The 61066-nt window shown below is 49.9% G+C and overlaps 1 protein-coding gene across 1 annotated transcript; it reads right to left on the bottom strand.

Annotated features, from left to right (window-relative positions):
• Positions 1-14785: 14785 nt before the first annotated feature.
• LOC126176523 (axoneme-associated protein mst101(2)-like) lies at positions 14786-59692 on the bottom strand. The gene is made up of 3 exons (XM_049923679.1): positions 59484-59692; positions 30451-31525; positions 14786-14968 (listed from the first exon to the last, which is right to left on the bottom strand). Exons 1-3 carry the CDS (start codon positions 59690-59692, stop codon positions 14786-14788), a joined length of 1467 nt encoding a protein of 488 aa, XP_049779636.1.
• Positions 59693-61066: the final 1374 nt, after the last annotated feature.

A 61066-nucleotide genomic window follows, 5' to 3' on the forward strand; every position in this document is an offset into this window, starting at 1 on the left:
CTTCCACATCACTACCCGCATTGTCCCCTCGGGAGGAACGCAGTGTCTGAAACTGTAATGTGCTGCTAGCTGAACCTGGCCCGCTGGTACGGTGGGCCGGTAGGCCGTCAGATTGGTGCGCAGCTGGAGATTCAGGGCAGCTATATTCCCTGGACCAGAGCTGTGTTGGTAGACCCCTGGACGACCCATCAGTGCTGGCTGCTGTGCCGACCTCAGTACTGAATGTTGGACTAAACCATCGGTGGTTAACGACTGCTGAACTTCTGGTAAGGCAGCAAGTGTAAGATCAACACTAACAACCTCACAGTGTTGTTACCATACCATGAATAGAGAATGAAGTGTGAAGGACATGAACGCCGTCGATCCTTCAGATAGTGCTCCAAACTCGTGGAGATGTATTTATGCCGTCAGGGAGAGGCTCCGCTCTATGACGTCATTCCTAATGACTGAAACGGTTCTGTTCTTAAAGAGTAGTAGTGGTCTTCAGTTGCGTTACATTTGCTTAACGAATTTGTCTTTACTGCCTAGTCAAATCCCTGCTACGTGGTGACGCTTCGTACATAGTCTCTTCCATAACGTTAAGAGTACAACGAAGGCAGTTCGGTCTGCACTCGTCTTACGATTTTCTGCTGAACGCGCTCGCAGTCTCGCTCAAGTGTGTCGAGGTTGCTGTGTTCCTAAACAAGTACAGGTGTCGAAATGATTACGCTTCCCGTATCACTTTCTTTTTCAAATATTGCGTGTGTGGTATGTCCTAGCAGCCACAGTGACATCACTCTTCGGTCGTGGGAGCGGCTTCATGGCCGGTATCATGGCTCTCCGAAGAAAGAATGACTGTTGAACTGTTGACGGGTTAAGTTAAGAAGTGAGAGTATGTTGCAGCACATGTTCCACATGTATCTCGTAGTTCTACCGTGAAATTCAGCGCTCTAGCATACCCGGTTGTTTACAAACCTCACACCTCGCACTAGCAAGAGGGTCATGGACGCTATACGTTCATTCGTGGACACAGTTCGGTTGGTAACCTTGTTATAAATAGTGCCAACTTCCGGTGATGCCAAGTTGTTGCTAATGTTGTGCCAAAAAACTTCCATTTGTTAAAAGAATATTTTAGTGGCAAGGTATTCGGTGGTGCTATACCCCTACTTTCTTCGTACAAGAGTTTTGTCGACCACTTCTTAGGATAGCTAGCAACTGAGGCATGGTAGCTCCTTGATAAGAACTTTCTGCAACGAGACAGGTCGCTCTTCAGGCTTCAGAGCTTAAAGTTAAGCAATAGATGGATTAACGCTATAAACAAATTTTGGACCTTAGCATTGCACCCTGAGGGGGTAACACATTCTCATTCTAAGCGACTGTTTAAGAAATAATTTAGACTATGAAATAAAAATAGTTGTATTATACACACTGAAGAGCCAAAGAAAGTGTTACACAATATCGTTTAGTGCTCCCGCGAGCACGCAGAAGTGGCGCAACACGACGTGACATGGACTCAGACTTGAGTGAAGGAGTGCTGGAGGGAATTCGAACCATAAATTCTGCAGAGCTCTCCATAAATACGTAAGAGTACGAGGGGGTGGAAATCTTTTCTGAATATCACCTTGGAGCATCCTAGATACGCTCATTAATCACGTCTGTGGAATTTGAGGGCCAAAGGAAGTGAATTAACTCAGGAGTGTTCCTGGAGCTACTCTGTAGCAGTTTTGGACGTGTGGGGTGTCACATTGTCCTGGACTTGCCTAAGTCTATCGGAGTACACAAAGGACATCAATGGATGCAGATGATCAGAGAGGATGCTTACGTACGTGACACCTGTCAGTCATATCCAGAGGTATCAGGGGTCCCATATGACTCAAACTGCATACTGCCGACGCCATTAGAGCCCTCACCAGCTTTAACAGTCCCCTGCTGACATGCAGCGTCCATGCATTCATGAGGTTGTCTCCATACCATTACACGTCCATCTGCTCGATATAATTTGAAACGACACTCGTCCGACCAGGGAACGTGATTCCAGTCAACAGTCCAATTCCAGTGTTGATGGGCCCATGCGAGGCGTAAAACTTTGTGCCATACAGTCATCATGGGTATAAGAGTGGGCCCTCAGCTCCGAAAGCCCATAACGATGTTTCTTTGAATGGTTTGCACTCTGAAACTTCATGGTCCTCCCCCTGTGGGTTCGGGGGTTAGAATAGGCCCGCGGTATTCCTGCCTGTCGTGAGAGGCGACTAAAAGGAGTCTCAACTGTTTCGTCCTTATGTGATGGTCCCCTCTCGGGTTTGACCTCCATATTTCTAAATTATTCCGAAGAGCGAGCCAATTGGGGAAGGGCGCCTTACATGGTGCACTGTATCCGTCGTGCATTGACACCTTTAGCCGGGTTTTTCGTCGTTGCAATGGTGTCCCGCTCGTTTTCCATCTCTTGGGCGAGGATACGTCCCTGGGTGCGATTACCACGCTGCACTCTGCAGTGTTGCTTTTAACTGCGACGACGACCTTGAACTTTCTTGCACCTAAGATCCAGCACGGTAGCCAGTCCGTTGTGGTGGGGCCGCCATGTACCTTGTTAGTTGTAGCCCCCTGACAACACAGGGATCGCTCTACTTATGCCTGCGCCGTTAACTCCACACGTATGCCAAGGAGTAGATGCCCATCTCCCTGGGGCATCGGGACTCCCAGCAATGGCCATCCTGCCAGGTGGCCCTTGCTGTAGCTGGGTGGCGCCCGTGGGGAGGGCCCTTGGTCGGAGTAGGTAGCATCAGGGTGGATGACACGCAATGAAGCGTGGCACATCTTCTCTTGCTGGTGGCCAGCCACCAGCAGTCTCTAAGCGTTCGAGGGCCCATTTTAAAGGTAACGTTTATGACCCCAAATCGTTCCCCTCCCTCGCCACACCATGGGAGGAACGAAAGGCATTGAATGAAAGTGAGACGTATTCGCCCAGGTATCTTGTCTGTACCAGAGCTGATGGCGAATCCTTTATATCCATGAAACCTCAGTTCTTTGTCGAACATTTAGAGGACAAGTTTGGGGAGGTGGAGGGCTTGTCGAAAATGCGGTCCGGATCGGTGTTGATAAAAACGGCATCTTCTGCCCAATCACGAGCCTTGCTCGCTTGTAATAAGCTGGGGGATGTCTCCGTTACTATCACGCCCCATAAAAGTTTGAATATGGTCCAGGGCATTATCTTCCACAGGGATCTCCTTTTACAGTCCGATGACGAGATGCGCGCCAACTTGGAGCGCCGAGGTGTCAATTTCGTTCGGCGCGTCCACCGGGGTCCGAGGGATCATAAAGTTGCCACTGGAGCCTTCATCTTGGCCTTAGAGGGTGACAGTACCTGAGAAGGTCAAGGTGATGGTGTACCGTTGTGATGTCAAGCCATATATCCCTCCCCCGATGCGGTGCTTCAAGTGTTGGAAGTACGGACATATGTCTTCATGCTGTGCTTCCGACCTCGTATGCCGCGATTGTGGTCAACCATCCCATCCTGATACTCCCTGTACGCCGCCTCTCATCTGTGTGAACTGTGGAGAACACCATCCGCCTTGCTCGCCGGACTGTCCGATTCTGCAGAAGGAACGGAAAATCATGGAAATAAAGACCCTGGACCGACTGCCGTACACTGAGGCGAAACGCAAATATGAACGGCTTCATCTGGTGCGTATGACATCTTATGCCGCAACTGTCACTTCTGCTACAGTTCCATCAGCTCCAGTCAGCTCTGAGTCGAAGGACTACACCTGCTCCCTTGACGGTGGGGGCACTAAACTCCCTGTTGCTCCTGCTCCATCTACTTCAGGAGCAACACCCCCAACCATTGGGGACGTCAGTTCCCCCTTCCCAGCTGGAGAAGCGTAAGACTTCTTCGGCTCCTCTCGCCAGGAAGGGGTCCCTTGGGGACCTCCCTTCGCAAGTTAAGACTGGTACAAAAGCCGACATCCACAAGTGGCTAAAACAACGACCGGTCCCTGGTCGTAGGGACACACGGTCGTCGTCTGTCCCTGAGACTGACCCAGTGAAGCCCTCCCAGCCTGAACTACCGAAGGCACAGCGAGAGAAACAGAAGAAAAAAGTCCCCAAGGCTAATGACATTGCGGTGGCACCCATCCCACCGCTTCCTACAAGCTCAGCGTCTGAGGATGAGGTGGAGATTCTGGCGTCCGCAGAGGACCTGGATCTCGCCAGTCCCTCGGACGCAATGGATGGCTGTTGTATAGGTGGTGACTCAGTAGCAGCAGGGGCCCAGGAGGCGTAATCTGCCTCCCCAGTCCCTTCACGCCTTTCCCATCCATGGACAATACCATCCTCCAGTGGAACTGCAGCGGGTTCTTCCACCATCTAGCTGAGCTTCGCCAGCTTCTCAGCCTTCATCCTTTCCTCTGCATTGCTCTGCAGGAAACTTGGTTTCCAGCAATGCGAACCCCCGCCCTCTGTGGCCATCGGGGATATTACAAGATTTAGAGGCTGTCGCTGTTAGGGTGTGGACGCCACAGGCTGTTACCGTCTGCAGTCTTTACCTTCCACCGGATCGTGATGTCGCGCTGCATGTCTTGGCTGCACTGATAGCCCAATTGCCGCCACCTTTCTTGCTACTGGGCGACTTCGTCCATAACCCTCTGTGGGGTGGGTCAGTGGCAACAGGTCGAGGCGCCACTGTTGAGCATTTATTGTCGCAGCTCGATCTCTCGCTGTTAAATGATGGTGGTGTCACACACTTCAGTGTGGCGCATGGCACATACTCTGCCATTGACCTTTCAATCTGTAGCCCTAGCCTCTTACCGTCTGTCCAATGGAGTGTGCATGACGACCTGTGTGGTAGTGACAACTTTCCGATCTTTGTCACTACCACAGCGTCACTCTTCTGGGCGCCTTAGCATATGGGCTATGAATAAGGCTGAGTGGGATTTGTTCTCCTCCACTGCCGCTATTGAGCCTCTCTCTAATGATGATATTGATGCGGTGGTTCAATCGGTCACCACCGGCATCGTTGCTGCCGCCGAATCTGCCATTCCCGTTCTTCTGGTTCCCCTCGGCGGAGGGCTGTGCCTTGGTGGTCGCCTGAGATCGCTGAAGCGATTAAAGATCGCCGGCGGGCGCTCCATCGTCACAAGCGACATCCCTCCATGGACCACCTTATCGCCTTCAAACGGCTGCATGCGCGGGCCCACCTCCTTATCCGCCAAGGCAAGAAGGAGTGCTGGGAGCGGTATGTGTCCACCATTGGCCTCCATGTCACTCCATCGCAGGTCTGGGCCAAGATTCGACGCGTCTTTGGCTATCGGACCCCTGCCAGCGTCCCTGCGCTCTCACTGAATGGAGCAGTTTGTACTGTCTCCGACGTCATTGCAAACCGCTTAGCAGAGCATTTTGCTATGAGTTCCGCTTCTGCGAATTACCCCTCAGGCCTTCCGCTCCATTAAAGAGCGGATGGAACGTCGGAGCCTTTCTTTTCGCACCCACACTTCGGAATCCTACAACGCTCCATTCAGTGAGTGGGAATTTCACAGTGCCCTTACTGCTTGCCCTGCTACCGCTCCCGGGCCAGATGGCATCCACTGTCAGATGCTGAAACACCTTCCAGTGGACTGCAAGCGACGCCTCCTCGACCTTTCCAATCGTCTCTGGGTCGAGGGTGAGTTTCCGTCGCAATGGCGGGAAAGTATTGTCATCCCCGTTTTGAAACCTGGAAAGAACCCTCTGGAGGTGGACAGCTACCGTCCCATTAGCCTCTCAAACGTTTATTGCAAGTTGCTTGAACGGATGGTGAGCCAGCACTTGAATTGGGTACTGGAGTCTCGGGGCCTTCTCGCTCCGTCTCAGGGCGGGTTCCGTAACGGCTGCTCCGCCACCGACAATCTGGTGAGCCTGGAGTAGGCCATCCGGACTGCCTTTGCCCGCCGTCAGCACCTGGTCGCTGTCTTTTTCGACATGCGGAAGGCGTACGATACGACATGGCGTTATCACATCCTTTCTACGCTTCATGGATGTGGTCTTCGGGGTCTTCTGCCGATTTTTATCCGCAATTTTCTGTCGTATCGTACCTTCCGCGTGCAAGTCGCGGCCTCATATAGTTCCTCCCACGTCCAGGAGACCGGTGTGCCACAGGGTTCTGTTTTAAGTGTCTGCCTGTTTTTAATAGCCATTAACGGGCTCGCTGCGGCCGTGGGAAATTATGTCTCCGCTTCCCTGTATGCTGACGACTTCTGCCTTTACTACAGCTCTACTGCCATTGCAGCTGTTGAACGTCAGCTACAGGGCGCTATCCGCAAGGCGCAGTCTTGGGCTGTAGCTCATGGGTTCCAATTTTCGGCAGCCAAGACCTGCGTTATTCATTTATGCCGGCGACGTACTGTCCACCCGGAGCCGCAGCTTTCTCTTAACGGCGAACTTCTTTCAGTGGTGGAATCACACAGGTTTTTGGGGGTGGTTTTCGATCCTCGGTTGACTTGGCTGCCTCATATGCGGCAGCTCAAACAGGCGTGTTGGCGGCATCTCAATGCTCTGCGAAGTTTGAACCACACCCGCTGGGGCGCCGACCGCTCTACCCTGTTGCGGCTCTACCAGGCGTTAATCCATTCTCGTCTGGATTATGGGAGCCTGGCTTATGGCTCAGCTTCCCCATCTGCGTTGCGGGTGCTGGACCCAATTCTCCATAGCGGGATGCGCCTTGCCACTGGTGCTTTCCGCACCAGCCCTGTGGACAGCATACTAGTGGAGGCAGGTGTCCCTCCACTGCGGTTACAACGCCAACAATTACTTGCTGCTTATGCTGCCCATGTTTTTACCTTGCCTGGGCATCCAAATTACCGTGTCCTGTTCCCGCAGTCGGTCGTCCATCTGCCAGACCGTCGGCCCCAGTCGGGTTGTCCGATCGCCATATGCGTCAAGGAGCTTCTCTCTGGGCTTGGGTTTTTCCCTGTTCCACCTCCTTTCCGGGCACCTCTGCGTACACCCCCGTGGTGTGTTCCTCGCCCTTGCCTTCGGCTCGACTTGGCACAGGGCTCGAAGGACTTAGTCCCTCCAGAGGCCTTCCGCCGCCGCTTTTATTCCATCCTGGCCACGTATCAGGGCTCTGGAATTGTTTACACTGACGGTTCGATGGTTGCTGGTCGTGTCGGGTATGCGCTACCTCTAGGGGACCATTCCGAACAACGTTCTTTGCCGGATGGCTGCAACGTTTACACTGCTGAGCTGGTTGCCATCTTTCGTGCCCTAGAGTATATCCGCTCCTGCTCAGGTGAGTCCTTCGTTATCTGTAGCGATTCCCTGAGCAGTTTACGAGCTCTCGACCAGGGTTTCCCTCGTTGTCGTCTGGTGATGGCTATCCATGAGTCCCTGCATACTCTTGCGCATTGCGGCCGCTCTGTGATCTTCGTGTGGACCCCAGGCCATGTTGGGATACCTGGCAATGAGAAAGTTGACCGCCTGGCGAAAGAGGCCACTAGTAAATCATCTCTGGAGATTGGCCTCCTGGAGACGGATTTGCGGGCAGTCTTACGCCGCGAAGTTCTTTCAGTTTGGGACGCTGAATGGCGCAATCTGCCCACGCCCAACAAACTCCGTCCAATCAAGGCGACAACGACTGCGTGGCGGTCGTCCAAGCGGGTCTTCCGCAAGGAGTCTGTTGTCCTCTGCTGGCTGCGCATTGGGCACACTCGGCTTACGCACGGCCACTTATTGCGCCGTGAGGACGCACCTCTATCTCGCTGCGGCTCCGTTCTATCTGTGGTCCATATTTTATTGGAGTGTCCGCTTTTAGCTATGCTCAGGTAGTCGTTCGCACTGCCTGACACACTCTCTGCCCTTTTAACAGATGACTCTGCTACGGCTGACTTAGTTTTACATTTTATTCGGGGAGGTTTTTTTTATCATTTAATCTAAGTCTTTCTGTTTTATCTTATTTTGTGTGGATTCTGGCCTCTGGCCTCCGGTTTTAAACTGATTTTTAATGTGTTTTAAGTGGTTGGCTTTTCCTTTCTTATTTCTATGGTCGGCCACCCACCGTCACACTGTGATTTTAGTTCGTTTTGTCTGGTCTTTGTCTCAGTTTCTCTTATTCTGTGTCTTCTGTGCTCTATTCTGTTAATCGTTTTTATTCTCTGTGGGTGTTTTTAGTACTTGGAAAAAGGGACCGATGACCGTAAGTCTGGTCCCTTTAATCCCACAAACAAACCAACCAACCAACTTCATGGTCCAACATTGATATCTGCAACAATTTGCGGAATCGTTGCACTTCTGGCATGAGTGAACGATTGTCTTCAATAGTCGTTGGTCCCCTTCTTGCAGCATCATTTTCCAGCCGCACCGATGTCTGAGATGAGATATTTTACTTGATTTCTGGTATTCACGGTACACTCGTGAAATGGTCGTACGGGAAAATACCCACTTCATCGCTATCTCGAAGATACGTCCCATCGCTCGTGCTCCGACCATAACACCACGTTTACTCTCTTAAACACTGATAACTTGCCGCTGTAACACGATTAATCAATCTAACACCACCACCACACACTTGGCTTATATAGGCGTTGCCGACCGCAGCACCGTATCCTGCCTGTTTACATATTTCTGTATTTCAATACGCATGAATATATCAGTTTCTTCGGCGCTTCATTGTAGTTCAATGCGCAAAGTTAAAAGAACAAAACATTGCATGAAAATGATGTACACACGATAAGACAAAATTAATTTACGGCAGGCGCTGATTGGCGAAGTCACCAGATAGGGAAGTGGAATTTTGTTAACATAAGCTCACTAGCATAATTAAATGGAAGAGCTACGGTTCGGTAACAAAGACTGCACGTTCGGACGGAAGCGCCTAGAACTGCTCGGCCACATCGGACGGCTTGCAAATCGTATTAATGAAGTTTATTACAGTAATATAAACGACAATACTTCGCCTATTCGCAATGGTGTGACGCAAGCAAATGGCGACATGCTAATAATAAATATCCTTGGGTATATACCATTCCAATGCAAGCAAAACAATATAGTTCGTAAGTCACTGCTGTAGTGTTCGGAGAACGTTCGTCTTCAACTCAGGGCGCGGCTAGGTGGAGCGGTGCTTACATCATCTTCGGGTAGAGGCCGCTCACCTCTTGGGTCGTCCCAGAGAAGGGTCGTCCCACAGCCCCCTCTGCTGCGACGTTCCATTCCGACGTGGTGGCGCTTGACGTCACGCTGGAACATGATCAATTCCTGAGGACATTCATAAAAATTCCATGGAAGTGTATATACGAAGATAGTGGAGAACGATAATTGAGGTTTATCTTCTCACAGGCTTTTCAGAAGTAAATTGACAGGATCGCTGCTGCCATCTCTAAGACAGCTGTAGAAGCAACGGCATTCCTTTGCGTACCCCCTGCGGGTCTGTGGGTTAGAGTAGCCAAGATGTATTGCCGTCTGTTGTAAGGGGCGACTAAAAGGAGTCTCACTTTTTGGCCTACGTGATGGTCCCCTGTAGGGTTTGACCTCCATTCTTCCAAATTTTCCTGAAGAGCGAACCAATTGGGGAAGGGCGCCTTATGTGGTGCATTGTGTCAATCGTGCAGTAAGACCTTCAGCATTCTTCATCGTCGTGGCTTTGCTGTTCCGCTCATTCGCCATCTGTTGGGCGATGACACCTTCTTGGGTGCGTTTTCCTCCAGCCACTGTGCAGTGTCGTTATCTGCGATGAAGATCATCATGGACTTCGTTGCACGTCATGTTCAGTGTGGTAGCCAATCCGTTGTGGTGGGGCCGCTATGTACCCTATTGCTTGTAGCCCCCGTGACTTTAAAGGGATAGCTCTGCTCATGACTGTGCCGTTAACTCCCCATGTATGTCAAGGAGCAGATGCCAGCAATGGCCACCCTGCCAGATGGACTTTGCTGATGGTGGGTAGCACCTGTGGGGAGGATTCCTGATCAGAGTGGGTGGCATCAGGGTGGATGACAAACCATGAAGTGTACTACGCCATCACTTGCTGGTGGTGAAACACCAGCAGTCTCTAAGCACTCCAGGTCTCAGTTTAATGCAAGGAAGTAAGACCCCAAATTCTTCCCCTCCTTGGCCACACCAAGGGAGGAACACCAGACTAAGGATGGCGGTGAATATTCTTTACCCTGGTACCTTGCATGTATGAGAACTGATGAGGAATCCTTTGTGTCGATGTAGCCTCAGTTTTTTGTACAGCATTGAGGACAAGTTTGGGGTAATGGAGAGATTGTCAAAGTGCGATCTGGGTCTGTCTCGCTAAAAAACAGTATCTTCCACCCAGTCACAAACATTACTCCCCTGTGACAAGCTGGGGATATTTGTCATACCTCATCAGAGATTAAATATGCTCCAGGGTATTATATTACACAGAATTTCTTTTGCAGTACAATGACGAGCTGCGTGCCAGGTTGCCACCAGTGCCTTCAAATGGTTCAAATGGCTCTGAGCGCTATGGGACTTAACTTCTGAGGTCAACAGTCCCCTAGAACTTAGAACTGCTTAAACTTAACAACCTAAGGACATCACACACATCCATCCATGCCTAAGGAAGGATGCGACCGCAACGGTCGCGCGGTTCCGGATTACAGCGCCTAGAACCGCTCGGCCACGCCGGCCGGCCCAGTGCCTTCATTTTGGACTTCGAGGGTGACACATTACCTGAGAAGGTCAAGGTGATGTCAAGCCATATATCCCTCTACCGATGCAGTGCTGTAAGTACTCGTTCAGGCATATGTCTTCCTGCAGTACTTCCAGCGCCACCTGTCCAGAATGTAGACGTCCTTCACATCCCAATACTCAATGTGCCCCATCTCCCATCAGTCAACTGTGGAGAGCACAATTTCCCTTAGCTCGCCATACTGCAGGCTTCTACAGAAAGAAAGAAAAATAGTGGAAGAAAAGACCCTGGACCAACTGACCTACACTGAGGCTAACAGAAAATGAGAGGCTACATCCTGTGTATATGACGTCAACCTACGCCACCACTACGAAAACGGTTCTGTCCCCATCGGTTCCGCAATTCCATTCGGCTCTCAGAGCCATAAGACTACATCTGCCCCCTTGATGGTGGTGGGCACTTCGCTCTCTGTTGCTCCCACACCACCTCCCTGGAGAGCAATGCCCCCCCTCCCCCACCCAACCATCAGGGACATCAGTTCCCACTTCTCAGCCGGAGAAGCGTCTGTCTTCTTTGGCTCCTCTCGCTAGGAAGAGGTACATGGGATTACTCCCTTCGCAGGTTCGTGAAAGTGGTCGACTAGCAAACGACAGTGGCTGAAGCGCCCACAGGCAGCTAGTTGCAGGGCTTAAAGATCCTCCTCCGTTACAGAGACTGAATACTGAATCAGTGAAGCCCTCCCAGCCAGAAAAAACCGAAGGAGCAGCGAGAGAAATCAAGACACCCAAGAACAAGGAAATCACGGTGACACCTACACCACCGCTGTCTACAAGCTCTGCCTCTGAGGACGAGATGGAGATTCTGGCATCTACTGAGAACCTAGATCCCACCGGACCCTCAGACAAAATGTGCGTACATACACACACTGCTCAGGTACTGAGTCGGTGGCAGCAGGTGACCCTGAGACATAAACTGCCTCCTTTCTCGCTTCATGCCTTCCCAGCCCCACGTCGTAGTCATCCTCCAATGGAATTGTAGCAGTGTTCTCCACCATCTGGCTGAGCTATAACAACTAATAAGTTTTACAGATGCTTCGTGAATTGCCCTCCAAGAAACCTGGTTTCCGGCAGTCCGGCCCCTGCCCTTCGCACCTATTGGAAATATCAGAACCACCATAGTTAATATAATAGTGTCAGGTGGGGTTTGCGTCTATTTCCTGAATTCTGTTTGTAGTGAAGCTGTGCCGCTTCAAATTCCTTTTCAAGCTGTCGCTGTCAGCATACAAATGACGCAGGAAGTAACTGTCTGCAGCGCATATTTTCCTCCAAATGGTGCAGTACCCCTAAATGTATTGGCTGAACTGATGTTACAACTCCCTGAACCTCTCCCGCTTTCGGGAGATTTTAACGCCCATAGCCCCTTGTGGGTGACATGATTAGTGGCCGAGGCGGACATGTTGAAACTTGTCAGTTCGACCTCTGCCTCTTAAACATGGGGCCGCCACACATTTCAGTGTAGTTAGAGGTAGTTACTCGACCATTGATTGATCAACCTGCAGTCCAGGACTTCTCCCATCTGTCCACTGGAGAGCACATGAGTCACTGTTTGGTAGTGACTACTTCCCTATCTTCCTGTCACTGGCCTGGCGTCATGCCCAGATGGGCTTTAAGCAAGGCAGATTGGTAAGCTTTCATATCTGCCATCGCCGTTGAATCTCCCCCACATGGTAACATCAATGTGATGGTTGAGCGAGTCTCCCAGACCGTCGTTTCTGCAGCGGAAAGCGCGATTCCTTGTTCCTTAGGATGCCCCCCAGTGAGAGACATTACCTTGGTGCTCCTCTAGTACTGGTGTTGGTGAGCGGCGCCTACAGGGAGCCATCCACAAGGAACAGTAATGGGCTGTAGCCCCCGGCTTCCAGTTTTCAGCTGTGAAGTCGTGTGTCGTGCACTTCCGTCAGCGTCGTACTATTCTTCCGCGACGAGAACTTCACGTTAATGGTGATCCACTCACTGTAGTGGAGACATATCGATTCTTAGGACTGGTTTTAGACGCCTGATGGACTTTGATTCTTCATCTTCGTCCGCTTAAGCGGAAGTGCTGGCAGCACCTCAATGCCCTCCGCTGCCTGAGCAACACCAACAGGGGTGCAGATCGCTCTACGCTGCTGCAGCTTACAGAACGGGGCTATAGCTTTTACAAAGAGTCTGGTGACCAGCGTACTGATTGAGGCTAGAGTCCCTGCATTTCAGATCATTCACAACTGCACGCCATTTACATTGCACACATTCATAGCTCTGCTGAGCATCCGAATTACTGCATACTTTTCACACCCACAGCGGTTCATCTCCCGCATCGGCGGCCAAGGTCAGGGGTTAAAATTGCAGTTCGTGTTAGATCCCTTCAGTCTGGAGTCCTTGCCTTTATCACCTCTACTCGAGATCCATTCACCACCTCCTTGGTGTAAACCTAGGCTGAAGCTTCGTCTGGACCTTTCGCAATGCCCTAAGGACTCAGTTAACCTTGCTGTTCTCCGCTGTCACTTCCTCTCGATTCTTGACATGTCCTGGGGATCTTAACTGGTTTACACCGACGACTAGAAGGCTGAGGGTCACTTCGGCTTCGCCTATGTTCTCAGAGGACATACTGAATAGCATTCGTTGCAGATGTCTGCAGTGTTTTCACTGCAGAGCTGGTGGCAATATCTTATGTTCTTCAGCACATCCGCTCATGCCCTGGCGAGTCGTTTCTTCTCTGTACTGACTCCTTGAGCAGCCTACAAGCTATCGACCAGTGATATCCTCGCCATGCTTTGTTAGCGACCCTCCAGGAATCCATCTGTGCCCTGGAATGAACTAGTCGTTCAGCGGCGTTCGTCTGGACACAAAGACGTCGGCATCCCAGGCAACAAACTTGCTAACAGGCTACACAGAAACCGCCTATGGAGATCGGCATACTTGTTCATTATTACGCCGCAAAGTTTTTAGTCTTCGGGAGACGGAATGGCTTAACCTCAGTATGCACAACGAACTGCATGTCATTAAGGAGACTACGAATGTGTGAAAGACATCTATGTGGGCCTCTCGCAGGGACTTTATTGTTCTCTGCCGGTTCCGCATTGACCACGCTTGGGTGACTCACGGCTATCTCCTGCGCCGTGAAGACTCACCTCAGTGTCATTGCGGCGCCCGGTTGACAGTGACCAATAATCTGTTGCGCTGTCTTGCTTTGTCTGCGACATCATTTCAATTTAGGAGACAACGCCTCATCAGCTGATTTGATTTTGCGTTTTCTCTGTGAGAGTGGTTTTTATAATTCTATGTAAGTTTTAGCGCATGTCCTTTGTCGGCCTGTCCTTCACGCTAGTGCTTTGAGGCTGGAGGTTTCAATGTGTTGCAGAGTGGCTGGCTTATCCTTTGTTTCTGTGATCAGCCAGTCACGGTCATCTGCTGTCTTGCTCTAACCCACTCTATCTCGCGTATTTGTGTTCTTCTTGTCCTATTTTGTCCATTGTAGTGTTTGTTGCCCTTCTGTTATTCTTGTGGTTTCTCCCTTTCTTCCAGTTTTGTGTTGTCTCATTTCTTTTATTCTCACCCTTGTGGAATTATTTTAATAGGAAACAGGGACCGATGACCTAGTATTCTTATCCCTTCCCCCCTCTTTAAACCAACAAACCAACCAATCCTTTGCGTACTCTCAGCGTCAAGGACATGGCACATCTGATATGGGCTGATTATTTTCCCCATTACGGTCTTCGGCTTACGGGCGATGCATCTGCAAAACAGCTTATAATCCTGTTCAGCAGGGTCATTGGGCGCAAATTTTCACTTCGGTCGCCCTCCGTGCTCATAGGGATGAGGACAATCACGCCCTCCAGCAATTCTCCCAGACATCAGTCTCTCAATTCGATGGGGCTGATTTTCTCAGGACAGGTTCCAAAATGTCTTACAATTCTAGAGGAATGCCATCTGGCCCTGGGGATTTGTTTTTAGCTAAAGAGTGTAGGGCGTCATTCATGTCTCTTGTGTCGAGTTCAGAGAGAAGGTTGTCTGTGTTATCGCTTGTGAGCATATTTCTCATTTCACTCGTTAATGAATTCGTCGACATGTCAAAAACTCCCACACTATAGCATTCGTTGATATTTGTACGGTTATCCCGTCTGGTTCTTGAAAAAATCTTCCAAATAAGTCAAAATACACGTACGTATGTTTTCTCATCGCTGAGTCTCACTCTGGCCTCATTTAATACCCTTGATTTATCAGAAGCCCGTCTCAGTTTTCTTTTAATGCGGTAGATGGTCCATGGCACATCAATAGTTTCTATAATGCAGCTCCTAAGTAAAGAACCTTCAAGACCGTTCGTTGCCTGAAGCTGGAAAACGTGAACTTAAATAGCTGTAAGTTACATCAGAAAATGCTCGTCTGTTATGGTCGATACAGAGAAGGCGTCTTTTAAAACCTGATAAAAAAATTCTCTCTCGGTTTTCCAGAGCGTAGCCACGGTTTCGAAACATTTGCAAACATATCGGACGAACGGCTTAGAGATCCATCCACCAACTGAGAAGAGAGCTGTAGTTCGCCACGTGTTTGTTGCAGAATGTTCGTGCGTCTGGAATCTGCAAATGGAGTGATCATAAATATGGGTTGCGTTAATCTTTCATACAAAAGACGTTCACAATTTGCGTAATTGGAGCGTTCGAAGGGTGCAAATAAAAGCGCGATGATACTGAAAGGTCCATATAAAAGCGAGGTGATACGAGAAAGACTGAGGTTACTACTTCTTGGAAGGCGATCGATTATTTGCTTGGACACGTACAGCCTGTCCATTCTGGTAGCGCAGTTACGATGACACTGCGTAAAAGCCTACTGATGTGGAAGGAAAACACGCCACAAATCGACGAACACCAAAACTTCCAAAAAAGATAGCAATGTTCGACACACTTCTTATCTGTGGAAAACTTAGGTCTGATTCATAGTGCCTCCTGGCACCACAGGCACATTTGAGTTGCCTATAGGGATTGGCACATCATCGGTAAAAAAAACTCACCCTCCATTTTCTGAAATCGGTGCTGAATGTGGTGTACATGTTACACTACAGCTGCAGTCAACCTACCTCCACACGATTCCTCTGCCATTCGGGAGTGCTTTCACGTGCGTCGGTTATGTGATAGATTTGTATCAAACAGCAGTGTCACACCAAGCTTCCGGCTGTATATTGTAAATTGCAGAGTACGCCGTTAGATGACAACAGAGACCACGCTTACTTCCTGCAACAAGACTAAATCGTACCGACTGGTTTTCATAAAGTCCGTTAAAACTTGCAGTTCCTGGTAGTCAGCAATGGAATTGATTGGCAGTGGATAACAATCTAAACACGCCATATAGTGTTCTATGAGCCACTGTGACACTCCGTCACACAGGGAGACTGTGGACAGGGCGCTTCCATGTCGTCCACCCAAGAGACAGGCTGCCGCTGTTATTTGTTGTTGTCGTCCCGTCGTTATCTTCCTGGTTCTGTAGCTTGGGCTGCTTACGGATTCAGTCTCCATTGTAGTAGTCTCCGGGAACCAGTGGCTTTTCCCAGCATTCCTTTACATTTTTGATTTTGTTCCCGCACGCGCTTGTCCATTTGCGACGTATAGTCGGAATCATGTAGTTCGTTTTTCGCCAGGTGCACGGAAGTAATGTCCATTTGTAAAGCCTCATTCCGGATGTTCGAGGCGTGCAAAGGTTCCATTAGCAGATGCGCTACACGGATGTGCGTTTGGACGACGATGTAGAAATGCTCAGAATCATCAGCTAATGTTCCGTTCGTGAATTCCCTTTACATTCCCTGTCTGGGTTGAACCGCACCGTACCTTAAATTCCTCGCATGGAGTCGTTTGTACACGCTCCCTCGATGGATTGTCTGACGAAGAAATTCAGCACTACCTGTTTGACCAGGGCGTAACGGCTGTTCATAGGGTTATGAAAAGGGTTGACACGAACATCATTCCAACCCGCACTGTCTTCTTGACATTTGACAAAGTTCAACTCCCATCGAAAATCAAAGCAGGCTATGAGATAATTTCCGTTCGCCCTTATATCCCAAACCCTACGCGTTGCTATCGGTGTCAGCGGTTCAATCACACCAGCCAGTCCTGTTCCAATCCGGCCAAATGTGTTACGTGTGGCAAGGATGCCCATGAGGGTGCTTGTCCACCTCCATCCCCTCGCTGCATCAACTGTATGGGTGACCACGCTGCTTCCTCTCGAGATTGCCCCGTTTTTAAGGACGAAAAGCTCATCCAGGAAATAAGAGTGAAGGAAAAGGTGTCGACCTTTGCTGCTCGAAAATTATTCGCCAGTCGCCAGCCCACTGTGCCTCAGACAGGAAAATACAGCACTGTCCTTGCTTCTCCTCGGCCAACAAAGGAGGCGGCCACACAGACTTGCAACCTCACCTTTAGTGCCACGGTCGTCAGGTCGGCCAGCGCAAAGATCGCCCGTTCAACCTCACCACTTTCGCCTGCCCACTCTATGGCTCACCCTTCATCGGGTTCTGCTAAATCTCGAGCCCAAAAGTCAGACACGAAGCCTTCCAAAAAAGAGCACACTCGTGAAGAGATTTTCGTACCGCAACTTCCCAACCATCGGTTCCTCCTTCATCTAAACCTCATACTTCTAAGAAGGCTACAAAGAAACCCAGTTCCTCTCCTTCTCCGCCAAGGCGTGTCCCATCTACAGCACCACCTGGCGGAAATCGCCCTCGGCCATCTTCCGTGTCGCCGAGGCGCACTGCTGGTGGCCGGTCAACCGGCCGATCGCTGGTGGCAGGAGCTGCTCCTGACCAACCTATGGATCAGGATCTTCTGCCTTCGGCTGAATGCCATCCCATGCTGTCGGTCGCTAGCTCCGAGCAGTCTTTGAGTTAACAGCAACTTTGGTCACATTCCTCCATTTTCTGTTCACCCCATGTCCATTATCCACTGGAATATCCGCGGCATTCGAGCCAATAGGGATGAATTGTCGATCCTCTTACGATCCTACTCGCCGGTAATCTTCTGTCTTCAGGAAACAAAGCTGCGTCCCCATGACCGCTTTGTTCTCCCTAATTTTCAGTCCGTCCGATATGATCTCCCCTCTGTTGAAGGCACTCCAGCCCATGGAGGACTCATGATTCTTCTCCATGATACTCTCCATTATCACCCAATCCCCTTAAACACTTCCTTCCAAGCTGTCGCCGTCCGTCTGTCCCTTTCCGGACACACGTTCTCTCTTTGTACTGTATACATTCCATCGTCCACACCAATGGCACGAGCTGATATCCATCTTCTTGGTCAGCTGCCACCCCCCTATTTGCTGGTTGGGGACTTCAATGCCCACCACCCGCTTTGGGGATCTCCACATCCTTGTCCACGTGGCTCACTATTGCTAGACGTCTTCCACCAAGCGGATCTAGTTTGCCTCAACACTGGGGTCCCTACATCTTTGTCCGCCTCCACGACAAATTTATCTCATTTGGACCTTGCGGTCGGTACTGTTCCGCTGGCTCGGCGCTTCGAATGGTTCGCCCTTGATGATACACACTCGAGCGACCACTTTCCATGTGTCCTTAGACTGCAGCCTCAACTGCGATATATGCGTCCGAGACGCTGGAAGTTTGCCCAGGCCGATTGGACACTTTGTTCGTCTCTAGCGACATTCGATGACCGTCACTTTCCCAGCGTCGACGATGAGGTCACACATATTACCGACGTTATTCTTACGGCTGCGGAACATTCAATACCACGCACCTCCGAATTGCCCCGGCGCCCCCCAGTTCCTTGGTGGAACGAGGCATGCCGTGATGCAATACGTGAGCGGTGACGTGCTCTCCGCGTTTTCCGCCTCCATCCTACTTTGGCCAACTGTATCCGCTATAAGCAGTTCCGTGCGCGATGCCGTCGGGTCATCCGCGATAACAAGAAGGCAAGCTGGAAATTCTTTATTAGCTCATTTAACACCTTCACTCCCTCCTCGGAAGTTTGGAGTCGGCTTCGACGGTTCTCAGGCGCGCCTAGTTTCTCCCCGGTCTCTGGGCTCACTGTCGCGCATGATACATTCGTAGACCCCGTCGCAAATTCTAACTCGTTGGGTCAGCACTTTGCTGACATTTAGAGCTCTTCCAATTACCCGCCAGCGTTTCTCCCGAAGAAATGTGCAGCGGAAGTGCGACCTCTTGCTTTCTCCTCTCAAAATCGCGAAAGCTACAATACTGTTTTCTCCATGCGGGAACTCCAACATGCACTCTCTTCTTCTCGCTCCTCCGCCCCAGGACCGGATGGTATCCACGTCCAAATGTTGCTGCATTTATCAACCCATAGTCTGCAGTACCTCCTTCGCCTTTATAATCGAATTTGGACCGACAGTACTTTTCCCAGACGATGGCGGGAAGCTATCGTCGTTCCCGTTCCGAAACCTGGAAAGGACAAACATCTCCACTCTAGCTATCGCCCAATTTCTCTCACGAGTAGTGTCTGTAAGATTTTGGAGCGTATGGTGAATTACCGTCTAGCGTGGTGGCTGGAGTCCCGCAGTCTTTTAACACCTGCCCAATGCGGATTCCGAAAGCATCGTTCTGCCGTTGACGATCTTGTTGCTCTCTCCACTTATATCATGAACAATTTTCTCCGGAAACGCCAAACAGTAGCAATATTTTTTGATCTGGAGAGAGCATACGATACCTGTTGGACGGGCATCCTCCGCACACTGTTCTCTTGGGGCTTTGGAGGTCGGCTGCCCCTTTTTCTTGGCGAATTTATGGCAGAGCGCACATTTAGGGTGCGGGTGAACACTACTCTCTCCCGTACTTTCTCCCAAGAAAACGGGGTACCCCAGGGATCCGTGCTGAGTGTTGTACTGTTTGCCATTGCCTTCAATCCAATTATGGATTGTCTCCTTCCTGATGTCTCGGGCTCCCTCTTTGTGGACGATTTTGCGATCTACTACAGCTCTCAACGGACCAGCCTTCTTGAACGACGTCTTCAAGGATGTCTCGATCGCCTCCACTCGTGGAGCATCGAAACTGGCTTCCGTTTCTCCCCCAGTAAGACCGTTTGTGTTAATTTTTGGCGACGTAAGGAGTTTCTTCCACCCTCCTTACATCTAGGACCTGTCAACCTTCCGTTTTCGGACGTCGCTAAATTCTTGGGTCTTATGTTTGACAGAAAACTATGCTGGTCCTCCCACATTTCGTATCTTTCGGCTCGCTGTCTGCGATCCCTAAACACCCTCCGTGTCCTGAATGGTACCTCCTGGGGAGCGGACCGAGTGGTCCTTCTCCGCCTCTATCGCGCCTTAGTGCGCTCGAAATTGGACTATGGAAGCATAGTCTACTCCTCTGCTCGGCCGTCTATTCTTCGGCGTCTTGACTCTATCCACCACTGTGGATTACGTTTAGTGTCTGGAGCTTTTTACACCAGCCCTGTGGAAAGCTTTTATGCTGAGACTGCTGAACCTCCGCTGTCCAATCGGCGAGCAGTCCTTCTGAGCCGTTATGCCAGCCATCTGTCTTCCATGCCTGCTAATCCAGCCCATGACATATTTTTCGACGCCTCCTTTGATGTAGGGTATGCAGGCCGCCCCTCCTCCCTACTACCACCGGGAGTCCGTTTCCGTCAACTGCTCCATTCTCTTTCCTTCCGCTTTCCAAAAACCTTCTTGACAACTTGGGGTACAGCACCGCCTTGGCTCCGTCCCCGGATCTGCCTGCTCCGTGACCTTTGTCGATTTCCCAAGGATGGTACCCCTTCACTTGTTTATCGTCGGGCATTTGCTGCTCTATGTGAACAAATGAAGGAAGCCACATTTTACACCGACGGCTCGAAAACATCGTTAGGTGTAGGGAGTGCCTATGTTGTTGGCGACACCCCAAATCACTTTCGGCTTCCCGACCAGTGTTCGGTCTATACTGCGGAGCTTTACGCTGTTCTCCGGGCTGTCCACTACATCCGCCGCCATCAGCGGATACAGTACGTTATCTGCTCAGATTCTCTCAGCTGTCTCCTCAGTCTCCAAGCTCTTTACCCTGTGCACCCTCTGGTCCACCGGATTCAGGACTGTCTGCGCTTGCTCCACCTGGGGGGCGTCTCGGTGGCGTTCCTCTGGCTCCCGGGACACGCTGGTATCTGCGGAAATGAGGCGGCCGATCTTGCAGCCAAGGCTGCAGTCTCTCTTCTTCGGCCAGCTATTCCAGCTATTCCATCGATTCCCGTCGCCGATCTACGGAGCGTCTTATGTCGTCATGTTGTTCATTTATGGCACGCGCACTGGTCGACACTTCCCCAAAATAAATTGCGGGACGTAAAAACTCTTCCTTGTGCTTGGATCTCTTCCTCCCGAACGCGTCGTCGGGAGGAGGTAATTTTAACTAGACTCCGGATAGGGCACTGTCTTTTTAGCCATCGACATCTTTTAAGCGGCGATCCTCCCCCACTCTGTCCCCACTGCTCTCAGTTGTGGACGGTAAGACACATTTTAATTGAGTGCCCCTATTTTACTCCGTTACGCGCCCGTCTACAGCTGTCGCCTGATATATCGTCAATTTTAGCAGATGACACGCGATCGGCCGATCGCGTTCTAGAGTTCATTCGTGCCAGCGAAATGACGTCAGTCATTTGAAGTTTCTGTTTTGGGATAACCAACCCCTTTCTGTAGTGGATTTTTAAGCCTTCCTTCTGCTTTTAGTTTCTCCAATTTTATGCCTTTCCTTCCCACTGCTGCTGGTTTCTATTTTAGGTTTTTTACTGTTTCTTAAGTCCCGGACCGGGCGCTAATGACCGTAGCAGTTTTGCGCCCTAAAACCACAACAAAAAAAAAGTAGACACACAGAGAACCCAGAAGCGGTCGGCGACCAAATACGTTTTACGATGAGACGACCGACCTCACTACCAACCTAGGTCGTCCGCTCTCAAGTCATGTGTGTCGGCAACGGTCAGGCATGTCATGGCTGTCTGGACCTCACTGCTGCCCCGTCCCCGATTCCCTTGATGTCAGTTCGCAACTCGGGCACACTACGACTCGGAGACACTGGCTCGGATCCAACCATGCAGAGGGAACACCGCCACGTTGGCTACCCGACATCTCTGCACAAGGAAGGAACCGACCCACCTGTCCGGGCCCCGCGGGAAATCCATCCCGACTGAACTCACCGCATACCACGACCCGGAAATACTACAGGTCGCTCCAGAGATAGTACGACAGTGCTCTTATGAATAGCGCTGCTGCTGCCAGTCACGGGCAGTCAGGCAAGCAACTTAGTGACGCCAGTAAATCTAATAAGAAACCGGACAGCAGTAGCGCAAAGATAAGATGTCAGGTAATAAACGGCATGAACACGAGTCAAGCACGTCTCAATACCTTAGCACACATTCATTCCCATACACTTGACAGCCCTTAAGTCTTTGTCTTCTTTCAAAATATTTATAGAGAAACTGCTGGTAAAATTTACAAACACAGTGTAACATACTCGAGATCCACGAATGAGTGTTCAGTAGCTTTTTACACAATTTGCGTTTGGAAGCACCTACCTATTTATTTGCAGCTGTTACGTGGACTCTTAAAATTGCACTTAGAGTGACAGTTTCAGTGACCATTGTGGCCACTGGTGTTAGTGTCTATTATTACTGCACCTGCATAAGTGACAGTGATTCCCAATGACTGCTGAACAGGCAACGGAAAGAGACAAGAAATACTCAAATGGTGGCTCGAGTTACACAGTGAAAAAGTCTGGTATTGACCGGTATAGGAATCGAACGCTTTATGTCCGCCGCTGATTATAAAGAATTGAGTGCTTCTAGAGTTAAATTCGCACAGTTGGAACACCGTTGTCAGACTGGCCAATGTACGCAGACGATCAAACGTCTCCAGTTACACTGAATACATTCCCGTACACGCTCGGGGCAGGGCGGATTTCAATTAAGGGACTTAAAATAGCAAACGGAAAACTGACATTTCTAATCCCTTAACCGTCGTGTAAGACCACAACACTCACATTTCCGCCATCGTGCCTAAACTTACCGGCCTCGGCACGGAAGTACAGTAAAGTTAGCGCGAGACACAATCGTTGTTTTTCAACACATGGAGGTCACTAGAAAATAAAAATGAGTACCTGCAAGTGCGGTTGCCCTTGCTTGAAGTTCCGATTTCGTCCACTCCCCCCTGCGGGTCCGGGGATTAGAATAGGCCCGAGGTATTCCTGCCTGTCGTAAGAGGCGACTAAAAGGAGTCCATCCCCCTCACGGGGGTAGTTAGCGCCTGCGTCCGGAGACGGACGATCTTCACGACCTATAATCGTGGTCTTTTTGGTTTTAAACTTCTCGTTTCTTCCTTCCTTTTGTTGGTCCCTTTCTTTGCTCTTCTCCACCTCACTGTCTTCCTTACTCTTTCCCTTGACTTCTCCTTGCCTTCTCATTGCCTTTTTCTCCTTGCCTTCTCATTGCCTTTTTCTCCTTGCCTTCTCATTGCCTTTTTCTCCTTGCCTTCTCATTGCCTTTTTCTCCTTGCCTTCTCATTGCCTTTTTCTCCTTGCCTTCTCATTGCCTTTTTCTCCTTGCCTTCTCCTTGCCTTCTCATTGCCTTTTTCTCCTTGCCTTCTCATTGCCTTTTTCTCCTTGCCTTCTCATTGCCTTTTTCTCCTTGCCTTCTCATTGCCTTCTTCTCCTTGCCTTCTCTGGTCTCCGCCTCGGCGTTTGAGACAGTCTGTCCTCTTTCTCCCTCTCTCTCTTCTTTTTCCTCTTCTTCCTTCCTCCCTGTGCGTGTCTGAAGGCCGACCCACGCGTTCGCACGCGTAGCCGGTGACGGGGTAACGCGTAAGTCCCCGCCCTGGGTAGACATGTAAGGCACGCGCGTACCCCCTGGTAAAGGCCAGGCCCGGGGAGGGGTGATTGCCTGAGCTGATACCTTCTGACCATGCCGATTGGTCCCTCCGTCTGTTTCTCGGGAGGTGTGACCTGAGGTGTAAACATTCACCTAAGGCGGGAGTGCCCTCTGAGAGGGTCCCCACAAGGAAGGAGCGCGCCATCGGAGACGCTGGCAATCATGGGGGATTCCTCCGCAATGGATTCTACTCCATCGCTTTCGACTTCGACCCACAAACGGAAACGTGACCAGCCAACAGTGACAAAAGTACTACCGCCTGCCCCACAGTTCCTCGTAGTTTCTCGCACTGAGGACGGAAAGGATTTTTCCTCTGTCAACCCTTTTGTTATTCAGAAGGGCGTTGATGCCATAGCCGGATCTGTCAAATCTTGTACCAGGTTGCGTAACGGCACCTTATTACTAGAAACTGAGAATGCCTTTCAGGCACAAAAACTGCTTCGGGCCACCCTCCTGTACACGTTCCCTGTCCGGGTGGAGGCCCACCGAACTTTGAATTCGTCTCGTGGTGTAGTGTATACTAGCTCCCTCGACGGATTGACTGACGAGGAGCTTCAATCTTTCCTCGCTGAGCAGGGCGTGACGGCTGTCCATCGGGTCATGAAAAAGGTCAACAACGACCTTGTACCGACCCGGACACTCTTCTTGACCTTCGATAGTGTTAAGCTGCCATCGCGCATCAAGGCGGGCTACGAGGTTATTTCTGTTCGCCCCTATGTCCCGACACCTACGCGCTGCTACCAGTGTCAGCGTTTCCATCACACTCGACAGTCTTGTTCCAATGCGGCTAAATGTGTCACTTGTGGCAGGGATGCCCATGAGGGTGACTGTCCACCTCCGTCTCCTCGTTGTGTGAACTGTCAGGGTGACCATGCCGCATCCTCCCGCGACTGTCCTGTCTATAAGGACGAACGTTGCATCCAAGAAATTCGTGTCAAAGAGAAAGTGTCAACCTCGGCTGCTCGCAAGCTATTGGCTAGTAGGAAGCCCACGCTGCTCCCAGCGGGGAAATATAGTACTGTCCTCGCCTCTCCTCGGACTACCCGGGAGGTCGCAACCCAGACATGCGATCTGACCTTCAGCACCACGGTCGTCCGTTCGGCCAGTGCTAAGATCGCGCGGTCGACGTCTCCTCTTCCTCCCATCACACCACAGACACCAGCCACTTCCTCAGCTTCTGCTAAGTCGAAGACACCGAAGTCAGATGCACGGTCCTTCAAGAAGGAACCATCCCGTGCGGACTTCCTCCGTCCCTCGACCTCCCAGCCTTCGACCGATACTTCCACCAAACGTCCTTCCAAAAAGGCGCATAGGAAGCACAGTTCTCCTTCCCCGCCACGGCGCATCTCTTCTCCTGCGCCACCCAGCGGTTGCCGCCCCAGGCCGTCATCCGTTTCGCCTGGCCGCACCGCCGGTAGCCGTACATCTGGCCGTTCACCGGCGGAGGAAGCTCCCCCTCCCGGCCATCCTCCCGAGATGGCCGATGACCCTATAGACCCCATGGACGATGACTGTCCGCCTACTGATAGCGGCGGCAGTGCTCGCTCGAAGCCAGGCCCTAAGCGGCCTTCGAGGTGACCCCTTCTCTCATCTTCCTTTTCTTACGATGACACTTATTCACTGGAATATTCGCAGCATTCGCTCCAACCGAGAGGACTTGAAGTTGCTGCTCCGCTTGCATCGTCCGCTCGTCGTAGCCCTCCAGGAAACGAAGCTACGCCCATGCGATCAAATTGCCTTGGCACACTACAACTCTGTGCGTTTTGACCTGCCCCCTATGGTAGGTATCCCAGCTCATGGAGGGGTTATGTTGCTGGTCCGGGATGATATTTACTACGATCCCATCACGTTGCACACCGGCCTGCAGGCAGTTGCCATCCGCATTACTCTCCCCACTTTTACGTTTTCCTTTTGTACCGTTTACACTCCATCGTCATCTGCCGTTACCAGGGCAGACATGATGCAACTTATTGCTCAGCTACCTGCACCGTTTTTGTTAACTGGAGACTTCAATGCCCACCATCCCCTTTGGGGTTCTACAGCCTCCTGCCCGAGGGGCTCCTTGTTAGCAGACCTTTTCAACCAGCTCAATCTTGTCTGCCTTAATACTGGCGCCCCTACTTTTCTTTCGGACACATCTCATACCTATTCCCATTTAGACCTCTCTATATGTACTCCCCAACTTGCACGCCGGTTTGAGTGGTATGCACTTGCTGATACATATTCGAGCGACCACTTCCCGTGTGTTATCCATCTCCTGCAGCATACTCCCTCTCCGTGCTCCTCTAGTTGGACCATCTCCAAGGCAGACTGGGGGCTCTTTTCTTCCAGGGCGACCTTTCAGGATCAAACCTTCACAAGCTGCGATCGTCAAGTCGCACACCTCACGGAAGTCATTATCGCTGCTGCTGAATATTCCATCCCTCACCCTACTTCATCTCCACGTCGCGTACCGGTCCCCTGGTGGACCGCAGCATGTAGAGACGCTTTACGTGCTCGTCGACGTGCTTTACGCACCTTCAAACGCCACCCTACAGTGGCGAATTGTATTAATTATAACCGATTACGTGCTCAGTGTCGTCGTATTATCAAAGAAAGCAAGAAAGCCAGCTGGGCTGCTTTCACAAGCACCTTCAACAGTTTTACTCCTTCTTCTGTTGTCTGGGGTAGCCTGCGCCGGCTATCTGGCACTAAGGTCCACTCCCCAGTTTCTGGCTTGAAGGTCGCGAATGAAGTCCTTGTGGCCCCTGAGGCTGTCTCCAATGCCTTCGGCCGCTTTTTCGCCGAGGTTTCGAGCTCCGCTCATTACCACCCTGCCTTCCTCCCCCGCAAACAGGCAGAGGAGGCTAGGCCACCTGACTTTTGCTCCTCGAATTGTGAAAGTTATAATGCCCCATTCACCATGCGGGAACTCGAAACCGCACTTGGCCGATCACGGTCCTCCGCTCCAGGGCCTGATTCTATTCATATTCAGATGCTGAAGAACCTTTCTCCTGCGGGTAAAGGTTTTCTTCTTCGTACATACAATCGCATCTGGATTGAGGGACATGTTCCCGCATGCTGGCGCGAGTCTATTGTTGTCCCGATTCCTAAGCCGGGGAAGGACAAGCACTTGCCTTCCAGTTATCGACCTATCTCACTTACCAGCTGTGTCTGTAAAGTGATGGAGCGAATGGTTAACTCTCGATTGGTTTGGCTGCTTGAGTCTCGACGCCTACTTACAAATGTACAATGTGGATTTCGTAGGCGCCGCTCTGCTGTTGACCATCTGGTTACCTTGTCGACCTTCATTATGAATAACTTCTTGCGGAAGCGCCCGACCGCGGCTGTGTTCTTTGATTTGGAGAAGGCTTACGACACCTGTTGGAGGGCGGGCATTCTCCGCACCATGCATACATGGGGCCTTCGCGGTCGCCTCCCTCTTTTTATTCGTTCCTTTTTAATGGATCGACAGTTCAGGGTACGTGTGGGTTCTGTCCTGTCCGACACATTTCGCCAGGAGAATGGGGTGCCACAGGGCTCAGTTTTGAGCGTCGCTCTGTTCGCCATCGCGATCAATCCAATAATGGATTGCCTCCCAGCTGATGTATCAGGCTCCCTTTTTGTGGACGATTTTACCATCTATTGCAGCGCGCAGCGTACACGTGTCCTGGAGCGCTGTCTTCAGCGTTCTCTTGACCGTCTTTACTCCTGGAGTGTCGCCAATGGCTTCCGTTTTTCTGCCGAGAAGACGGTCTGTATTAACTTCTGGCGCTACAAAGAGTTTCTCCCACCGTCCTTACGACTTGGTCCCGTTGCTCTCCCAATCGTGGAGACAACCAAATTTTTAGGCCTTACCTTTGACAGGAAACTTAGCTGGTCTCCACATGTGTCATATTTGGCCGCCCGTTGTACCCGTTCTTTAAATGTCCTCCGTGTTCTCAGTGGTATGTCGTGGGGAGCGGATCGAACCGTCCTACTTCGTCTATATCGGTCGATCGTCCGCTCCAAGCTGGATTATGGGAGCTTTGTATACTCCTCTGCACGGCCATCCATCTTACGCCGCCTCAACTCCATACAACATCGGGGTTTACGACTTGCGATCGGAGCATTTTATACCAGTCCCGTAGAGAGTCTTCATGCTGACGCTGGCGAATTGCCGCTCACTTACCGGCGCGATATACTGCTTTGTCGGTATGCCTGTCGGCTACTGTCAATGCCCGACCATCCGTCTTATCGTTCCTTTTTTGACGACTCTCTCGACCGTCAATACGGGTTGTATGTCTCTGCCCTGCTACCCCCTGGAGTTCGCTTTCGTCGCCTCCTTCAACACCTTCATTTTTCACTCCCTGCAACCTTTCGAGTGGGCGAGAGCCACACGCCACCTTGGCTCCAGGCTCAGGTCCGCGTTCACCTTGACCTCAGCTCGCTCCCAAAAGAGGTCACCCCCAGTTCGGTCTACCACTCCCGTTTTTTGGAACTTCGTTCGAAGTTCATCACCATGACTTTCATTTATACAGATGGCTCTAAGACCAATGACGGGGTTGGGTGTTCCTTTATAGTCGGGGCACAAAGTTTCCAATACCGGCTCCATGACCATTGTTCGGTCTTCACAGCTGAGCTCTTTGCCCTCTACCAGGCTGTTCTTTACATCTGCCGCCACCGACATTCTGCTTATGTCATCTGCTCAGATTCCCTGAGCGCCATCCAGAGCCTCAGTGATCCGTACCCGGTTCACCCTTTCGTACACCGGATCCAACGCTCTCTTCAGCGGCTGGTGGACGTCGGTCCGCCGGTTAGCTTTATGTGGGTTCCCGGCCATGTCGGTATCCCTGGGAACGAAGCTGCAGATGCCGCGGCCAAGGCTGCGGTCCTCCAGCCTCGAACAGCTTCTTGTTGTGTCCCTTCGTCCGATCTTAGCAGGGTCATTTGTCGGCGCGTTGTGTCGCTGTGGCATGCCGATTGGGCTGCACTTACCGACAACAAGCTTCGGGCCTTAAAACCTCTTCCCGTGGCTTGGACGTCCTCCTCACGCCCTTCTCGGCGGGAGGAGGTCGTTTTAGCAAGGTTAAGGATTGGACACTGCCGGTTCAGCCATCGCCATCTTCTGACGGCTGCGCCGGCGCCGTTCTGCCCATGTGGGCACTTGCTGACGGTTAGACACATTTTAATGTCCTGTCCCGATCTTAACCAACTGCGCCTCGATCTTAACCTGCCTATTACTTTCGATGCCGTTTTAGCGGATGACCCACGAGCAGCTGCTCGTGTTCTTTGTTTTATCAATTTGACACACCTTGCTAAGGACATTTGATGAAGTTTTTTAATCCTATGCCTGTCAGTCTGTCTTTTATTGTGTTTTTCCTTTTAGTTGTTGTTGTCAACTTGTGGCTCGCGGTGCATTTTTAGAGTAGTCAGGGCGCTAATGACCATTGCAGTTGTGCGCCCTAAAACCACAAAAAAAAAAAAAAAAAAAAAATTTCGTCCACTGACGAATTTCAGAACCCGACGGTCACGGGAAGTCACGGTCAAAGCTACAATCAGTAGTGTCAACACGGTTGATCCTCGTTATTTTTCCAAATAAACATACCTTTAAAAAATTAGCAGATGCGGTATCACACAGGGAAGTTGCACGCCCCCCAGAACTGGCGCTAAGGCCAACAAAGTCAAGAAAACCTCAGCTGTGGGAGCGCTCGGGACGTGTTGCCTTAGCAGTAAACCATCCAACGACTGACGACACCCTACATTCCTTAACTTCGGTGATGGAACGAGAACCTGTGTACTTTTCTTTCTTCTCCGGTGACGGCTTCCCGTCTCCTCTTACAGTGCGTCCCTGCTCTCACCAATTAACGCGTTCATCGTACAATTTCATTGGCGTAGTAACTGGTTCGTGCTCTCTTCTGGGAGATTTTACAAAGCGTTGATTTTATCCCGCTTGGACTATGAATGTGTTGTCTATGCGTTGGCTGCATCGTTTGTAGTGAGCCTGCTGGACCTTATTCACCACAATGGCGTGTGGTTAGCAACGGGGTCAAGTACGAGCACTATTGACAGCCTCCTGGAGGAAGCCGGTACCTCACTGCTGGAAGTTAGACGACAGCAGCTTTTGGGAACTTTAGCAGTCACAATCTGTCTCATGCCTACCAATCCATGTTGCTCCACACTGTTAAAAAACCAGCAGTTCAGATTGTCTGCGCATCGCCCAAAACTAGGAAGGCCAGCTGGGATCCGACTCTATTTTCTACTGAAGGATCAGCAACAGTCTCCGTTAGTCTGTGTTCCAAGAGCTCACTCTAGACATTCCCTGTGGGCTGTACTACGTCTTGTGATGCGGATGGCCCTCTTTTGTGGCCTCAGGGAGGATGCTGATCTTACCTTTCTCAGATACAGGTTTCTTTCAATTTTACACGATTATTTTAATTCGGTATCCATCTACACAGATGGATTGGAAACCGACAGTATCGATTACGAATTTGCACATGCAAGGGGACACTAGAAGCACACTTTGCCAAGTACCTGCAGTGTAAACACTGCAGAGTTCGTCGCCATCTCTCAGGCTTTGTGGTACATCACATGCCAGGTCCCCCCTACGGGTCCGGGGATTAGAATAGGCCCGAGGTATTCCTGCCTGTCGTAAGAAGCGACTAAAAGGAGTCCATCCCCCTCACGGGGGTAGTTAGCGCCTGCGTCCGGAGACGGACGGTTCCACGACCTATATTCGTGGTCTTTTTGGTTTTTCACTTCTCGTTTCTTCCTTCCTTTTGTTGGTTCCTTTCTTTGCTCTTCTCCACCTCACTGTCTTCTTTACTCTTTCCCTTGACTTCTCCTTGCCTTCTCGTTGCCTTTTTCTCCTTGCCTTCTCGTTGCCTTTTTCTCCTTGCCTTCTCGTTGCCTTTTTCTCCTTGCCTTCTCGTTGCCTTTTTCTCCTTGCCTTCTCGTTGCCTTTTTCTCCTTGCCTTCTCGTTGCCTTTTTCTCCTTGCCTTCTCGTTGCCTTTTTCTCCTTGCCTTCTCGTTGCCTTTTTCTCCTTGCCTTCTCGTTGCCTTTTTCTCCTTGCCTTCTCGTTGCCTTTTTCTCCTTGCCTTCTCGTTGCCTTTTTCTCCTTGCCTTCTCGTTGCCTTTTTCTCCTTGCCTTCTCGTTGCCTTTTTCTCCTTGCCTTCTCGTTGCCTTTTTCTCCTTGCCTTCTCGTTGCCTTTTTCTCCTTGCCTTCTCGTTGCCTTTTTCTCCTTGCCTTCTCGTTGCCTTTTTCTCCTTGCCTTCTCGTTGCCTTTTTCTCCTTGCCTTCTCGTTGCCTTTTTCTCCTTGCCTTCTCGTTGCCTTTTTCTCCTTGCCTTCTCGTTGCCTTTTTCTCCTTGCCTTCTCGTTGCCTTTTTCTCCTTGCCTTCTCGTTGCCTTTTTCTCCTTGCCTTCTCGTTGCCTTTTTCTCCTTGCCTTCTCGTTGCCTTTTTCTCCTTGCCTTCTCGTTGCCTTTTTCTCCTTGCCTTCTCGTTGCCTTTTTCTCCTTGCCTTCTCGTTGCCTTTTTCTCCTTGCCTTCTCGTTGCCTTTTTCTCCTTGCCTTCTCGTTGCCTTTTTCTCCTTGCCTTCTCGTTGCCTTTTTCTCCTTGCCTTCTCGTTGCCTTTTTCTCCTTGCCTTCTCGTTGCCTTTTTCTCCTTGCCTTCTCGTTGCCTTTTTCTCCTTGCCTTCTCGTTGCCTTTTTCTCCTTGCCTTCTCGTTGCCTTTTTCTCCTTGCCTTCTCGTTGCCTTTTTCTCCTTGCCTTCTCGTTGCCTTTTTCTCCTTGCCTTCTCGTTGCCTTTTTCTCCTTGCCTTCTCGTTGCCTTTTTCTCCTTGCCTTCTCGTTGCCTTTTTCTCCTTGCCTTCTCGTTGCCTTTTTCTCCTTGCCTTCTCGTTGCCTTTTTCTCCTTGCCTTCTCGTTGCCTTTTTCTCCTTGCCTTCTCGTTGCCTTTTTCTCCTTGCCTTCTCGTTGCCTTTTTCTCCTTGCCTTCTCGTTGCCTTTTTCTCCTTGCCTTCTCGTTGCCTTTTTCTCCTTGCCTTCTCGTTGCCTTTTTCTCCTTGCCTTCTCGTTGCCTTTTTCTCCTTGCCTTCTCGTTGCCTTTTTCTCCTTGCCTTCTCGTTGCCTTTTTCTCCTTGCCTTCTCGTTGCCTTTTTCTCCTTGCCTTCTCGTTGCCTTTTTCTCCTTGCCTTCTCTGGTCTCCGCCTCGGCGTTTGAGACAGTCTGTCCTCTTTCTCCCTCTCTCTTCTTTTTCCTCTTCTTCCTTCCTCCCTGTGCGTGCCTGAAGGCCGACCCACGCGTTCGCACACGTAGCCGGTGACGGGGTAACGCGTAAGTCCCCGCCCTGGGTAGACATGTAAGGCACGCGCGTACCCCCTGGTAAAGGCCAGGCCCGGGGAGGGGTGATTGCCTGAGCTGATACCTTCTGACCATGCCGATTGGTCCCTCCGTCTGTTTCTCGGGAGGTGTGACCTGAGGTGTAAACATTCACCTAAGGCGGGAGTGCCCTCTGAGAGGGTCCCCACAAGGAAGGAGCGCGCCATCGGAGACGCTGGCAATCATGGGGGATTCCTCCGCAATGGATTCTACTCCATCTCTCTCGACTTCGACCCAAAAACGGAAACGTGACCAGCAAACAGTGACAAAAGTACTACCGCCTGCCCCACAGTTCCTCGTAGTTTCTCGATCTGAGGACGGAAAGGATTTTTCCTCTGTCAACCCTTTCGTTATTCAGAAGGGCGTAGATGTCATAGCCGGATCTGTCAAATATTGTACCAGGTTGCGTAACGGCACCTTATTACTAGAAACTGAAAGTGCCTTTCAGGCAAAAAAACTGCTTCGGGCCACCCTCCTGTACACGTTCCCTGTACGGGTGGAGGCCCACCGAACTTTGAATTCGTCTCGTGGTGTAGTCTATACTAGCTCCCTCGACGGATTGACTGATGAGGAGCTTCAATCTTTCCTCGCTGAGCAGCGAGTGACGGCTGTCCATAGGGTCATGAAAAAGGTCAATAATGACCTTGTACCGACCCGGACACTTTTCTTGACCTTCGATAGTGTTAAGCTGCCATCGCGCATCAAGGTGGGCTACGAGGTAATTTCTGTTGGCCCCTATGTCCCGACACCTACGCGCTGCTACCAGTGTCAGCGTTTCAATCACACTCGACAGTCTTGTTCCAATGCGGCTAAATGTGTCACTTGTGGCAGGGATGCCCATGAGGGTGACTGTCCACCTCCGTCTCCTCGTTGTGTGAACTGTCAGGGTGACCATGCCGCATCCTCCCGCGACTGTCCTGTCTATAAGGAAGAACGCTGTATCCAAGAAATTCGGGTCAAAGAGAAAGTGTCCACCTCGGCTGCTCGCAAGCTATTGGCTAGTAGGAAGCCCACGCTGCTCCCAGCGGGGAAATACAGTACCGTCCTCGCCTCTCCTCGGACTACCCGGGAGGTAGCAACCCAGACATGCGATCTGACCTTCAGCACCGCGGTCGTCCGTTCGGCCAGTGCTAAGATCGCGCGGTCGACGTCTCCTCTTCCTCCCATCACCCCACAGACACCAGCCCCTTCCTCAGCTTCTGCTAAGACGAAGACCCCGAAGTCAGATGCACGGGCCTTCAAGAAGGAACCATCCCGTGCAGACTTCCTCCGTACCTCGACCTCCCAGCCTTCGACCGGTACTTCCACCAAACGTCCTTCCAAAAAGGCGCATAGGAAGCACAGTTCTCCTTCTCCGCCACGGCGCATTTCTTCTCCTGCGCCACCCAGCGGTTGCCGCCCCAGGCCGTCATCCGTTTCGCCTGGCCGCACCGCTGGTAGCCGTACATCTGGCCGTTCACCGGCGGAGGAAGCTCCCCCTCCCGGCCATCCTCCCGAGATGGCCGATGACCCTATAGACCCCATGGACGATGACTGTCCGCCTACTGATAGCGGCGGCAGTGCTCGCTCGAAGCCAGGCCCTAAGCGGCCTTCGAGGTGACCCCTTCTCTCATCTTCCTTTTCTTACGATGGCACTTATTCACTGGAATATTCGCAGCATTCGCTCCAACCGAGAGGACTTGAAGTTGCTGCTCCGCTTGCATCGTCCGCTCGTAGTAGCCCTCCAGGAAACGAAGCTACGCCCATGCGATCAAATTGCCTTGGCACAATACACCTCTGTGCGTTTTGCCCTACCCCCTGTGGCAGGTATCCCAGCTCATGGAGGGGTTATGTTGCTGGTCCGGGATGATATTTACTACGATCCCATCACGTTGCACACCGGCCTGCAGGCAGTTGCCATCCGCATTACTCTCCCCACTTTTACGTTTTCCTTTTGTACCGTTTACACTCCATCGTCATCTGCCGTTACCAGGGCAGTCATGATGCAACTTATTGCTCAGCTACCTGCACCATTTTTGTTAACTGGAGACTTCAATGCCCACCATCCCCTTTGGGGCTCTCCAGCATCCTGCCCGAGGGGCTCCTTGTTAGCAGACCTTTTCAACCAGCTCAATCTTGTCTGCCTCAATACTGGCGCCCCTACTTTTCTTTCGGACACATATCACACCTATTCCCATTTAGACCTCTCTATATGTACTCCCCAACTTGCACGCCGGTTTGAGTGGTATGCACATGCTGATACATATTCGAGCGACCACTTCCCGTGTGTTATCCATCTCCTACAGCATACTCCCTCTCCGTGCTCCTCTAGTTGGACCATCTCCAATGCAGACTGGGGGCTCTTCTCTTCCAGGGCGACCTTTCAGGATCAAACCTTCCCAAGCTGCGATCGTCAGGTCGCACACCTCACGGAAGTCATTCTCGCTGCTGCTGAATATTCCATCCCTCACCCTACTTCTTCTCCACGTCGCGTACCGGTCCCCAGGTGGACCGCAGCATGTAGAGACGCTTTACGTGCTCGTCGACGTGCTTTACGCACCTTTAAAAGCCACCCTACAGTGGCGAATTGTATTAATTATAAACGATTACGTGCTCAGTGTCGTCGTATTATTAAAGAAAGCAAGAAAGCCAGCTGGGCTGCTTTCACAAGCACATTCAACAGTTTTACTCCTTCTGTTGTCTGGGGTAGCCTGCGCCGGCTATCTGGCACTAAGGTCCACTCCCCAGTTTCTGGCTTGAAGGTCGCGAATGAAGTCCTTGTGGCCCCTGAGGCTGTCTCCAATGCCTTCGGCCGCTTTTTCGCAGAGGTTTCGAGCTCCGCTCATTACCACCCTGCCTTCCTCCCCCGCAAACAGGCAGAGGAGGCTAGGCCACCTGACTTCCGCTCCTCGAATTGTGAAAGTTATAATGCCCCATTCACCATGCGGGAACTCGAAACCGCACTTGGCCGATCACGGTCCTCCGCTCCAGGGCCTGATTCTATTGATATTCAGATGCTGAAGAACCTTTCTCCTGCGGGTAAAAATTTTCTTCTTCGTACATACAATCGCATCTGGATTGAGGGACATGTTCCCGCATGCTGGCGCGAGTCTATTGTCCCGATTCCTAAGCCGGGGAAGGACAAGCACTTGCCTTCCAGTTATCGACCTATCTCGCTTACCAGCTGTGTCTGTAAAGTGATGGAGCGAATGGTTAACTCTCGATTGGTTTGGCTGCTCGAGTCTCGACGCCTACTTACCAATGTACAATGTCGATTTCGTAGGCGCCGCTCTGCTGTTGACCATCTGGTTAACTTGTCGACCTTCATTATGAATAACTTCTTGCGGAAGCGCCCGACCGCGGCTGTGTTCTTTGATTTGGAGAAGGCTTACGACACCTGTTGGAGGGCGGGCATTCTCCGCACCATGCATACATGGGGCCTTCGCGGTCGCCTCCCTCTTTTTATTCGTTACTTTTTAATGGATCGACAGTTCAGGGTACGTGTGGGTTCTGTCCTGTCCGACACCTTTCGCCAGGAGAATGGGGTGCCACAGGGCTCAGTTTTGAGCGTCGCTCTGTTCGCCATCGCGATCAATCCAATAATGGATTGCCTCCCAGCTGATGTATCAGGCTCCCTTTTTGTGGACGATTTTACCATCTATTGCAGCGCGCAGTGTACACGTGTCCTGGAGCGCTGTCTTCAGCGTTCTCTTGACCGTCTTTACTCCTGGAGTGTCGCCAATGGCTTCCGTTTTTCTGCCGAGAAGACGGTCTGTATTAACTTCTGGCGCTACAAAGAGTTTCTCCCACCGTCCTTACGACTCGGTCCCGTTGCTCTCCCAATCGTGGAGACAACCAAATTTTTAGGCCTTACCTATGACAGGAAACTTAGCTGGTCTCCACACGTCATATTTGGCCGCCCGTTGTACCCGTTCTTTAAATGTCCTCCGTGTTCTCAGTGGTATGTCGTGGGGAGCGGATCGAACTGTTCTACTTCGTCTATATCGGTCGATCGTCCGCTCCAAGCTGGATTATGGGAGCTTCGTATACTCCTCTGCACGGCCATCCATCTTACGCCGCCTCAACTCCATACAACATCGGGGTTTACGACTTGCGATCGGAGCATTTTATACTAGTCCCGTAGAGTGTCTTCATGCTGACGCTGGCGAATTGCCACTCACCTACCGGCGCGATATACTGCTTTGTCGGTATGCCTGTCGGCTACTTTCAATGCCCGACCATCCGTCTTATCGTTCCTTTTTTGACGACTCTCTCGACCGTCAATACGGGTTGTATGTCTCTGCCCTGCTACCCCCTGGAGTTCGCTTTCGTCGCCTCCTTCAACACCTTAATTTTTCACTCCCTGCAACCTTTCGAGTGGGCGAGAGCCACACGCCACCTTGGCTCCAGGCTCAGGTCCGCGTTCACCTTGACCACAGCTCGCTCCCAAAAGAGGTTACCCCCTGTTCGGTCTACCACTCCAGTTTTTTGGAACTTCGTTCGAAGTTCATCAACATGACTTTCATTTATACAGATGGCTCTAAGACCAATGACGGGGTCGGGTGTTCCTTTATTGTCGGGGCACAAAGTTTCAAATACCGGCTCCATGGCCATTGTTCGGTCTTCACAGCTGAGCTCTTTGCCCTCTACCAGGCTGTTCTTTACATCTGCCGCCACCGACATTCTGCTTATGTCATCTGCTCCGACTCCGAGCGCCATCCAGAGCCTCAGTGATCCGTACCCGGTTCACCCTTTCGTACACCGGATCCAACGCTCTCTTCAGCAGCTGGTGGACGTCGGTTCTCCGGTTAGCTTTATGTGGGTTCCTGGCCATGTCGGTATCCCTGGGAACGAAGCTGCAGATGCTGCGGCCAAGGCTGCGGTCCTCCAGCCTCGGACAGCTTCTTGTTGTGTCCCTTCGTCCGATTTTAGCAGGGTCATTTGTCGGCGCATCTTATCGCTGTAGCATGCCGATTGGGCTGCACTTACCGACAACAAGCTTCGGGCCTTAAAACCTCTTCCCGTGGCTTGGACGTCCTCCTCACGCCCTTCTCGGCGGGAGGAGGTCGTTTTAGCCCGGTTAAGAATTGGACACTGCCGGTTCAGCCATAGCCATCTGCTGACGGCTGCGCCGGCGCCGTTCTGCCCATGTGGGCACTTGCTGACGGTTAGACACATTTTAATGTCCTGTCCAGATCTTAACACACTGCGCCTCGATCTTAACCTGCCTAATACTTTCGATGCCATTTTAGCGGATGACCCACGAGCAGCTGCTCGTGTTCTTCGTTTTATCAATTTGACAAACCTCGCTAAGGACATTTGATGATGCTGTTTTTTAATCCTATGCCTGTCAGTCTGTCTATTATCGTGTTTTCCCTTTTAGTTGTTGTCAACTTGTGCCTCGCGGTGCATTCTTAGAGTAGTCAGGGCGCTAATGACCATTGAAGTTGTGCGCCCTAAAACCACAAAAAAAAACATGCCAGGTCACAACTAACTTCCTGATATGTAGTGATTCTGTAAGCTGCTTAAAACCATAATCCTGTGCTGTCCCAAAAATCTTTCGGTCGTAAACATCCAGGACATACAAGCTGACCCCATAGCTCTGGAAAGACAGTGACGCTCATCTGGACACAGTCACATCGGTATTAAAGGAAATGAATTCGCCGACCGGCTAGCTAAAAAGATGGGATTACAAGAGATCAACGTGACGTAGGGGTTTCGAGCCCAGACTTAATGTTAAAACTCCGACTCAATATTTGGAGTCTCTGGGAATTGGAATGGCAGGCTACTAAGACCCAAAACAAGTAGTGATTTAGGGCTCCACTGAAGTGTAATACAGATTTCCAGGCGTCTCCAAAGATTACATTGTGTTGTGACGACTGCACATTGGCCTCAGGAAACTTACCCATTAGTTCCCTCTGCGGCGGGAGGATTTTCCTCGCTGCAGCTGCGGTAGTCTACTGACAACAGCGGATGTTAAAATTAAAATTTAAAACAGTCTTGATGGCAATCTTGTTGAAATATTCTTTATTGGTGTGTGAGACCGGTTTCGACTCTATGAAAGTCATCTTCAGACTCTGTAAAGATATATTGCCAAAGTAGTATAGATGTTATAATAAGCATATAAAATATATAAAAATAAGATAAATAGTAATAAATTCTACCCAGAGCGGTGGATGGACACTGCTGGATGAGTTCCGTCGACCCTCGACGTTCCTGTAACTGCTGGCTGACTGCATGGAGCGACCAGCCCTATTAATACCCGTTCCCTCCTGAGGGGGAGCGGATTTTTCTACAACCTATAATACTCTTTCTGTTGCAGACTTAGGGACGGTTGCGGAAACCAGAGCTCCTCCGGTGGCGGGTACCCACCAAACAGCAGGTTCATTTCTTCCCGTCTCACCTTGGGTCTTCAGCCGCCCACCCCCCCGTTTATCTCCCTTCATTCCTCCTTTTACCCATTAAACAGTATAAGCAGCCTAGTCCCATTCTTTTCGCATTTTACATTCTGACCTACTGATCAGTTTTTTAGTCCCTTAAACACATCATCGTTAGAATTCCGACGTTCCTGGAACGAGAAAGGTTGAAAGTTTTTGCATCCAATGTGAGAACCATGCGTTGCACGACAAATATCAAAACGGTGGCTCATTTCCTGCCACACACGAAGCGGCTGGTCTCACGTTACTGAAATCACAGCTTCAACAATGCGATGTCGCATGCATTAAACAGTCAAGCATAGAATGAATAAAAGCGCGGTCTTTCACGTAGCCCCACAGACACGTCAAAAGATGCGTTGCGAACCTTACACGTACAACGTGAAAACATCCCTTCTCCTGGATTAAAATTGAGTTCGTTCTACATATGAATAAAATTTAAATAGACCCGCCGTTCGTTAAACAAAGAATGTTTCCTTCATATATTCGTTACAACCAAATAAAGGAGACCCTTCCCTGTCAGCAAAAACGGATGATGATTCTGCAGACAGAAACTACGAACTTAAATGGTAACGTAAAGTAAATGCATACCGAGTCTGTTGGCTCAGATGGCTGTGATTCATTTTGTGGTAGAGATATCTCATGATTTTGTTTCTCCAGAAGTTGGTAAATACCTACTTGCCTTAATGATATTGTGGTGTTGGGTGTTAAGATATATGCAAAAATCATCCTTGCTTTCGTCATCCTTCGTCAAGACGCGACATATTTTGCGTCTTTTAAGCATTTCCTTTTTGTGGGTGAATACAGCACATAATTGAGATTTTTAAAAAATCTCGCAGTGGTATCGGGGCTATTTGGGTTATATTGACAAGTCTCCGGCTGATGACGTGCCTGATTTCCTTGACATTATTGCACACTAATCTATGTTCCTTACAATCAACTAGTGCACGACGAACAATTTGGCGAGTCTGTCAGGTGTGTGACGTGGAGCTTGGAATTGGCCACTACCTCCCTACTGACGGTTTTGTACCACGTAGCACTGACGTTCGTAGGTAGACAACGGATGCTGATACTTCTCCAGATTAGGTCCCAATCGTGATCGGGGTATTTTTGTTCATTAACCATGTACATTCTTTGCACCTATGCCGGTTTGAAAGTAGCTAAGATACACATAAAAATTGTATGAGATAACAAAACCCAATAGGGATACAGATAATACAGCGCGAGCAATAGTGACCGCAAAATTTTCCAGTTCTGGTCCTTCCATACATGGAAACGGTGGGGCAAAAATACAAGCGTCCAGGTCCTCACAGTGTGTACAAATAGGGAAGTGGAAATCTACAGAAGGTGGATACAGTCCATACAACAGTGCGATTGAGATTACTCAAATGAGTGGCAAATTAGCCTCGGCACGAACAAAACTAACGGCTGAAGCAGCCGTTATGCGCGAAAACTCATGCTTGATACCCTTACGCTGCACCCCTCCTGCCCGTTTTCCCCCTTGCAACTCACTGACGGCTTATTTCAAACACTCTGAGCCAGCGATCAACTACGAAAACTAAGATATAAATTCGCACTGCCTATGGGAGCGCCAGTGAAAGAAGGCATAGGGAAGGTGCCACGGATCAGTAGCAATATTTTAATTGTTACTGTCTTTGCCGTAGCCATAAACAATATACAGTCTACGGCACAGTCCTCTGCGTTGCTCCTTACTTGCAGACTATTTGCCTGTTGCCTGTTCATCTTCCAGTGTTCCAGAAACAACCAAAGACGTGATTTCTAGAGGGTTGTGTGTGTGTGTGTGTGTGTGTGTGTGTGTGTGTGTGTGTGTGTGTGTGTGTGTGTGTGTGTGTGGGGGGGGGGGGGGGGGCGTATTTTTAACTTACTTGACAGGCATATGATGGACAGCATTCTACAATTTAGAGCCTCGGTGCGGTTTATGGGCCTCATTTTTAACTTCCAATTATTGTAGTGGTTGCCAAACGTGAAAGTGAGGACCCTGAAAGTCCTCAGTATCATACAGTGCATTAGCCACGGGTTTGGGGAGCCGACAGGACGCGTCTTAACATACCGAGAAACAAACATGGTGTCAGTACATTTGAAAAATCGCCCATCCATAAACAACAATAAGCTGCAACCAAGAGCACTCCGGCCTTCCATCGAACTACTGACAAGAAGCTATATTGCTTACCTCTATTGACGGACAGAGGACCGGTGTGTTCAACATGGTATGGACGTTGCCTAGTGAATGCTAGGATATGCCCCTATCAGTCGCTTCTGATCCTTCCTTGACTTTGCCACGAAATGATTTCCTGACTTCCGGCACGGTAGCTGCTTTTCAACTGACAACATTGCAGGAGGACCGACGCTTGTAAAGTAGGTAAGTAAACCACGAGGTTTGCAAGAAATGTGACTGAAGTCAAAATACAGCACAGTGACAGCAGAAAAATTGTTTCGGTACCATAATCGAATCAGAGCCTCCTAGGTGAAAGCGGGTATCGTGGGCACCGTTTCAAAAATTTGTCATTTATTCAAAACAAGTTCCAGAGGTGCTGATGGTAGTTGAAAGGTAGTATTAATAAGAGTGCTAAAACTAATTTCTCAGACCAACACACAAACCAGTGACTGATCGATTACAAAACAACCTGATTCCTGGAAGATGGCAGTGGTCTTCATAACCTCTGCTATCCAATTTTCTCTCTAAAAGTTTATATACAGCAGGACAAATAAACTGCACACACCAACTCCCTAACAAAAATATTCTTCTCACTATGACTCACTTCCGTTACACACAGAACCAGATGTAGTCTTCAACACACAATTCGTGCAAGTATATACAGGGTGTCCAGAAAAGGGCTCCCTGATTTCAAAATTAAATATCTCGAAAACAAAGATCGATAGAGGAATGCAGTAAACGGTATGTTTATTGTGAAAGCTGTAAGTAGTTCATACAGCAGCTTCAAATAATAGTTACAAAAGCTGCTAACAGATGGCGCTGTACGCTGTACAGCTCATATCAGCATACATAAGTGAAATAATCGTATGAAAAGAATCTTCGCAAACAATCACATCACAATGTTTTCAAAATGTTCACCGTTGGCACTACAGAGGAGGCGCAAACGAAGAATGAAATTCGCCATCACATTTCGTAGTGTCTCAACCGAAATGGATTCACATGCCATAGAGATCGCCGATTCAAGCTCGTCCAGCGTGGCGGGATGCTTCGGGTAGACCATGTCTTTCACTGTGCCCCACAAAAAAAGTCACAGGGAATCAGATCCGGCGAATATGGAAGCCAATCCATGCCTGCACCAGTAAATTTGGGATATTCCAAAGCAATGACTCGATTCCCGAAGTATTCCTCAAGAAAGCGAAACACTTGTTCGGTCCGATGTGGTCGGGCTCCATCTTGCTTAAACCATTCAGTACCTGGTCGATCCCCCTGCGGGTCCAGGGTAAGAATAGGCCCGAGGTATTCCTGCCTGTCGCACGAGGCGACTAAAAGGAGTTTCAACCGTTTCGGCCTTCCATGTGCTGGTCCCCCTTGGGGTTTGACCTCCATTTTTCAAAATTCTACAGAAGTACGAGCCTTTTGGGGAAGGACGCCTTATGTGGTGTACCACTGGTCCTAAAAAAAGTGCACTAAGACCTTGGCACTCAGCATTGCACCGGCATTGTAACCATACCCACTATTCCTCAAATTGGGCCTAAACGCCTGATGGGTTGTCCAAGTTACGCCCATAGTGCATCTCCATCTGCACCAGCGATCATGATGGACTTTCCATGGCACCAGAAATCCAGCACGGTAGCCAGCCCGTTGTGGTGGGATCGTCATGTACCCTCTAGGTTGTAGCCCCCTGACAACACAGGGATCGTACTGCCGATACCTGAGCTGCACCCTCCCCACGTCGGCCAAGGAGTAGATGCCCGTCTCCTTGGGGCATCAGGACTCCCGGCAATGGTCATCCTGCCAGGTGGCCCTTGCTGCGGCTGGGTGGCGCCCGTGGGGAGAGCCCCTGGTCGGAGTGGGTGGTGTCGGGGCGGACGTTTCGCAGATGAAACTTCACCAAGTATCAGGTCGCTCTGCGGCCGAGTCTTTCAAAAGAAAAGGTACCGTTTCTAGTTCTGGTTCTCCTGCCCTTTCCCCGTTGGCCACTCCATGGGAGGAGGGACAGGCCCGCCGGCTTGGGGCGAAGTACTTCCCCCGCTATTTGGTCTGTTCTCGAACCGATGGGGGGACATTCGCCACCTCCAAGCCCATGTTCTTTGTTCAGCACATTGAGGACATCTGCGGGGAAATCGAGGCTCTCAGCAAGATGCGTTCAGGGTCCGTTCTTATCAAGACCACTTCCGCCACACGGTCGGCGGCGCTCCAGGCGTGCGACCGCCTAGGCGACATCCCAGTCTCCATTGTCCCACATCTGGCACTAAATAGGACGCAGGGGGTTATTTTTCATCGTGACCTCCTGCTACAATCTGATGAGGAGCTCAGGGCCAACCTGGAGCGCCGAGGCGTGCATTTCGTCCGGCGAGTCCAGCGCGGCCCCAAAGACAGTCGCATCGACACCGGGGCCTTTATCCTCGCCTTCGAGGGGGACGTTCTCCCAGAGAAGGTAAAGGTGATGTGCTACCGGTGTGACGTGCGACCCTACGTCCCGCCTCCTATGCGCTGTTTTAGGTGTTTGCGCTTTGGGCACATATCGTCACGGTGTGAGGCTGAGGCCCTTTGTGGCGATTGTGGACGTCCTCTTCGTGAGGAACATACATGCACCCCACCACCTCGGTGCGTTAATTGTCCTGGCGTCCACTCGCCTAGATCCTCAGACTGCCCCGCATATCAGAAGGAGAAGAAGATACAAGAAATTAAAACTTTGGATCGGCTCTCTTATTCTGAGGCCAGGAAGAAGTATGACCGCCTCCATCCCGTGCCATTGCCCACTTCGTTTGCCTCAGTTGTGTCCACTCCTTCCGCGGTCTCCTCACCCCTATCCTGTCCCCCCTCCGCCTCCTCCGCCCATCAGGGGGCTCTGCCTCGGCCTCCCAAATCCCTCCCTTCCGAATCCTCCTCCCCCGTGGCCCCCACCCCCTCTGCCCCAGGGGCCACCCTTCCTCCTCCTTCTCCCCCCACGCCACCTGAGAAGCGATCCTCTTCTCAGGCGTCCATCGGGGAAACGTTCCGGACCCCAGCTTCCGAGGTCCGGCGTTCCAAAACGGACCCCGCGCGTGAGGACCTTCTTCGGGTCCAGCCCACCATCCCTGTGCCTCCTCGGCCTTCCAAGAAGGCCTCCAAGAAGAAGTCTCTATCCCCCTCTCCACCCCGGCGCGTTTCGACTGACGCTCCATCCGTGAGTCGCTGCTCCCGGCCGTCCTCAGTTTCGCCGGGACGCTCTGCTGCCAGGCACTCAGCTGGCCTTTCGTCGGCAAATGATGCTGCCCCTCCTACACAACCAGGGACAGCGGCCGCAGCTGGCGACGAGTCGATGGAACCGGATCCGCCTCCCATCGGTTGTAGCGTTGTTCCCTCGAAACCTGGCCCTCCGCGGCTGTCGAGGTGACCAGCTCTTCCCCCGTCTCGTTCCCCCGACTTTTTGACTAGCGATGGCGTTGTTTCATTGGAACATAAGAGGTATCCGATCTCATCGGGAGGAATTAAAACTGCTCCTCCGCCTGCACTGTCCGCTCGTCCTTGGACTCAAGGAAACCAAGTTGCGCCCGACTGACCGTATTGCCTTTACCCACTATACCTCGGAGCGGTATGACCTCACCCCTGTGGACGGTATCCCAGCTCATGGTGGGGTCATGTTGCTCGTTCGGGACGATGTCTATTACCATCCCATCCCATTGACCACCCCACTCCAAGCAATAGCTGTCCGCATTACTCTTTCTGCTTTTACTTTTTCAGTTTGTACCATCTACACTCCGTCATCTGCTGTTAGTGGGGCTGACATGATGCACCTGATCGTTCAGCTTCCCCCGCCGTTTTTATTGTTTGGCGACTTCAATGCCCATCATCCCCTTTGGGGCTCTCCTGCATCCTGTCAAAGAGGCTCACTCTTGGCAGATGTCTTCAACCATCTCAATCTTGTGTGCCTCAATACCGGCGCCCCGACTTTCCTCTCGGACTCTACTCATACCTACTCCCACTTGGACCTCTCGATCTGTTCTACCACTCTTGCCCGTCGGTTCGAGTGGTACGTCCTTTCTGACACCTATTAGAGCGACCACTTCCCCTGTGTCGTTCGTCTCCTGCACCACACCCCATCCCCACGTCCTTCGAGCTGGAACATACTGAAAGCTGACTGGGGACTTTACTCATTCCTGGCGACCTTTCCGGACCACGATTTTCCCAGTTGTGACAGTCAGGTCGAACACCTCACGGCTGTTATCATCACTGCTGCCGAACGTTCCATTCCTCGTACTACTACTTCTTCTTCACGTCGCGTTTCTGTCCCCTGGTGGAACGAGGCTTGTAGGGACGCTATCCGTGCTCGACGACGTGCTTTACGCACCTTTCGCCGCCATCCTACGTGGGCGAATTGTATTGAATACAAACGACTCCGAGCGCAATGCCGTAGAGTCATCAAAGACAGCAAAAATGCTTGTGGGGCCTCTTTCACCAGCTCCTTTAACAGTTTTACTCCCTCTTCCGTCGTTTGGAGTAGCCTGTGCCGGCTGTCGGGCATTAAGGCCCACTCCTCGGTACCTGGCCTGACCTCAGGTAATGCGGTCCTTGTTGATCCTGTGGCTGTCTCCAACGCCTTTGGCCGCTTTTTCGCGGAGGTTTCAAGCTCCGCCCATTACCATCCTGCCTTCCTTCCCAGGAAAGCGGCAGAAGAGGCTCGGCGACCTTCCTTCCACTCGCTGAACCTGGAAAATCATAATGCCACTTTACTATGCGGGAACTCAAACGTGCACTTGCACTGTCCTGGTCCTCTGCTCCGGGGCAGATGCCATTCACGTTCAGATGCTGGCACACCTTTCTCCGGCAGGCAAAAGCTTCCTTCTTTGTACCTACAATTGCGTCTGGACTGAAGGTAAAGTCCCCATGCATTGGCGTGACGTCGTTGTTGTTGTTCCTATACCCAAACCTGGGAAGGACAGACACTTTCCTTCTAGTTACCGCACCATTTCTCTTACAAGCTGTGTCTGTAAGGTGATGGAGCGCATGGTTAATGCTCGGTTAGTCTGGATTCTTGAATCTCGACGGCTACTTACTAATGTCCAATGCGGCTTTCGTCGCCGCCGCTCCGCTGTTGACCACCTTGTGACCTTGTCGACATTCATCATGAACAACTTTTTGCGCAGGCGCCAAACGGTAGCCGTGTTCTTCGACTTGGAGAAGGCTTATGATACCTGTTGGAGGGGAGGTATCCTTCGCACTATGCACAGGTGGGGCCTACGCGGTCGCCTGTCCCTTTTTATTGATTCCTTTTTAACGGATCGAAAGTTTAGGGTACGTGTGGGTTCCGTATTGTCCGACGTCTTCCTCCAGGAGAACGGAGTGCCTCAGGGCTCCGTCTTGAGCGTAGCCCTTTTTGCCATCGCGATCAATCCAATTATGGATTGCATTCCACCTAATGTCTCAGGCTCTCTTTGTCGATGACTTCGCGATCTACTGCAGTGCCCAGAGAACATGCCTCCTGGAGCGCTGCCTTCAGCGTTGTCTAGACAGCCTCTACTCATGGAGCGTGGCAAATGGCTTCCGGTTCTCTGAAAAAAAGACGGTTTGTATCAACTTTTGGCGGTATAAAGCGTTCCTTCCGCCATCCTTACATCTCGGTCCCGTTGTTCTCCCATTCGTGGACACAATTAAGTTTCTAGGGCTCACGTTGGACAGGAAACTGTGTTGGTCTCCACATGTCTCTTATTTGGCGGCCCGTTGTACACGTTCCCTTAATGTCCTCAGAGATCTTAGCGGTTCATCTTGGGGAGCGGATCGCACTGTCCTGCTTCGCTTGTATCGGTCCATAGTCCGATCGAAGCTGGATTATGGGAGCTTCGTCTACTCGTCCGCCCGGCCGTCCCTCTTACGCCGGCTCAACTCCATCCACCATTGGGGGATACGTCTTGCGACCGGAGCCTTCTACACTAGTCCTGTCGAGAATCTTTATGCTGAAGCTGCCGAGTTACCGTTGACCTACCGGCGCGACGTACTGCTGTGTCGGTATGCCTGCCGGCTGTCGTCTATGCCCGACCACCCCTCTTACAAGTCCTCCTTCGCCGATTCCCTCGACCGTCAGTACGGGTTGTATGTGTCGGCCCTGCTGCCCCCTCCCCGGAGTCCGCTTCCGTCGCCTGCTTCGACAATTGGATTTTGCCCTCCCTACCACCTTCAGAGAGGATGAGAGCCCGACACCACCTTGGCTCCAGGCTCCGGTTCATATTTATCTCGACCTCAGCTCACTCCCGAAGGAGGGTACTCCGGCTGCAGTGTATTGCTCACGGTTTGTCGAACTTCGTGCTCGACTTGCCGGTCACGCCTTTATTTACACCGATGGCTCCAAAACTGACGATGGTGTCGGCTGTGCCTTCGTCGTCGGGGCCGCCACCTTTAAATACCGGCTTCTCGACCAATGTTCCAGCTTTACGGCCGAGCTTTTTGCTCTCCATCAGTCCGTTCAGTATGCCCGCCGCCACCGCCATTCATCATATGTACTCTGCTCTGACTCACTCAGTGCTCTTCAGAGCCTTGGAGCTCCCTATCCGGTCCATCCCTTGATTCAACGGATACAGCAGTCCCTCCATTCTTTCGCTGATAATGGTGGTCCTGTTAGCTTTCTGTGGTTTCCCGGACATGTAGGAGTGCCTGGGAATGAGGCTGCGGATGCTGCAGCCAAGGCTGCAATCCTCCTGCCTCGGCCAGCCTCCCATTGTGTCCCGTCATCCGACGTTCGTGGGGATGTATGTAAGAGGCTTGTGTCGTTGTGGTGGGATGCTTGGTCACCCCGCCAAGGAAACAAGCTCCGGGCAGTAAAACCGCTCCCAACTGGTTGGACAACATCCTCCCGACCATCTCGGCGCGAGGAGGTCCTTCTGACCAGGTTGCGGATTGGGCATTGCCGGTTTAGCCACCGCTACCTGCTCTCTGGTGACCCAGTCCCGCAGTGCCCTTGTGGTCAGGCATTAACAGTGCGCCATGTTTTATTGGCGTGTCCCCGTTTTAGTCAATTTCGTGTTGTTCTGTCCCTGCCATTAACTTTACCGGATGTTTTAGCTGATGACGCTCGAGCAGCTGCTCGTATTCTGCGTTTTATAACTTTAACTGGCTTGTCCAAAGACATTTAATCTTTTTACTTATTTTGTCTGCATCTTTGTCAGGCCCTTCTGGTGTCCCCTCCATCCCCTTGAGTTTTACTAGATTCCATGTGCTCTAACAACAGTGACTAGGCGCTAATGACCTCAGCAGTTGAGCGCCCTTAAACCCAACAAAAAAAAAACACAGTACCTGGTCGATCCTCTAACGCTTGCTGTGAGGCGAAAAATTGTTTTAAAATTGCAACGTAACGTGCACCAGTGACCGTTTATCGAATGAAAAAAAGGGCCAATAATGCCTCTGCTGCATACTGCAGCCCACACAGTAACTTAAGGAGAATACAGGGGTTTCGCTTCACACCAATATGGCTTTTCGAAACCCCAAAATCGCCAGTTCTGCTTATTCACGTATCCATTCAGTTGGAAGTGTGCTTCATCTGTAAACCAGATGCAGCCAACATCAAATTCTTCACTATCAATCATTGTGAGCATCTGATTAGCTAAGGCAACCCTTTGTTGCACAGCTCGTACGGGTATGGCCTGGTGCGTTTGAATTTTGAATGGAAACATGTGTAGGCTCTTTCTCAGTATTTTATGCGTGCTGGAACGCTTCAAACCAGTCTCAGATGCAATTCTACGGACGGATGACATTGGATTTCGCTGAATAATTCCAGAAACTGTGGCGATATTTTCAGGCGTAACTGCGGTCTGCTTGCGGCCAACATGCCCCACTTGGTCATCAGTTACGCTGCCTGTTCGTTCAAATTTTGCGAAGAGCGTACGAATGGTTTTCGCATCGGGTCCTTTCGGAACATTAAAACGTGCTTGAAAACTTCGCCTTGTAGGACTATCTAAGCTGTGGTACTCTAGTACCAGAAAAACGCGTTGTTCAATGGAGTACATGGTTTTAATCTCTTCCTTCGGTACGCTAACCTCCTTTCACGTTTCAATAGTGGAACTGATCGCTCTGGGCTTCGGATCACTATTTATACTAGGCATTACGTATGGCGATTACAGCGCCATCTGTTAGCAGCTTTTGTAACTATTATTTCAAACTGCTGTATAAACTTCTTACAGCTTTCACAATAAACATACCGTTTACTGCATTCCTCTATCGATCTTTGTCTTCGAAATATTTAATTTTGAAATGAGGGAGTTCTTTTCTGGACACCCTATAGAACTAAAATTAATGAGTTTCCTTTATTTTGTTTTTCATTATTGTGCCAACTGATGTAGTTGATGGTACTGAAGCTGTAAATGAGACCTTGAACAAGCATTGTTGTACATCGGTGTAAGTTAGCGTCAAAAATAGAATCCAGTTCTGACTGATAGGGCACTTTGTGGACATCCCCGTGCCTATTCATAACTTCTATGTACAACTTTTTTATGGGGTCTCCAGACCTCCGATTTTAGACCGACCTCTTGCGTTCTCCAGTTTGGCCTCCATCGATGAGCTTCTAAACTTCACTAAAGAGCCAAATAAACTGATACACATGCCTAAGATCGTATTGGGCCTCCGCGAGCATGCAGAAGTGGCGCAACACGACGTGACATGGGTTTGACTAATACCTGAAGTAGTGCTGGAGGGAACTGACACCATGAACCCTGCTGGGCTGTCCATAAATCTAAGAGTACGAGGAGGTGGAGATCTCATCTGAATAGCACATTGCAAGGCATCCCAGATATGCTCGATAACGTTCTTGTCTGGGCAGTTTGGTGGCCAGCAGAAGTGCTCAGAACCAGAAGAGTTGTTCCTGGAGTCACTCTGTAGCAATTATCGAGTGTGGGATGTCGCATTGTCCTGCTGGAGTTGCCAAAGTTCGTCAGAGTGCACAATGGACATAAATGGATGCAGCTGATAAGACAGGATGCTTATGTACGGTTCACCTGTCGGAGTCGTATCTACACGTACCGAGAGTCCCATATCACTCTAACTGCACACGCTCCACAGCCTTATAGAGCCTCCACCAGCTTGAACAGTCTCCTGCTGACATGGAGGGTCCATAGATTCGTGAGGTTGCCTCCATACCCGTACACGTCCATCCTCTCGATACAATTTGAAATGAGACCCGTCCGACCGGGTAACACGTTTCCAGTTATCAACAATCCAATGTCGGTGTTGAAGGGCCCAAGCGAGGCGTAAAGCTTTGTCATGCAGTCGCCAAGGGTACATGAGTGGGCCTTAGGCTCCGAAAGCCCATATCGATGATGTTTCATTGAATGGTTCACACGCTGACACTTGATGGACCGACACTGAAATTTGCAGCAATCTACGGAAGGGCTGCAATTGTCACGCTGAATGATTCTCTTCAGTCATCTGTTCCGTTCTTGCATGATCTTTTTCCGGCCTCAGCGATGTCGGAGATGTAATGTCGGATTCCTGATATTCACTGTACACTCGTGAAATGGTCGTACGTGAAAATTCACATTTCATCGCTACTTCGGAGATGTTGTCCCATCGCTCGTTCGCCGACTATAACACCACGTTTAAACTCACTTTAACCTCCGTAACCTGCCATTGTAGCAGCAGTAACCGATCTAACAACTGAGTCGTTACTAGTCTTACATAGGCGATAGCGACCTCAGCGCCCTGTTCTTCCTGTTTACATTACTCTGTATTTGAGTACGCATGCCTATACCAATTTCTTTGGCGCTTCATTGCAGATTTTTAAACAAATTCCGTATTTTCTTCAGCGTGATAAGTCATGTCTCCTTCGTTGTATTTTTAGTTTTGCGGTAGATACTAGGGGAAGTCGATGAACGTTTCTTGTAGCTGCTGAAATTTCACATCTTAGTTAAAATAACTGTGTAGAAGCCGGCCGATGTGGCCGATGTGGTGATTCTAGGCCCTTCAGTCTGGAACCTCGCGACCGCTACGGTCGCAGGTTCGAATCCTGCCTAGGGCATTGATGTGTGTGATGTCCTTCTGTTAGTTAGGTTTAAGTAGTTCAAAGTTCTAGGGGACTGATGACGACAGATGTTAAGTCCCATAGTGCTCAGAGCCATTTGTACCATTTTGAACTTTGTAGAAGCTTCTTAACAGAAAACAAATGAAGTATTTCATTTCATAAAACAGATATATAATCTAATGTCCTTTATGAAACAAGTGTATTCTTCTGATAAAACTTCGAAAATTAACAAAAATCAGAAATGCGTAGTAAGTATTCAAACGTATTATAAAATTTCTTTCCTTCAGTGCTTTTAGTCCCTGTGCGCAGGACTGTCTATTATAAAACATCCATGTCAAACCTAATTTTTAACGCGTTTCCATACTACTTGTGATCAGTGTATTTCTTGATTTTATCAAACTCACGCAACATGTGTACTTTAAAGTCTGTGATGTCATGACCTAAACTGATGGCATAGGTGCCCATTAACCAATGAATAGTTGTTTCTTCTCGCCGCACAGTACATCGTTTGCGGTCTGTAGAGTATTTATGAAGATCCACACACAGCGGATGATCGGTACAGACGGGCCACACACCCCTTGCTCCAGTTCCACTTGCCTATGTGGTCCCCACAGGTGGGTCTGTGTAGTATAGCGTGAGAAAGTTCGTACATGGAACAGAGGTTGGTTTTACTGATTCCCTCTACAGAAACTCTTTCATCAGTGCTGGTGGTACTGACCGAGCGAGGTGGCGCAGTGGTTAGTACGCTGGACTCGCATTTGGGAGGACGACGGTTCAATCCCGTCTCCGGCCATCCTGATTTAGGTTTTCCGTGATTTCCCTAAATCGCTTTAGGTAAATGCCGGGATGGTTCCTTTGAAAGGGCACGGCCGATTTCCTTCCCTATCCTTCCCTCACCCGAGCTTGCGCTCCGTCTCTAATGACCTCGTTGTCGACGGAACGTTAAATACTACTCTCCTCCTCCTCCTCCTCCTCCTCCTCCTCCTCCTCCGATATTCTTGACTGCTTTGTACCAGTCAATACCACATTTGAAGACAAGCAATTGATACGGGTGTTTTTCCATTGGCTTCCCAGTTCACATTTGCGCATTTATTTATAGCTTTACAGCTTTATATCTCACCTCGATTTTCTTTTTTTCTCATATTACAGCGCTTTCTGTCACAATGTCAGAATTAGTGATGCCATCACTGAGGTAGCTGGCATTTATGTAAGATCTGTATGGACTGTCGCTCATATTTGATGTTTTATGACTCGTTTTCCTATTGTTTTTTTATTTGGTCGAGACCCAGTAAGTTAAAAGTTTGCTTTTGTTGCGCCAGACCCAATTCAGTGATTTTTAGGAGTTCTTTCTAAAACAGTTACATCTTCGCTGTTCTTAAATACCTCACATCGTCAATGTAGGCTCGTATTGCTGTTCTTTGTCCGAATAATATCCCAGTAAGGTTGGAATGAGCATGTTGTAAGAACGGCTCCAAGGACAGAATAAAAGGAACGTGGAGAGCGGGCTGCCTCGTGGAACACTTCGCCCTATCCTTTGTTGCTTAGTATTGTGACAGTTAACCATATTTGCCTGTATAACAGTCGCAGTACGGATCGTTGAAGGAAACCGGTTTTCTTCATTGTTTCGAATAGTTATGTGATTTATCCGATCAGAGGTTTCGCGGAAATCGACGAAAATTAGAGCGTCCTTCATGTTGTTCACAGCCGATACTGTCATGATGTCCCTGTATTCAGAAGTAAATGGACCTCCATTCATCAATTTTTCCGATGAGCAAGCCAACTGAGGAAGGGCGCCTTACGCAGTGCATCATGTTCATTGTGCACTGAGATCTCTAGCTTACTTTACTGTCGTAGATTTGTACTTCCGCTCATTCTCCAGCTGTTTGGCGAGGGCACCTTCCTGGGCGCGTTTTCCTCCATCAGCTGTGCGGTGTCGTTTTCTGTACCAACAATGATAATGGACTTGTTTATTTGGTTGCACCTGATACCCCAGACTACACAGGGATCGCTCTGCTGATGTCTGCGCCATTAATTTCCCACATATTCCAAGGAGTAGACGCCCATACTCCAGGGCATCTGGACTCCCAGCAATGGCCATCTTGCTAGGTGGCCTTTTGCTGACGCTGGGTGGTGCCTGTGGGGAGGATCCCTGGTCAGAGTGGGGGGGAATCTGAGTGGATGACATGCCGTTAAGCGGACGATGTAACCTCTCGCTGGTGGTTAAATACCAGCAGTCTCTAAGTATTCGAGGTCTCACATTAATACAAGGAAGTATTACCCCAGATCGTTCCCCTACCTGGCCACACCATGGGAGGAACAGGAGGCTAAGGATGGAAGTAAAGATTATTTGCCCCAGTATCTAGTATGTATGAGGACAGTTGAGGAATCAATTTCAACAAAGCCTCAGTTTTTTTGGAGCATTTACGGAAAAAGCTTCGGGAGGTGGAGGGATTGTCCAAAAGGCGACCTGGGTCAGTTCAGATAAAAAAAGCATCCTCTGCCCAGTCATGGGCATTACTCACCTGCGACAGGCTGGGGATGTTTGTTTGCATCATGGCCTACGAAAGCTTAAATATGATCCAGGGTATTACATTCCACAGGAACCTCCTTTTGCAATCTGATCACGAGCTGCACACCAGCTTAGAGCGACAGGGTGTTCATTTCGTCCAGCACGTCTAAAGTAGTCTGAAGGATGATACGGTTGCCACTGGTACCTTTATATTGATCTTTGAGGGTGACGCTACCAGAAGTCTAGGTTATGGTAGCCTGCTGTGATGCAATGCCTTATATACCTCCCCCAGTACACTGCTTCAAATGATGGAAGTTTGGGCATATGTCTCCCCACTGTACTTCCAGCGTCACATGACGTGATTGTGGACTTCTTTCACATCTCAATACTCCATGTTCCACGCCTCCCTCTGTGTCAACTGGAGAGAACTATTCCCTGTGTGCTCCCTGTTCTGTAGGATTCTCCAGAAAGAATGGAAATTCATGGAATAAAAGACTTGCCAGGTGGCCTTCGCTGAGGCTGGGTGGCGCTATGTCATCACTTGCTGGTGATCAAACACCAGCAGTCTCTTAAGTGCTCAAGGTCTCAGTTTAATGCAAGGAAGTATGACCCCAAATCGTTACCCTCACTGGCCCGATCACGGGAGGAATGCCAGGCTAAGCATGGAAGTGAACCTTATTAGCTCCAGTACCTTGTAGGCGTGAGAGCTGTTGGGAGAATCCTTCGTGTCGCTGAAGCCACAGGCTTTTGTAGAGCATTTAGAGAAAAAGTTCGCGGAGTTGATGGTCTACCAATGTGATGTACAGCCATATATCTCTTCCCCAATGTGGTGCTTTAAGTGCTGGAAGTTCTGGCATATGTCTTTCTGCGATACTTTTAGCATCACCTGTCGAGATAGTGGACGTCGTTCACATGTCAATACTCCATATGCCCCGCCTCCCATCTGTGTCAACTGCAGAGAGCACCATTCCCCTTGCTTGCCAGATTACATGATCCTACAGAAAGGAAGGAAAAGCCATGGAATAAAGGACCCTGAACTGACTGACCTTCACTGAGGCTAAGAGGAAATTTGAACGGCTACATCCTGTGCACATATCGCCATCTTAAGCTGCCGCTGCAACAAGGGTTCAGCCCCATCAGTTCCGCCGTTTCTAGTCGGCTTTCAGGGTTGTGAGACTACACTTGGCCCCTTGATGTTGGGGGGCCACTCCTATCCCTGTTGCTCCTGCACAACCTACTTCAGGAACAATGCCTCCCCAACCATTGGGCACATCAGACCCCATTTCTCAGCCAGAGAAGCATAAGTCTGTCTTGGCTTCCCTCGCTAGGAAGGGGTCCCTTGGTTCACTCCCTTCTCAGGTTCCTACCAGTAGGAAAGAAACAGCCACCAGTGGCTGAAACACCCACAGGCAACTGATCGTAGGTCTTAACAATCATCCTTGGTCCCTGACACTGAATCAGTGAAACCCTCCCAGATGGAAACAAAAGACTTCAAAGAACAGAGAGAGTGCAGTGGTACCCACACCACCACTCTCTAAAAGTCTGAGGATGAAGTGGAGATTCTGGCATCCCCTGAGGACCTAGATCTCGCTTGATCCTTGGAATCAAAGGATATTGACGGCATAGTTGCTCAATCGGTGGCAGCAGGCGACCCTGAGGCGTTCACTGCCTCCTTGAGCACTTCATGCCTTCCCAGTCTCAAGATAACGTCATCCTCCAGTGGAATTCTTATGGTTTTTTCCACCACCTGGCTGAGCTACAACAATTATTAACCTCCACACCTGCTTTCTTCATTGCCTTCCAGTAATTCAGGTTCTTGGCAGTACAGACCTCTCCTCTTCGCAGCTTTAAAGGGCTATTACAAAAACTAGCGAATATAATAGTATGTTAGGTGGAGCATGGGTGTGTCCTGAACTCAGTATGTAGTGTGCCAGTGCCCCTTCAAACTCCTCTAATACCTGTGGCTGTTAGGATAAGAATCATGCAGAAACTATCTGCAATGTATATCTTCCTCCAGATGGTGCAGTAGCCCTGAACATATTTGATGCACTGATTAATCAACTCCCTAAATCTTCTCTACTTCTGGGGATTTCAGTGCCCACAACCCCTTGTGGGGTGGCATCATGCTTACTGGCCGAGGCAGAGATGTCGAAAAATTTACTGTCTCAACTCGCTCTCTTAAATACTGGACCCCCCACACATTTCAGTGTGGCTCATGGTACTTACTCGACCATTGATTTATCACTTTGCAGCCCAGAACTACTTCAATCTGTCCACTGGAGAGCCCAATGATGCCGCAATTGTAGTTACCACTTCCATATCTGCATGTCACTCCCTCAGTCATTCCCCCAGGTGGGCTTTCTACAATGTAGACCAGCATCATTCACCTCTGCTGTCATCGTTAAATCTCCCTCCACACGGTAACATCGATGTAGTGATTGAGCAAGTAACCAGAACGATCGTTTCTACGGCGGAAAACGCGATCTCTTTTTTCGCCCCTGGCGAAAGACAGTGCCTTGATGGCCGCATCCATCACTGGAACACACAATAGCTTTTAAACAGCTCCGTGACCATATTCGACAGCTAAAAACAAAGTGTTGGGCAAGGCACATCTCTAATTGGTTAGCCTATGTCACCTTCACAAGTCTGGATGAAGATCAGACGTGTCTTTGGGTACTAGACTTCAGCAGGTGTCCCTGGCCTTTCCATCAATGGAGCGTTATCTACCGTCGCAAACGTAGTTGCTGAGCACTGTGCTATGGCCTGTGCATCGGAGAATTACCCCCCTCCCCAGCATCTCGTACCCTAAAACGGTGGGTAGAAGGGAGATACTTCTCGTTCACTACACGCCACAGTGAACCATTAAAGCTCTGTTTACTGAGTGGGAGTTCCTCAGCGTACTTGCACAGTGCCCTGACACAACTCCTGGGCCAGATTGCATCTACCCTCACTTGTTTAAATATCTCTTGTCGGTCTACCAGCGACATGTCCTCGTCATCAACTGTGTCTGTAATGATGGCTTATTCCTGTTGCAATGGTGGGAGAGCACCATGTTGGTCCCTGAACTCATGGGGTCTACTGGATCCATGCCAGGGCGGTTTCTCCCAGTGTTGCTCTAACACTGATAATGTAGTGTCCCTCAAGTCTGCCATCCAAACAGCCTTTTCCAGACGCCTACACTTGGTTGCAATCTTTTTTGAAACCAGAAATCTTACGACGCGACATGGCGACATCATATCCTTGACACACATGAGTGTGGTCTCCAGGGCCTGCTCCCGATGTTTATCCAAAAGCTTCTGTTGCTCCGTACTTTCCATGTCGAAGTTGGTGTCTCCCATACTTCTCCACCCCACCCCCCCTCTTCCCATGTCCAAGGGAATGGGGTACCACAGGGTTCCATGTTGAGTTTCTCTCTCTCTCTCTCTCTCAACCATTAATGGTCTAACAGCAGCTGTTGTGCCATCTGTCTCACCTTCTGTATATGCAGATGACTTCTAGATTTCCTATTGATCCTCCTGCACTAGTGTTGCTGAGCGCCATCTACAGGAAGCCATGAACAAGATGCAGTCACGGGCACTAGCCCATGGCTTCGTTTTCAGCCACAAAGTTTTGCGTCAATCACATCTGTCAGTGGCGTACCATTCATCCAGAACCAGAACTTTACCTTGATTATACTCACTGCAGTGGCGCCATGTCGATTCTTGGGACTAGCTACCAATGCCTGATTTACTTGGCTTCCTCCTCTTCAACTGCTTAAGTGGAGGTGCTGGCAGCACCTCAATGCTTTCCATTGCCTCAGCAACACCAACTGGGGTGCAGATGGCTCTACACTGTTGCGGCTCTACAAATCCCTCGTTAAATACCGCCTATGGGAATCTAGTTTATGGTTTGGCGGCGCCCTCAGCGTCGCAGTTGCTAGACCCAGTGCATCACTGTTGAGTTCGACCAACGATGGGAGATTTTAGGACGAGCCCAGTGACCAGAGTACTGATTGAGGCTTGAGTCCCCCCTTCCTCCCCCCCCCCCCCCAAATGTGCGCACAACTGCTCGCTAGTTATGTCGCACACAATCCTGTCCCACCTGGGCATCCAAATTACCGTCTACGTTTCTCAACCACTGTGGTTGATCTCCCACATCAGTGGCCCAGGTCAGGGATTACGATAGAGATTCGTGTCTTCTCCCTTCTGTCTCAAATGGGGTCCTTTCCTTTATCACCTCTCCCCCAGTCCCATTCACATACACCTCCATGGTGTGCCGCAGCTTTGTGCGGAACTTCCGCATGGCCCTAAGGACCTATTTCCTCCTAAGGCTCTCTGCTGTCACCTTCTCTAGATTCTTAATGCGTACCCGGGCTCTGAAGTAGCCACAGACGGCTGGATGGCTGATAGTCACCTGCCTTTGCCTATGTTCACAGAGGATATATTGAACAGGGCTCCTTGCCAAATGGCTGCAGTGTTTACACTACACAGCTGGTGGCCATATCTCATTCTCTTCAGCATAGCATTTCGTGCTCTGGCGGGTCCTTCCTTGTCTGTAGTGACTTCTTGAGCAGCTTACAAGCTATTGACCAGTGCTACCCTCGCCTCCTTCCAGTAACGACCATCCAGGAGTCCCTCTATGCCCTGGAACGGTCAGGTCGTTCGGTGGTGTTTCTGGACCGCAGGACACCTAGGAATCCCCAGCAATGAACTTGCCGACAGGCTACGTGGAAACCGCTTCTGGAGATCGCCACCTCTGAAACTGACCTGCCGCAAGGTATTTCGGCTTTGAGATATTTAATGGCATAACTTTGGTACGCGCAATAAACTGCATGTCATAAAGGAGACTACGAATGTGTGGAATTCCTCCATGCGGGCCTCTCGCGGGGACTCCGTGGTCCTCTGCCGGCTCTGCATCGGCCACTCTCGGGTGATCCACGGCTATCTCATGCGCCATGAAGACCCACCTCAGTGTCGGTACGGTGGCCAGTTGCTACTTCTGTTTTTTTTCTGTGCCTGATAAGATGGTACAAGGCAGAAGCCTCATCTTCATTTGGTGATTTCACTTTGAATCGTATCTTAAGTTACTCTAGTTCTAAATAGTTAAAGATCATTAATTTGGTTTTTATTTGTTTAACATGTTTAATTCGTGGTGTCACTGCTCCCGCCTGATGGTAAAGTAAAAGCCTTCGGTGTTTCTCCATTCCCCGGCCTTGTCTGTATTGAAGGATATTAAAGCTAACCTGAACTTCGCTTTCCCTCGTCTGGTCCACCATTCGATCGCACTTCGAAAGTTGAGTGAAGCTATGCACAGTATCGAAGCATTAGTTAGTGCGTATTCTATATCCGATAATCAGGAAATATTTATATTATTGACTTCGAACTTGGAAAGAGGGTTGCAGTGTGAGATTTACACACGCTAACAGTGCACTGCGGTCGGGAAATGTGACAGGAAAAGTTTCAACGTTTAACACTTCGCTTTATAGATCTTCAGACACGAATTACGTCAACCCTAAAACACGAGTTTGTACTGATAAGTGTGAATTTCACGAATGTAGGATATCTTTCAGTTAGAGGTCAGCACTGGAGAAACTAAAATGAAGAGCCTGATCTTTTCGCTTCAGGACACGGAGTTGAGAAGGAGTTCTCTTAGAGGTAAATTATGGCTTCTTTAAATAACGTGGCACTTGCTGTTCGGAGAGTACTACCAGAGGGGCGTATCATTAGCAAAGGTATCACCAGCGATCGTGGTTCGTCCCTCTCTCGGAGTCTAATTCACGAATATTTTGTACTGGAATGCCTTCTGTAACTAAAATGGCCGTACCCACTTCCGCTTCAGGTCAAACATTGTAAAACCCTACATAACTGGAAAGGTTATGGTGTGGTGATAGAACTGCTTGTGGAAGAACTATGTCCGTTGCTGAGTCATTTAAAAACTGATAGGGGATTTACGTTTAAATCCGACTGGATCCTGTTAATGTTTAACGTGGCAATTACATAGGATTTTAGCATAACATTTCTACTACATGTGTCTAGTTACGTCATTTCATCATTCCTCGCCAGAAAATTCATGAGAATCAGACTTAAAATTTGCGTCACTTTTTTCGTTGGATTCTTTCTTTTTGTTCTTTGCAAACAGTATTGACGTTTGGTTGCACTGAGTGTCGGTGTAATATACCCGCTGAGGACGGGGAGGGAGAATCTGAGCTGACGTCCGTCGCCAGCCTCCTTTCCGCTGTTAGCGGCCTTTGCTCAGACTCTTAGACTTCCTCATGCGTCCGAGCTCTTCTACGTTCACTTTCGTTCGCTGTTTCTTTGTCCACGCTCGAGTCTTCTGCTGGTTTGTCATCGGGCTGAGGAGGTGAAGTTGCCGGCTGTTTACGGAAACTCACTGTTTCCTCATTTACTTGTGGAATCAACCTCCGCCTAGTCTGTCTGCACTGGTTGACGTGCCTGGGCTGGCAGGCGTCGTTGTGACGTCACGTCGGCCTGCTCGTTTGTTGGTGGTGTATTTGACTTACTTATTGGCACATTTGAAACGGAGCTAAAAATTAAATTACATGTTTCAAAACCGCAGCCGCTGACATTGGTTTCTGAATGCCATCTAAGACTTTCCTAGGTAGGTTAATTTCATAATCTTCTGCCTCCTCCTCCTCCTCCTCCTCCTCCTCCTCCTCTGTACTTCGGCCGTCGTGAGTTCGGTGTCTCTTGTTAGTAACTACACAACTCTCAACAGAATTGTCTAAATACTCCTTTTTAGCTAACGGCAGGAATTCATCAACATGATTCTGCATCCTGTCCCCAACTTACTCCTTGATGGGAGAACCCGTTTGTCATTGAATTCTCAGTCGCAAGGTAGGCCAGAGTTAACGGTAGGCGCTGTTGTAAGTTGTTTTGCAACACGAATACGCTTTCCGGGCAGTCCTGCCTCAAGTGCCCACGCTCATTACATAGGACAGGTCAGAATCTGCCCATTGTAGAGAACATGTCCCTTGTAACCGCAAACTAGAATATAAGACGGAATATTTTGTTCGACGTGGATGTCGACCGCTAAAAAATTTCAATCTTTGTTGGACTGACCAGTTAATTCCTAATTTTCTAGCTGTCACGATACTTAGATAAAACGTCTTTTAAATAACCTGCCTCGGGCGCCTAGTCAATATTGACATGTTTGATATAAATATCAACATTCGAAACTGCTACTGTACTCACCGAATTATGGCAGAGTTCAACTTTCCCTTCAAAATAATATGTAAAATCAGTTCCAGCACCACAAAGGAGGGGATAGCAGCTACACGCGCGCGCGTAGCCTCGTCAAATCCAAATAGCAAAGTTAGTTTTCTGGGCACCACTGCAGCCATAGCAGCAGTTAAACAGCTGCCGAAACCACTCAGCAAAGAAATGAAAGAAATGAAAGAAACGTAGACACAGCAAGCACAGACACAAAACACAACACATAGAATAAATAGGAACAATTAGTAGAGACTTCGAAACACAGCAGTAAAGCTGTGCCATAATCACGGCGTCTGAAACGGAACTAACTCTTACTATTTTTAGAGATTTTCACCTTACCTTGTGTTCTCTCACTAGCGTAAAAACAAGGAACAGTACTTATTGCGTGTGTCGTAAAGCAATAGATTGCAGAATGAGAAGAAAGTAAGATACATTTCTGGTTTTGAAAGTACTGCGTGACCTTTTATTGTAGTCTTCTTCTTAATTTAATAGGTCAGCAACTGTGAAAACTGCTCAAACTGAAATGAGTCGGACTATAGAAACTATAATCTCTTAACTTTAATATACTTACGAAACTAAAATTATTCTTGAAATTTTCTTTTACAATACGTTCTTTCAGTTAAACTCCTTCTTCCGGTCCTCCCGCTATCGTATACGATCCTTTCCGAATTTTCTCAAATTTCTGTTTTATGTTCCCATGCCGTTTCAACTTCCAGTACTCTGTAAGCATGTAATTGTGGAAATCTGATTTGTTGTCAGCATCGTCTTGTTTACTGTGTAGGTGAGATATTTCCCCAACAGCCACATCACGGTATTACGTTTGGTAATTGGGTAGTATTGCTTTTGAGGCCAAACGAAACACTTCTTGGTGTTTCTTCTGCGCTTCTTCTGCGCTTCTTCAGACAAACGACCTGCCGTTCCTTAACCATTTCCAG

The sequence above is a fragment of the Schistocerca cancellata genome, chromosome 3 (assembly GCF_023864275.1).
Source record: "Schistocerca cancellata isolate TAMUIC-IGC-003103 chromosome 3, iqSchCanc2.1, whole genome shotgun sequence".
Classification (NCBI taxonomy): domain Eukaryota; kingdom Metazoa; phylum Arthropoda; class Insecta; order Orthoptera; family Acrididae; genus Schistocerca; species Schistocerca cancellata.

What these genes read in the sequence shown, in the direction of transcription:
- LOC126176523 (XM_049923679.1), bottom strand. Translation starts at nt 59,692, where the DNA reads ATGCAGAATCATGTTGATGAATTCCTGCCGTTAGCTAAAAAGGAGTAT. An exon ending in GATGGCATTCAGAAACCAAT is followed by an intron (nt 31,526 to 59,483) that starts GTCAGCGGCTGC and finishes GGCAACGAGAAG; the next exon opens with GCAAGGAGAAAAAGGCAACG. An exon ending in GAGAAAAAGGCAACGAGAAG is followed by an intron (nt 14,969 to 30,450) that starts GCAAGGAGAAAA and finishes CACGTTTTCCAG; the next exon opens with CTTCAGGCAACGAACGGTCT.